Here is a 61,681-nt window from a genome sequence, read left to right on the forward strand (position 1 = left end):
GCGAGGTGAGTGCAGTAAACCTTCACAGACTCAGAGCCAAGCGACATCATTGACAGGTGGGGGAGCCAAGGCCCAGGAGGGGCAGGGATTTCCCCAAGGCCCCACACAGGACACATCCCAGGCTCCCTGCCTTTTGGCTCCTGGTGGCTCAATTCTACAGCCATGGATGCAGGTGGCACCTTTAAGTAGCACCGGGGTGAGGACAAGGTGACAACCCTGCCCTGATGGACTGCTGGGGGGCCAACCGGTCCAGCCAGACGGTGTCGCTGGGATGCCTTCCTGGTGGCTCCAGGGATTCCCCGATCCCTCTTCCTGGCCCCAGGAGGGCCAAGCAGGGGGTGTGGCAGACATCCAAGCCTAGGACCCCAGGACTGAGATAGGGATCCAGCCCGGACTATCTCCCCACACTCAGAGCCCTGAGGCCAGCACCCAGGGGACTGGCCTGCAGGCATCACCTCCCCGAGCCTTGCCTCCTCCTGTGGAAAATAGGCCAGGAGAGGGAAGGCTGGAAGGATGCAATGAGATAATCCACAACCTCACTGGGTACTCGGAATAACACCTCCACTCCCACCAGCTAGAAGCTTGGTCTTCCCTTCATAGACTGTCCCCACCCCACCTGCCAGGAGGACAAGATCCAGGGCCCTGTATGACCGGAGGGGACCCACGCCTGAGGAGAGAGCTGCGCCCCAGGTGCTTTTCGCAACAGCTTCACTGAAATATAATTCACATGCCACCCAGTTCACCCAGGAAATAGTGCAATTAATGCTTTCAGTACAGAGTTGTCAATGCTTACCTCTGTCTAGTTCCAGAACATTCCATCACCCCAAAGAGAAGCCCCGTCCCCATCAGCAGTTACCCTCATCCCCTCCCCAGCCCCTGACAACCACGAATCTACTCTCTGTCTCCGTGGATTTGCCTGTTCTGGACGTTTCCCATCAATGGACTCACACCCTTTGTGTCCTTCTGTGTCTGGCTTCTCTCACTGAGCATTGTGTTCAACTTCCATCCACATTGTATCAAGTGTCAATGCTTCACCCCTTCGCATGACTGAGTGATGCTCCCATGTGTGGAGGGACCATATTCTGTTTACCCATCATCCATTGCTGGACACGTGGTTGTTGCTGCCTTTTGGCTGTCGTGAATCATGCTACTGCGGACGTGTACGAGTTTAAGTGTGAACAGAAGTCGCCATTTCTCTCATGTATATACCCAAGAGTGGAACTGCTGGGTCACATAGTGATTCTATGATTGGCTTTTTTTTTTTTTTTTTTTTTTTTGCGGTAAGCAGGCCTCTCACTGTTGTGGTCTCTCCCGTTGCGGAGCACAGGCTCCGGATACGCAGGCTCAGTGGCCATGGCTCACGGGCCCAGCCGCTCCGCGGCATGTGGGATCCTCCCGGACCGGGGCACGAACCCGTGTCCCCTGCATCGGCAGGCAGACTCCCAACCACTGTGCCCCAGGGAAGCCCGGTTGGCTTTTTGAGGAGCTGCCAGAACGTCTTCCACAACAGCTGCCCCATCTCACATTCTCACCAGCTGTGCACGAGTGCTCCAGTGTTCCCACCTCTTCACCAGCAGCTGTGATTGGCCATCGTTTTGACTGCAGCCATCCTAGTTGGGTACAGAGGTATCTCCCTGTGGTTTTCTGGAAGACGTCAAGCCTACAGACAAGTTGTGAGAACAGCACAATTAACGCCCTGTTGCGGGAGTCCCCAGTTCTACATATTATTTTTGATTTCCGTCAGCTGGAGGATGGGTAAATACACTGCAGCAAACTCACGGGGGAGTACTATGCAGCCATGAAAAAGAGTAACCCACTGAATACAAAACAATGTGGATGACTGAGACAGAATGAGGAGAAGCAGTCAGACACAATAGATGTCCATCTATGGGACATTCTGGAAAACCAACCCATGGTGTGAACTGTCCGATGGGTGTCGCCCTCAGGGGCAATGATAGGAGACATGAGGGGGTTTCAGGGGCTGGGTGTTCTTTGGAAGACTCCTGTGTCCTGGAAAATTAATTGAACTGTATTCTTTCTTTCTTTTTTTTTTGGCCGCGCCCACGCGGCCTTGTGGGATCTTAGTTCCCTGACCAGGGATGGAACCGCGCCCCCTGCATTGGATATGCAGAGTCTTAACCACTGGACCGCCAGGGAAGTCCCGTGAACTGTATTCTTGATGTGTGCACTGTCCATGTTCTACCTGAAAAATACACACGTGTGGTCTTTTTATGTATGTGAGTATTTGAGAGGCAGCCTCAGAAATGGTCGGACTAGTATTTTTTTTTTTTCTTTGGCTGTGCCATGCGGCTGGGGATCACATTTCACCGACCAGGGATCGAACCCGGACCCTTGGCAGTGAAATCGAGGGGTCTTAACCACCGGACCGCCAGGGAATTCCCGGACGAGTCTTCTAATGTCAAGGTCCTCCGTCATAGCCAAGCGGCAACCTCATTCCTCATCCACGCTCAAATGCCCCCTCTTGTCACCGTTATGTCCTTGAATACATTTTTTTCTCATGCCAAACCTGGGTAGGGCACATGCAGTGCCTTCTGTTCTCCCTTTGTCTCTGTGATTGGCTGAATAAAGACCCACAAACATGTGTCCACGTTCTAATCCCCAGAACCTGTGAATCTGACCTTATTTGGATAAAGAGTCTTGGCAGCGGCCATTACATTAAGATTTTCAAATGAGATCATCCTAGGGGCCCTAAATGCAGTCACAAGTACCCTTATGAGAGACACAGACACGGAGGAGAGGCCACGTGAAGGCGAAGGCAGAGACGGGAGGGACATGGCCACAAGCCCAGGACGCCTGGAGCCCCAGAAGATGGAAGAGGCAGTAAGGACCCTCCCTGGGAGCCTCCAGATGGGGCACGGCTCTGTGCACACCCTGATTTCATCCTAGTGATACTAATTTTGGATGTCTTGTCTCCAGAAATATGAGAGGATTAATTTCTGTTGTTAGGCACCAAGTTTGTGGTCGTTTGTTACGGCAGCCCCCAGAATCTGATGCCGTGTCTTTCCATTTAGAGAGCATTCCTTGCCTTCCTCAACACGTCTCCTTTTTTTTTATTATTATTAATTTTTTCTTGGAGTATAATTGATTTACAATGCTGTGTTAGTTTCAGGTGTAGAGCAAACTGAATCAGCTATACATATATATATATCCACTCTTTTCTAGATTCTTTTCCCATATAGGTCATTACAGAGTACTGAGTAGAGTTCCCTGTGCTACATGGTAGGTCCTTACTAGTTTTCTGTTTTATGTATGGTAGTGTGTGTATGTCCATCCCAGTCTCCCAGTTTATCCCTCCCCTCCCCCCAACATTTTTGAAGTCTCACAGAATGTCTAAGTTCACCCGATCGTCTCTTGGTTCAATTTGGGTGAAAAGTTTTGGGGAAGAACCCAGCACACGCGAACAGCTTCTGAAACACAGTCTTGCCCAAACCCCAACGTCTCGATGCCATGACCCCCTCTTAAGGACATCTGTCTCCACTTGTCTCGTGTGTTATTCGTATTTTCATGCTTAAGTTTTACAAGGAAATTTGATATCCCCATCAGGAGTGGAAAACCAGTGCCATACGTTGACACATTGACAATAAGCTGCAAGAAGAAATACAAAGAGAAGAGACCATGTGACAAAAGTCTCCGATTGGCAGAACCCCAGCCCGGGAGCTGAAACGGGGTAACACGCAGGTGGCACCAATTGAGACCGCCTGTGTTTGAGCAGGGACTGAAAGGAGAATGGCTTCCTCACCGTCAAGATCCAGGATCCAGCTCTTGGGAGATACTGGTTTAGGGAATCTGATGTCCCAGAGAGTAAAAGAGGAAACTGAGGCAAAAGAATTCAGAAGTCTTGGCTTCCAGTCCAGGCTCCTGGCTCCGCCAGACTGCAGGGATACGAGGGGATGTCTCTAGGTCTTGGGGGAGCCAGGGCCAGCTGATTCAGTGACCCCTTCCCCCACCAGGAAGGAAACCCTAGATATGAGCCAGGTCTGAGGTCACGGCCCCCCGGGGCATCTTGGGGTGGATTGGGGCGGTTTCGGGAGGATGCTGCTGTCTGTTGAAAACATTCCCAGCTGGTGGCATCACAGTGCACAGGCCCGCGTGGGCAGCTGCATCTGGAATGTGCTGGCGAGAGGCGTCCAGACCTAGGAGTCTGGCCCTTCCAGAGTACAGGTCCGGCCTCCACTCTGGGTAGTGGGGAGACTGAAGTCTGACCAGCTGGGGACAGGTGGCAGCTTGAGCTGAGGCCCCTAAGGCCCGCCGTGGTCTGGCCCCTGAGCACCCTTCCACCTTTGTCTCTGCTTCCTCTCTCCCAAACACTGCTCCAATTCCAACTTTCCTGTCTCTCAGGCCTTTGTACTCACTTTGATTGCTGCCTGGAGCGCAGTTACATCATGTGTGCCTATTCTCACCCTTCACATACTAGCCGATCCCAGAGAAGACGCTCCCTCCCCTGACCTCAGTTTCCCCAACTGAACGATAAGGTGAGGCATGCCTTCCAGGTCTGATTCTAAAGTTCTGGCCCTGCTTACTCCTGAGTGGGATCTCCCTGGAGACCAGGGCTGAGATGCTCCAGGCATTATTTCATTCCATTTGTCATCAAGTCAACTTAGTTAGAGGTGAGTCTGCGCTCTCTGCCCCACTCCGTCCCTGGCCTTGGGAACTAGTGGGTAAACTGAGGCCAGAAAGAGTGAATGAGGGAAATGTCCAGGAAACACAATGATCCAGCTGACCGTTGGCTCTGCGGCTTTGAGTCAGACGGATGTGGGCCTTCATTCCAGTCTCTCTGACATTCGTGCTGTGTGTCTTTGGGGAACCTGATTGACCTCTCTGAACCTCAGCTTCCTCCACAATAAACCGGAGATAGTAATAGTTCCCTCCCCAGAGCTATCTTTGGATCAATGAAGATCGCGGATAGGAATCTCTAAATTGCAGAACGCTGTCCTAATTATTTGGCGACTATTCCTTAAACAACAACAACAACAAAACCCAGGTTCCGGGTCCTCCCAAAGATGGCTTAGATTCTCGCAGTGTTGCCCAAGCAACGGCTCTGTCCCGCCCCACCGCGACAGGGAACAGCCAATCAACGGGCACCACCGGCGCATGCCTCCCGCCTCCGGCGCCCCGATGCCCCCTGGGAATTGTGGTTCCTCCCGCGCTCTCCAGGCGCGTGGTCCCTTCGCGGCCGCCGTAGGCCATAGGACTACAACTCCCGGCGGGCGCGGGCGGCGCATGTGCGTTGCGGCGGCGCGGTGGTTCCGCGTGCTGGCGGCATGTCAGCTGTACGCTGGGGCCGCGGCGCGGCGGGGTTCGGGAGGGCCCTGTGGCCGGCGGGAACCCCCGGCCTCCTGGCCGAGGAAGGTAATGAAGGGGAGTCCCGGAACCGCTGCCCTGCCCCCCCCACCCGCGGCCGTGACCTCTGGCTTCTCGACCCTCGGGATCCAGCTTCCTCCGACACTTGCCCTTTGATCTTGGGAGTTCTGGGGAACCCAGTGACTCGACCCCGCTTTCACTCGCCCTTGGCCCACTCTCCGGACAGGGGTCGGCGGGGCACTTTGATCTTCGACCCTTGATTTCTTTTGGAGCCCCATGACCCACTATTTACGGTTTAGGGTTTTTAACCTTTGAATTGTCTGTGCCTTAGTTCGACGAACCTTTTATCCTCTACCCCACGCCCCACTTTTCTTTTTTCCTTTGCCCGTGGTGTCCCCTTCACTTTTGTCCTGTTAGTTTCTTTCCAGTGTGAGACCGGTGACCACTGACAGTTCCCACTGCCTTTAGGGTTCCTTTGCCCCTGTCAGGGCCCTCCCTCCCCCACCCCTGATGCCGGCCTCCTTCAGCCTCCCTGGTCTCTCCTGCAGGGGCTCTTGGTGGCGTCTGGGGCTGTAAGAGGAGCTCGACTGCCAGCCCTTGTGAGCAGGACCGCCGGAAGGACTGGGGCCATGCCGAGCTGCTGGAGGGTGAGCCTGACCCCCGAGGTTTGGGGCCTGAAGCCCCTTCCTCGCTGTCCCCCCGTCGGCAGCGCTGCTGGGAGCCGCCTCCCTGGTTCCCCACAGGGACCCCGGTGAGAAGGGATGTCAGTCTGTAAGGTGGGGTGACTCATGGGGTCCCGCTCTCTGGTGGTCCGAGGGCTCCCACGGTGAAGCGAGTGCTGTACACAGCGAGCTCTTGTAGTTCCCTCGTCCCAGCAGGGGCTCCCCCTTTCCAGATGAGACAGTCGAGGCCCAGATCTGTGGCTGGAGAGACTGGCTCAAGGCCACCCACCGCTGCACGTGCAGAGCTGGGCTTTGAGCTGTGACATGACCAAGCTCAGTGGTCCTGGCTCAGCTTCCTGGGCTTGGGCGCACGATGGGGTCTACTCGTGGTCCTTGTCACCTGGGATGGACAGCCAGGTCCTGGCGGCCTCTGTAGCAAGTGGGGGGGCATCTGTCCTTCTCGCCGCCTCACTATCCTCTCCCTCCCAGACGTCCAGTGCCTCCTGCTTCCCCTCCTGTCCCTTGTCCAGTGTGTGTCCAGCAGCCAGGAGTGGGGTGGGGGAGGCTTTGAAAAACAACACCTAATTTCAGAAAACCCCAAACACGCAGATCTGAAGCCACAGGTCCCATGGGCTTCAAGAGCAACCTTCTTTCGTTTCTCACCCATCTCATTATTTTAAAGCTAAGCCCAGGGTCTGGAAATCTGAATCACTTCACCTCACTCCCCAGCCTTGAACCATCCAACTGTTTCCTCTCTCACAGAATAATCTCCAGACCCCCACTGAGGGCCGTAGACCTCCAGGCCTTTGCCTACCTCCTCGGCTTCTGGCATCAGGAGCTTTGCACCTGCCTGTCCTGGGTCAGCCCCCAGGTGGCTTGGATGCGGCCGCCTCCAAGGGAAACCTGTGCCCACATCCTGCTTCTGCCTCGTGTCCTGCCCGACGCTTTGCCGCCGGCCACTGTCCCACACGTGCAGAAAGGGTCTGCTGAGTCTCCGGACACGGAGGCTAGGGCTGCGCCTGTGTTTCTGCTCTGGGCCAGCTCTCTCTGGGGCCGATGTTGTAGTGAGACAGGTGCAGGCAGGAGATGGATACCCTTGGTCCTCACGTTCGCAGATTCTGTGTTTGCAAAGTCTCCTACCAGCTGAACTTGTAACCCCAAAGCCGATGCACACCTTCCCAGCTGAGGTGGAGCTGGGCGAAGCCCTGTCAACAGGCATCCTTTTCAGGGTGTATCTGGTGCCACGTTTTTGCATTTTGTGCTGTTCGTTGGTGTTTCTGCAGTTTAAAATGGCCCCAGACCTGGTGCTGGGGTGCTGTCTAGTTTCCTCAGCTCAACGGGGCTGTGACGTGCCTTTTGTAGAAAATCTGCATGTTCGACAAGCTTTGTTGAGGGGTGAGATGTAGGAGTGTTGGCTGTGAGTTCAATGTTAGTGAATTAGCAATACATAGGAAATAAGATATCTCAGATGAGAACTCACAAAACAGTGTTATGTGTGGACCTGTTGGTGGAAATATGACCACGGGCTCTCAGGAGCCCCGTGTTTGCCTGGGAGTGGTGGTTCCCTGTTCACCAGCTCAGTGGCCTGAAACTCTGTAGAACAGAACTGCCCCAGGTCCTGAGAGCTGACTGTCCTTGAAGTGGCGCAGGGCAGCGGCGGGCTGTGAATTGTCTGTGTGTGGGGTGGTGGGGTGTGGGGGTAATGGCACGTGCAAAGGCCTGAGGCCATTACGGATGGAGTGGGGGTGGGAGGGGCAGGGAGGCGCCGGCACCCGGGTGGATTTTGAAGGCAGAGCCCTGAGGAGGCGCTCACGGGCTGCATGTAGAGGGGGAGAGTCACAGACGACCTGTGACTTTTGTTCAGGCTGGGAAGGACAGAGCTTGGCGGGGGTGGGGGAAGATGCAGAGAGGCAGGTTGTGGGCAACACCGGGAGCCTGTTCGGGACGTTGGGTTTGAGTGGCTCGGGTGGATGGGTGCTGGTTGGGTGGGCGGGGCGTGCGTGGCCAACGAGGTAAGTCTAGGGACGTTGTCGGTGGTCAGCAGACACACGGGGCTGAGGTCTGTCGCCTCCTGGGCAGCGGGGTCCCCTGACGTCTCGCCCTCTGCCCCACAGTGCTCAAGGCGCGGGTGCGGCAGCTGCAGGCCGAGGGCATGGCAGAGGTGACGGTGAAGAGGGTGGCCAAGAGGGTGGCCGTGGCTCGAGCCCCGGAGGCTGGCGGCGCCCAGCCACCCAGGCAGGCCCCGGCCGGGGCCAAGGGGGCCGGGGCCAAGGGCGCCGCCGCCACACTCAGCAGCCGCTGGGCGCAGAAACTGGACAGCGATCAGCAGCTGATGGAGAAGCGCAAGCAGCGGCTGGAGGGGAAGCTGCAGAAGCATGTGGAGAAGGGGGCCTGGCAAAAGCAGCTGCGCCTGGAGCCCCGACTGCTGAGCAGGAAGCTGGCGAGCCAGCTGCAGCACTGGGAGCAGGGGGCGCCCCGGAGCCCGTGGGAGGAGCAGCTGGCACAGCTGCTGCAGGAGGCCCCACACAGGCTGAGCAGCGAGGCGGCGGCGGCTCCGGCGGACAGAGGCCCCGAGTCGCGGCTGGAGGGCCAGCAGCAGAGGCTCCTGTCCTTCTTTGAGTGCTGCCTGCTCACGGGCCACCTGCCCCTGGCCCACCACGTGCTGGTCACCCACCACAGCAAGTCCCAGCAGCAGCGGCTGCTCACGCTCTCCATGTACAACATGGTCATGCTTGGCTGGGCTCGCCAGGTGAGTGACTGGGCCCAGGGAGCGAGTGCCCCAGGGTCGGAGGCAGAAGCCAACTTGAGGGCACTTAGATTCGAACCCTTGTCTTTTAGCTCCAGGGCTCAGGCCTTTGTCTTTTATTGTTTTAATAATTCTTTAGGCTTGTCGATTATGAGTCACACGTGGCCTTCAAAGCAAAGTGTGAAAATGACCAAAAGGGCAGGAAGAAGCTGTGCTCTGGTTCAGAGTATTTCCTTCTGGTTACTTGACCACGGCTCTAGTGCGAGGGGCGCTGCAGACCCTCCCTGGGGCTGCGACCTCAGTGCTTTCCATCTGGCTTGTTCTTGTCTCGAGTTTCCTAGGTGGGCTCCTTCTTTTTAATGCAGACATTCACAGCTGTGAATTTCCCTCTGGGAACAACTTTAGCTGCTTCCCTCTCCCACGTCTTCTGTTTTCACCTGCAACTTCTCCTCTGACCTGTGGCTGCTTAGGAGTGTTGCTTAAGCGCCCTTGCTGTGAAAACTTCCCCAACGCCCTCCCTCCCGTGGGTCTGCGACCTCATTTGAGGAGCAGCAGGGAAAGCGTTAGTGCCGGGCAATCAAGGGAAACAGTTGTGTGGAGACACAGGTGCAACTCACTAAGGCAGGTTGGCGGCAGGGACTTCGCTGTGCTGACTCACGCACAGAACGCGGCCCAGAGCTGCCTGATAGCGCTGGGAGGCTCCCAAGCCCTCCACAGCGACAGTCACGGGGGGCTTCTTGCCTGCATTGTCTTTGCAGGAGGGCACTCAGTTCCAGGAGTTAGTCTGCCTTCCCAGGTCTCTGGCCTCTGCCGTCCCCCCCACAAAGTGTCCTGTTACAGCAGCATATTTCTGATTAGATGAGCTTCCTGGGGCTGCCGAACAAATGAACAAACTGGGAGGCTTAAAGTAGCAGAAGTTTGTTTTCTTTTAGTCCCAGCGGCCAGACGTCCGAGGTCAGGGCGTGGCAGGGCCCCACTCCCTCTGGAGGCTCCAGGGGAGGGCGCTTCGTGCCTCTGCCAGCTCCTGGGTCTGCGATGTCCCTTGGGCTGTGACCGCGTCCCTCTGATCTCTGCCTCAGTGCTCACACGGCCTCCTCCAGTGTGACCTCATCCTAACTGCACCTGACCTCATCTAACTGACCTCATCCTAACTGCACCCTGCACCTGCAGGGACCCGGTTTCCAAATAAGGCCCTTTTCTGAGGTTCCAGGTGGATGTGAGTTTGGGGGGCCCTAGGCAGCCAGCCTATGTCGGGCAGGCCTGGCTGCCACCCAGACCTGAGTTTAGTCCCGTTCTGCCACGTGCTCCCTGTGGCCACACCCCCCCCTTCCCTCTGAGCCTTGGGTTTCCCATCTTGGGAGGAGTGAGGGCTGTAATCCAGGGCTCCAACCTCATGTATGTGTGTGCTTAACACTGTGAAGGTTCGAATGCATGTTTTCATGGTGGTGGTGACGTTACTGTGAGTTTTTTTTTCTTTTTTTTAATAAAAGTTGTTTCCACTTTTTATTTATTTATTTGGCTGCATCAGGTCTTAGTTGTGGCTCGCGGGATCTAGAGCGCAGGCTCAGTAGTTGTGGCGCACAGGCTTAGTTGCTCCGCGGCACGTGGGATCCTCCCGGACCAGGGCTCGAACCCATGTCCCCTGCGTTGGCAGGAGGATCCTTAACCACTGCGCCACCAGGGAAGTCCTCCTACTGTGAGCGTTTAGAGGTAGGATAGATGGGCTGAATCTGGACCAGCAGCGTCCGGTAGGCCTTTCTGTGACTTTGCCAGTGTTCCTCACCTGCTCCAGCGTCCTGTCGCTGCTGAAGCGAGTGTTTAATTTAAACTAAGCTAAGTGGCCGCTGTGGTTGGTGACTACCGGACTGAGCAGCCCCCACTTCCTGCCCCCCACCCCGGGCCGTGCAGGCAGGCACCTAGGACCCAGTTGCTGGCACGTGGTCTGGGGTGGCAGCACCTGTCAGACAGGGTGCAGGACACATGGCGGGGTGCTGGGAATGCCTCTCTCTGGAAGGGTCTGTGGCATCTCTCCTGAGCCACCAGTGGGCTGGAGGAGAAACCACAGGGGAAGTTAGCGGTGAGGCCTGTGTGGAGGGAGGCCCGGTCGCCGGGAAACTGGGTAGAGGAGTGGGCGGGCAGCAGGGAGCACTGTGGGCCGAGCTGGGGCCTCCCTTCTGTCCACACCCGGCCCCCCCGCAGGCCCTCACCCCGCTTGGTTCCCCCAGGGCTCCTTCAAAGAGCTGACGTACGTGTTCTTCATGCTGAAAGACGCCGGCCTCGCCCCGGACCTGCAGTCCTACGCGGCTGCCCTGCAGTGCATGGGGCGCCTGGACCAGGATGCTGGTACCATCCGAAGGTGGGTGGATCGGTGTAGGGTGGCCTGGCTGAGCTGGGGGCTGGGATCCCTGGGGCTCCCCGGGCACTGGCGCTGTGAGCCGGGTGTGTGTGCCCTGCAGGTGCCTGAAGCAGATGGCGCAGGACGGGCTACAGCTGCAGGGGCTCTTCACCGCTGTGCCGCTGAGCGCCGAGGAGCGGGCTGAGCTCCTGCGGGCCGTGCGCAAGGCCAAGCCCGCCTTCACCCCCCCGCGGCCGCCCGTGCCCCCGCCCCAGGTCAACACCTCGCCGCTGCTCCGGGAGATATACGCCAAGGTGAGCTGGGGCCTGTGGCCTGGCACCTGCCGGGGGCGGGGGGGGGGGTTGTCGTCTCCGGGTGCCTTGGCCCCTTCCCGTCTCTCCTGGCGGGGTCGGCTCCACCCACCCCCATGCTGGCGGGAGGGAGGCTGCTGTGGGGGGCCTATGCCGCACCGTCCTCGGTTTCCACGTGGCGATGCAGCTGTGGGCCGAGTGTCGGGGTGTCGCAGGGCCTGTGTGCCCTCTCTAAGACTGGACAGCTACCTCCGCAGGCGGCAGGCAGCGGGCAAGGCCACACCTACCTCCCAGGGTGGAGTAGAGCATGACATCTTGAGGCACTGGGTTTTTTATTTTTACTGGGACATAGTTCTCCTATTCTACAGTTCACCTTTTAAAGTGTAATTCAGTATTTTTTTTTTTTACTATATTGATCTCTATGTAATTCCAGAACATTCCATTATCCCAAAAGGAAGCCCGTCCCCATCAGCAGTCAGTGCCCATTCCCCCCGCCAACCCCTGACAACCACTAACCACTAACTCTCTGTGGATCGGCCTGTTCTGGACGTTTCCCATCAGTGGAATCACACCCTGTGTGTCCTTCTGTGTCTGGCTTCTCTCACTGAGCATCGTGTTCTCAGGGTCCGTCCACGCTGTAGCGAGTGTCAGGGCTTTCACCCCTTCTCAGGGTTGAGTGATGTTCCCGTGTGTGGAGGGACCACATTGTGTTTATCTATCATCTGTTGACGGACACTTTGGTCGTTTCTAGCTTTTAAGCATCGTGAACCGCGTTGCTGTGGCTGTGGACAGGTCTTTGTGCAGATGTATGTTTTGGATTCTCAGTGTGTGTGTTGGGTTTTGCTATTTTTAATTTGTCTATTTTGGGAAGGGTCACACGCTCACACAGTGGCGAGTTTACAGAGAAAACGGCAGCACCCGGGGACTCGCACTGGCTTCCTGGGCACCCTGCCCCCCTGGCAAGGCCAGCAGATGCTGTTACACCAGCATCGTTGTCTTACTGTCCTGGGCCCTGCTCCCCCCGCAGCGTTAAGGATAGATGGTTTTCAGGAGACTTGGGAAAATGACTGTGATTCTGCCGGGGGGGCGGGCGGGGTCCTGGCATGTGTACGGTGGACAGCTGCTCTTCTTGACCTCGGGTGTGGATGGAACCCTGGGGGACTCAGGTCGAGAGGTCAGGCACCGGCACCTCACCACCAGCCTGTTGTCACCAGCAGGATCCCGCTGTGTCCTACCCGAGGCTGCACTTGTCCCTGAAGGAGCTGCAGGGCCTCTTCCAACAGCAGCTTCGCGTGGAGATGGCCACCACCATCACCGTGGAGTCCGTGGAGAAGGTTCCACTGCTGACCAAGGAGGTCCTGCATGCGGTAAGGGGCTGGGGGGTGGTCCGCTCCGGCTGAGCTGGGCGTCCCCTGCCTGGGCAGGGTCGCGTGGCGGAGGCCGGCTGCACGGCAACCACCCCCCCGCCCCCCCACTGAGCCAGGCACTGCCAGGCATAGGGCTGGGGCCTCGCGGGCTGCAGGGTTGGGTGGCCACGGTGATGACTCCTTGTGTACCCCCTCCCCCCAGCGGAAGACCCTGGCAGGCCTGCGCACCCGATGGAGGACGGCGCTGTACCGGGAGCTGCAAGAGACCAAGGAGAGCGAGGCCCACGCTGCTCGAGAAGGCCGCCTCTCACTCTTCCCGTACCTGTGCCTGCTCAGTGAGAAGGAGGTTGTGAGGATGCTGCTGCAGGTGCGCGCGGGGCCGGGGGGAGGGCCTGCTGCGGGTGTGCCTGCGGGTTCCACACGGAGCGCGGGGCTCATGGCGCTCGCTGCCCTCCAGACCCTCCAGGCACTGCCCGCGCAGGGAGAGTCACTTCTCTTCTTGGCACACGAGCTGGGTCTGCGTGTCTTCAAGAGGAAGCAGCTCAGAAACGAGGTGCAGGAACTGGAGCAGCGCTACTCCAAGTACCTGCACCTGCTGGCCTCCGACACCCAGGTGAGGCCCAGGGAGCCCGGGTGGGGAAACCCAGGCGTTGAGCGGAGGTCCCCTCCCCTCTCTCCTCTCCCCTTTCCTGAGGCGGCTGGATTTGCCCCCAGACTCCACCTCATTTTCCTCACCTAACCCTGGGATAGCAGTCAGCTCACCCCTCCCTGGGGGTGGGTGGGGGTCTCCAGCTCTGCAACCAGACTCTCCTCCCCCTGAGCCACCCTCCCGCTCGCAGGTGGCGGAACCGTGCCTGCCACGGCAGCATTGGGAGGCACTGGGGGTGCCTGAGGCCCCCCACGAGCAGCCCTGGCCCATGTCAGTGGTGGTGCAGCTGGGCAAGCAGCTGGCGGAGGTGCTGGTGCGGGCCGCGCAGATGCCCAGCAGCCTGGCAGCGCCCCGGAGCCCCGGCACGCTCATCCCTGTGCTCTACCATGTGTACTCCTTCCGCAGCTTCCGCCAGGTGGGCCACTGTGGGGACGGGCGTGCGAGGAGGCCGTGGGCTCTGGGTGGTGCAGGGCCCCTGGGCCACGGTGGGATCCTGCCAGAATTGTGCTGTGGCCCCAGACCTGGTCTCAGGGTCAGGGCGTCTGAGGGGACCCCGGGGCCCTCCTCCACGGCCTTTGGGGCAGCCCCCTGACCTTCTCTGCCTGCCCCGCCCCCAGATCGGCATCCTGAAGCCTCACCCCGCCTTCACGCAGCTGCTGGAGACGGCGGCAGAGCGCACACTGACCTTTGAGTCGACGGACGTGCCCATGCTGTGCCCACCGCTGCCCTGGACGTCGCCCCACTCGGGCGCCTTTCTGCTGAGCCCCACCAAGATGATGCGCTCAGTGGAGGGCAGCCAGCAGCACCAGCTCCTGCTGGAGCGCTGCCCGCCTGCCGAGCTGCACGGTGCCCTGGATGCCCTCACCCAGCTGGGCAACTGTGCCTGGCGGGTCAACGGGCGCGTGCTGGACCTGGTGCTGCAGCTCTTCGCTGACAAGGGCTGCCCTCGCCTGGGTGTGCCCGCCCCGCCCTCCGAGGCCCCCCGGCCACCCGAGGGCCGTCGGGCTCCCAGCCGCTGCTTGCTGCCCGAGGTCTCGCCTGCTGAAAAGGCTGAGATGCGGCGGGAGCTGGCCCGGCGCCTCAAGGTGGCACGGGAGATGCAGAGCCTGCGCGCCGATGCGCTGTACCGCCTGTCGCTGGCCCGGCACCTGCGGCACCGTGTCTTCTGGCTGCCGCACAACATGGACTTCCGCGGCCGGACCTATCCCTGCTCACCGCATTTCAACCACCTGGGCAGCGACCTGGCCCGCGCACTGCTGGAGTTCGCCCAGGGCCGCCCGCTCGGCCCGCACGGCCTCAACTGGCTCAAGATCCATCTGGTCAACCTCACGGGGCTCAAGAAGCGCGAGTCGCTGCAGGCACGCCGGGACTATGCGGACGAGCTGATGGAGGACATCCTGGACTCGGCGGACCGGCCCATGACGGTGGGTGGCGTGGGGAGGACAGCAGCTGGGCCCTGACCCCTGACCGTCTGGCTCTCCTGGCCGCCGCGGCACCCACCTCAGACCCATGCAGGCACCCCCGCCCCCTACTTCTTCCCAGGCACCCCTCTGCTTGTCTTTCCCTCTGTCCTGGGCCATCAGCAGCCTCCCATGCCGCAATAGGCCTCCCTCCAGGCTGGCCCCTCCCTGGTCTGTCACTCCTGTTCTCTGTCCACACCTGTCCCCACGACACCTGGACCCGCCCGGGAGGTGCCCCCAGGCTGGCTCTGACCCCGCCGGGGCTGGCCTCACCCAGCCCGCTGCTTCCTGCAGGGCCGCAAGTGGTGGATGGAGGCGGATGAGCCCTGGCAAGCCCTGGCCTGCTGCATGGAGATCGCCCGGGCGGTGCGCGCCCCCGACCCCGCCGCCTACGTCTCCCACTTCCCAGTTCACCAGGTGAGCCAGGGGACTCTGGTGTGGAGCATGCCCTGCCCTTGCGGGCCCCTGCCAGAGGTGTCTCGCTCGGGCTGAGGCGCCGAGGGATGGCCCGGGTGTCTGGCACCTGGCCATCCCACTCTGCACAGGCTGGTGCTCCCACGGCGAGCAGCTTGTGCAGGCACGCCGCCCCCCCTTCTGTGCCTCGGTTCCGCTTTGTGGGAGGTCCAGGGAGCTCGCTGTGAGCGGAGCTGGGGAAGCCTGGAGCTCGCCTTGCCCCGCCCCTCGCTCCCTGCGCCTCACTCTTCCCCCCCTCGCCCAGGACGGCTCCTGTAACGGCCTGCAGCACTACGCCGCCCTGGGCCGGGACAGCGTGGGGGCCGCCTCCGTCAACCTGTTGCCCTCGGACCTGCCGCAGGACGTGTACAGTGAGGTGGCTGCACAGGTGCGCACCCACCCCGCCCCCGCTTGCTCTTATCCCCCAGCCCCACCCGGGTCTGTCTATCGAACATCTGGGTGCTGTGGACCCCACTGCCACGGCTGCCAACTGTCAGGTGACCCGGCAGTCAGGCAGGGTTCCTGGGGGACGTGTCAGAGGGGGCAAATGGTGAGGTCCACGGGAAGAGAAGGAGCCTCGGGGTGGGAGGCTTCTGGGTGGGCAGGGCCCCGCCCACTGATGCCCCGCCCACTGATGCCCCGCCCACTGACCCCTGCTCCAACAGGTGGAGGTGTTCCGCAGGCAGGACGCCGAACAGGGTGTGCAGGTGGCCCAGGTACTGGAGGGTTTCATCAGCCGCAAGGTGGTCAAGCAGACGGTGATGACTGTAGTGTACGGGGTCACCCGCTACGGGGGCCGCCTGCAGATCGAGAAGCGCCTCCGGGAGATCCACGACTTCCCCCAGGTGCGCGGGGCCGAGACTCCAGATCCTGCCGGCCACTGTCCTGTAGCAGGTGGCCGCTGGGCAGCAGGCGGTCCTGACACAGGGTCTTGTCTCTGCCCACCGTGGGGTCCTCCAGCGGGGCCCATGGGAGCGAGCCCACCCCTTCAAGAGTGCGCGAGGTCACTGGCCCAGGGCCATCAGGCGTTGTAGAGGGAACCTGGGCCCCGCCCACGCCCTCCCCTCACCCTCTCCCCAGGACTTCGTGTGGGAGGCTTCTCACTACCTCGTGCGCCAGGTGTTCAACAGCCTGCAGGAGATGTTCTCGGGCACCCGGTCCATCCAGGTGAGGCCTCATCCTCCCCTTGCCCCCCGTCGGCCGTGGCTCCCCAGACCCGGCCCCCCTGAGCCCGGTGTCCGTCCCTGCAGCGCTGGCTGACCGAGAGCGCCCGGCTCATCTCCCACACGGGCTCGGCCGTGGAGTGGGTCACGCCCCTGGGCATCCCCATCATCCAGCCCTACCACCGTGACTCCAAGGTCATGGTATGTGCAGCCCCCCCGCCCCCCCCCCGCCCCCCGCCGCTGCCGCGCCAGGCAGGACTCAACGCCCCTGCCCCTACCGCCCCTGCCCTGCAGATCAAAGGCGGGCTCCAGAGCCTCACCTTCAGCAGCAGCGTGGACACCAGCCAGTGAGTGCACAGGGTGGGGGGGCGGGGCCGGGGCGCCTGGGCCGGGAGGCCACTGGGGTTGGGCCGGGCCGGGCTGAGGCTCCAGAGTCCCCCACCTTGCACCCCGCCCCCAGGAAGCCCAACACGCTGAAGCAGAAGAACGGCTTCCCGCCCAACTTCATCCACTCACTGGACTCCTCGCACATGATGCTCACGGCCCTGCACTGCTACAGGTGCACCAGGGCTGGGGACGCCGCGGTGGGTGCCGCCCGCTGGGGATGGGGTCAGGCGAGGACCGAAGCTGTGGGGGTCTGGGGGACCTGGTGCCCCAGAGGCGACAGGCCTCGAGGCAGGGAGGGGTTGGGATGTGGCTGACTGGGCAGGGGAGGGACTCCAAGTGTGCAGCTGGCCGTCGGAGGGTCCGCGGGCCCAGCCTGCTGTGTGGCCTGCTCTTGACGTGTGTGCACCTGCCGGGGCAGGCAGAGGGTGTCTAGTTTCTCACGGTTCTGTTAGAAATGGCTGCTCCTGTGCGGGGGGGGGGTGTGGCCGCACTGAGCCAGACTGCTGTGGGAGTTCTGTGTTCTTCCTGTGCCCCCCTGGGGTGGCTCGGGGACCCCTGGGATGGAGCCCTGTGGTGGAAGGGGGCCCAGCCTCAGCCATCCCCTACGGGAAGCTGAGAATCAGTTGGGTGGCAGCTGGGGGTAGGGTGGCAAAGAGGCTTCTTCCTAAGAGGAGAACTTGTCACTTGCCTGCTGAGGGGCACGTGTGGCGCACAGACAGCTGCTGGAGTGTGCGGGGGTGAGGGGCGAGAGGAGAGTGGGCGTCACTGGACAGTGGGCCCCCCGGCTGAGCGGTGGGGAGGGGCTTGAGGTGAGAGCTGGGCCAGTGCTGGGCAGCGGTGGGGTGTGGATTGTGAGGGAGGGGACCTCAAGGCGTGGCCTCTCCACGGGGGCCCCTCACTGCTGCCGCAGGAAGGGCCTGACCTTCGTCTCGGTGCACGACTGCTTCTGGACCCACGCCGCTGACGTTGCGGTCATGAACCAGGTGCAGGCCCACCCCCACTAGGGCGGACACCCCCGGCTCTCGCGCCCCCGACCTCATCCCCTCCTGACCTGGGAAGCCCGGTCCCCCTGCCCCTTGGGCCTGGCTCCTGGCTGCTGACGCCCCCCCACCTCCCCCCCCCCATCGCAGGTCTGTCGCGAGCAGTTCGTCCGTCTGCACAGCCAGCCCATTCTCCACAACCTGTCCAGGTTCCTGATTGAGCGGTTCTGCTCCGACCCCAGGTGAGGCCCCCCCCAGCCCAGCACCGCAGAGGCCGCTCCCTCCCCAGGCCGCCCCAGCCTTACCCCCACCCGGCCTTTGCCCTCAGGACCTCCAAGAGCATCTGGGTCTCCAGGCTGATGGACACGCTGCTGTCTGTGCCCAAGACAGGTGAGGCCCAGGGCTGGACGGCCCCTCACCGGGCTGGGGCGGGGCCTTCCCCAGGGCCCGCCCCCAGCCTTCTGCTCTGCTCCGCAGGGACATTCAACCTGGAGCAGGTGAAGCACTCCACGTACTTCTTCAGCTGACGGCCCGGCCCGTGCTGCCTCCCTGTACCTTAGTGTGAATAAAGGTCTGTCACCACGTGGGGGCTGCTTGCCTCGGGGAGGGGCGGGCTGCGCGCTGGGTCCAGGCAGAGCGATCATACGCGGCAGGCTGGGCGCCAATGCTGTCGTTTATTGCGCGGAATGGGGGCGTGGGGCTTAGTGGGGCGTGGGGGGCGCAGTGGGCGCTGCTGCCTCGGCTCGTCAGTACATTCACCATGACGGCAGGGACCCCCCCCCGCAGCCTCGCCCCTACGCTGGGGTGCTGGAGGGAGTGGTATGTGCCCACTCCGGGGCGGTCACCGCGGACGCACGTGGACAGGGACTAGGCTGGTTATTGCGTGAGCGCGATGGGGGCAGCGGGAAGCCGGCGGGCTAAGTATTGCACTTAAAAACAGATCCTCGTTGGAGGGCGAGGGCGGGCGCGGGCGGGGCTCCACGGCCCTCTTCCCCTTGGCCCCGGCCGGCCTGTCCCCGCTTCACAGTTGGGGGAACTGAGGCACCGAGGTGAAGGGAGCCCCCTCGCCCGCGCGTGCGCGGGGCCGCCGGGGGCAGGGGCAATGTGGGTGGGCTCAGGGCGATGGGTGGCTTGGCGGGGGTGTCCCGCCGGCCCGGGTCGCCCGTCCGACTACGACTACCTACGTCTCCTCTATGGCTTCTGGGGCGGGCGGCCCGGGCTGCGCAATGGCATGGCTTTGGTCTGAGTGACAGCCCCGCCCCGGCCTGGCTGGGCCACAGGGCGGCGCGCAAGGGTCACAAGTTGGACGAGAGACGTGAGCGCGCGGAGTCCAGCGGGTCGGGTCCGCCGGTGGCGCCAGGTGAGGGTGAGGGCGAGGCCGAGTCCCTGCGGTCCGGGCTGGGCCCTGCGGCCCGGGCGGCGGGCGCAGGCCCCAGGCGCGGCGTGGAGCTGCTGGCCGGGCGCACCGAGGCTCCGGGGCCGGGGCCAGGGCCGGGTGCGCCGTGGGGCAGCGAGGGCTGCGAGGCGGACAGCGGGCGCGAGGCGCGGCTCAGGCGGCGCGCGGGCAGCGCGGGCCCGGCGCAGGGCGCAGCAGGTGAGCCAGGCACGCCGCCATAGGGCGAGGTCCGCGGTGCCCGGGGGCTGGAGGGCGCGCCCGGGGGGCTGGCAGCGGGCCCGGGCCCGGGCGAGGCGGCCGTGGGCGCGGGCCCGGGGGGCAAGCGGTGCACGAGGCGCGGCGAACCGAGCGCCAGGGGCCCGACGAGCGGGTGCGCCACCTGCGGGCAGAAGCTCATGGCCACGGCCTGCTGCAGCGTGGCAATGGCCGAGGCGCCCTGCGGCGGCGGCGGCGGCGGCGGTGGCGGGAAGAGGCCGACGCGCTGGCCCAGCTCGGCCTGCTGCACCATCTCGCGGTCGTACTTGACGATCTCCTGGATGATGGCGTTCTCCTGGTTGTTGAACACGCCCGAGTTGAGGTCGTGCTGCACCTTGTGCAGCAGGATCGAGTTCTTCTTGCCTGGTTTAGGGGAGGGGGGCGCGTCAGAGTTGCCTGCTGCTGTGCGCTGCACACACGTGTGCAGCGCCTTCTGCGTGCAGTAGGCCTGCATCTGAGTGCCTGCCCTGTACAGCCAGCACGAACGGAGCCCCTCCTGCACACAGCAAACATGCCAAGTGTCTGCTGTGTATAGGAAGCTGAACTAGTACACCTACCGTATACAGCAAGCATGAATCAAGCACCTTTGTGTGTAGCAAACAAACACGTCAAGCACCTGCTTCACACACAAAGCAAGTATGAGACACCCGAATCCTGCTGGCATGCAGGGAGCACTTCCTGTATACAGCAAGCATGTATCGTGCACCTGCTGTGTACACCACGCAGGTATCAGACACTTACTGTGCACAGCAGCCCACGCAGACTCCTGCCTGTACACGGCCGGCATGCTGAATGCCTGCCGTGTACGTAGCAAGCATGGGTTGAGTGCTTAGTGTATACAGCAAACACATCGAGCAAATACTGTACAGAGCAAAAATTTAAGCGCCTCTTATAACATAAACACGTTGAGTGCTTTCTGCGTACTGGGAAGTCTTAACAACTCTTCCCTACCGCACCCCATTTTGCTTCTCCAGCCATTCGCTGTCTTTATTCCCACACACAGCACCAAGGGCCTCTACCTCTCTGAATCCTGCTCTAGTCTTCAGCAAGTCCTTAGCCATTTCTAAGGTTCCCCCTGCCCGGCCACCTCTCCCTTTACCCAAAGCCACCCCCCCACACACACACAGGCCAGGCCACCAGATTCCTCCATATGCCCACCCTCGTAAAGTGCACAGGTCCTGATCAGGTCCTCCCCTGCCTGGGATCATCCATGGCTCCCCAATGCTTCTGACCTACAGCCCAAGCGCCTTCCTCTACAGCCCTGTGGCCTCATGTGCCTGGTGCCCGCCTCCCTCCCAGCTTCCCTGAGTCCCTGGACTCCAGGCCTCTTTCCCACCTCAGGGCCTTGGCACATGCTGTCTCCACTCCCAGAACATGCCTCTGTCTTGCCACCGGCAACGCCTACCCATCTGGGTCTCCACTTGGAGTCACAAGGACATCCCCTCCTCTGTGACAAGCCTGAGGGTAGCCACCCCGTCAGCCTCATGGGCCACATCTACACCTCCCGGCACACAGTAGGTGCTCAAACATTTGCCTAGGGAGCAGAAACACCCATTTCCCCATCCTTGGGAAACCGGGGCCGTGTCTGGCCAAGGGAGAAAGTGGGTCAAGGAATCTGGTCCGGGGGTCAGAAGGGGCCCTGAGGGTCAGCTGGGCCATACCTATACCCCACTCCTCAGGCGGCCCCCCGACAGCCACTGAGGCTGACCGCTGGGCCCACTCACCGATGCGGTCCAGGCGGTCGATGGCGACCGTCTCGAAGGCCCGCCGCATCATGGGGTACTCCTCCAGCACCTCGTTGAAGTTGTCCACGCTCAGCGAGTAGAGGCGGCAGTAGGTGTCAGCCCGCACGCTCGCCGTGCGCCGGCCCCGCGTCAGCAGGCAGATCTCTGCGTGCAGCCGGGGCAGCGTCCTCACTGCTGGGCCACACCCAGCGGCCCAAGCCAGCTGTCCCCAGGGCCCTCCCAGCCAGCAGAGCAGTCCAGCCCCGCCCCCCACCGCCCCAGGGCCTTCCTGCTGCTCGGGTTCCCCACCCTGACCTCCGTCCGCCGCCAGCACCCCTGCCCACAGACACTCACCCCCGAAGTAGGAGCCGTCGGACAGCTTCATCTCCTTGTTGCCCTTGGTGAGCACACTGACCACCCCATGCTGGATGAAGTACATCTTCTTGCCAACGGTGCCCTCACGGATGATGTAGTCACCCGGCTGGAAGACCTCGAACTTGAGCTTGGTCAGCATGGCCGTGACGAAGTTGGGGTCGGCGTTGGCAAACAGTGGCATCGAGGCCACCAGCTTCCGGCAGTTGAAGTTGACGATCTCCTGTAGGGGTGGGAGGCGGGGGTGACGGCAGGGCGCACACCCGATCCTCCATCGCACCCTACCTTTGGGACTGTTGCACCTCTCAGACCTTCGGTTTGTGAAAGGGATTTAACACGTTAGCCTGAAAGCCAGCATCTTAATAGGCAAACACTGGAGGTTTCGCCACCAAAGACAGGATCAAGAAAAGATTCCCAAGATCCTCTACTGTTGAACTCTGTGTTGGCAATACTGGCCGATGCAGTTAGACACGAAGAGCATTCAGAGACGTAAGAATTGGAAAGGAAAAAGTAAAACTATCTCTTTACTATCTGTATTAATGGGATTGCCTGAAAAACCCGAAAGAGTCAATGGAAAACTGTAACAAGGGAAATTTGTCAAAATAGCAAGTGGTTAAAAAAACCAACATGAAAACCAAGAGCCTTAAAACGAATCCACGGGGGTAGAAGTCAGGATGACGGTTATCCTTGGCAAAGAAGCCTCTGCGGGATGGAAATGCTCCGTATTTGATCTGGGTGGGGGTCATGGGGGGATTTCACCTGACGGAGCATCCATCGGGTGTGCCCTAATGACGGGGCACTTTGCTTACCTTACAAAGAAAATCGGGCTTCCCTGATGGCGCAGTGGTTAAGAGTCCGCTTGCCAATGCAGGGGACACGGGTTCGTGCCCCGGTCCGGGAGGATCCCACATGCCGCGGAGCAGCTAAGCCCGTGCGCCACAACTACTGAGCCTGTGCGCTAGAGCCCGCGAGCCACAACTACTGAGCCCGCATGCCACAACTACTGAAGCCTGCGCGCCCTAGAGCCCATGCTCCGCAACAAGAGAAGCCACTGCAATGAGAAGCCTGCGCACTGCACAGAGTAGACCCCGCTTGCCTCAACTAGAGAAAGTCCGCATGCAGCAACAAAGACCCAACACAGCCAAAAATAATTAATTAAAAAAAAAATCCACAGCTTTTGTACAGGCAAACGAAAGGCACTTCGAAGAAGACGTAATGGATGAGAAGACCCCATTTCCACCCACATAAAGAGCTAAGTGAGATGCCATGGCACGAGTTTACCAAGACATGGCCAAATCTATATGAGGAAACGTTGAAAACCCTCCCAGAGGCACAGAAGAGCCTTGAACACATTGTGCCCTTAGAGAGCGCTGCTCACCATCTTCGAGACGGAAGACACCCGTTCTCCCCGGGCAGGGATACAGGACACAGAGCCCTGTGGAAATGCCGCCCGGCTCGCTTCTCGATAACCGGGGCTAGTCAAGTGCATTTAGAACAAATGAGCAGAAGTAGCAGGAAGCCCGTGACAAAGACAAGCAGGGAGGGGGAACTCACCCTCTAAGACACCGAAGCACATCGCAAACCTCTGCGATGCAGAGTGGGTTTGGCGCACACAGAGCAGACAGGCCGATGGGACAGATGAAAAGTCCAGAAATAGACCCAAGCAGGAGGGAACTTCAGCCTAAGGTGCCCCTCCCCCACCAAGTCTCGGGGCAGAGCCAGATGGTTCAGCCCCACACAGCAGATAAGACTGGATCCCTTCCTCACGCCAGATTCCACGATAAATTCCAAAGGCATAGGGGGTCTACATGCCAATAATGAAACCCTACAAGTATGAGAAGAAAACGTGGGCAAATTCCTCTAAAGCCTGGGTGTGTACAGCAAGCAGGTATTGGGCACCTGCTGTATACAGCGAGCATGTATTGTGTGCCTGATGTCTGCAGAGAGTAGATACTGACCTACTGTGTACAGCAGTCAGGTGTGGAGCACCTGCTGCGTACAGAAGGCAAACACTGAACACTGTAACACTCGCTCTGTTACACAAGCACACATTGAACACGTACTGTGTACAGCAAGCATACATGCAGCACCTGACGCACAGGGCATAAAAATGCCACACGCGGGGGAATAAGACCACAGTAAGCAAGTTTTAAAGATAAAATGGCCAGGGACCTCCCTGGTGGTGCAGTGGTTAAGAATCCGCCTGCCAATGCAGGGGACACGGGTTCGAGCCCTGGTCCGGCAAGATCCCACAGGCCACGGAGCAGCTACACCCGAGAGCCACAACTACTGAAGCCCGCGTGCCTAGAGCCCATGCTCTGCAACAAGAGAAGCCACTGCAAGGAGAAGCCCGCGCACCGCAACGAAGAGTAGCCCCCGCTCGCCGCAACTAGAGAAAGTCCGCATGCAGCATCGAAGACCCAACGCAGCCATAAATAAATAAATGAATAAATAAATAAATAAATCGCTCCCAATTTTCAAAAAATAATAAAAACAACAAAAAGACCAAAAGTTCTGTAGGAAAACAAGCAAAAGTTATAAACAGTTTACAGAAAGAAATGCAAATAAGCCCCTGATGGCAGGAAAATAAGAGAATCGCACCTGAGGGGTGCACCTCTCACCTGGGCGTTTTGGGACCGTCTCCCTCGTGGCGCCCTCGGAGGGGAATCTGGACAGACCGGCAGGGCCCCGACCCCACCCTCGTCTCTGCCCTGTGCCGCGAGCTCCTCCCACAAAGCATAACAGGACCCAGAGAGGGAGCGCCAGGCACGGACACCCCGGAGGCCTGCCCGCCTTTGTTTTGTTAAAAAGGCAGAAAATGGACGGAGAGAGCAGGAGGAAACCGGGCAGAGGGACAGGACAGAAGACGGGCATTTTCTGAATATATCTGGTTTTGTAAATTTGACTTTATGTAAACACCTAAGTAATGATCAAACACAGGTCGCCAGGGGCTGGCGGGAGGGGAATGGGGAGTGAGGGCCGGGTGTCCTGAGCAGCCGGGAGGCCAGGCCGCGGGATTAGGCGGCAGTGGTGGCACCACTCTGAATACACTCGACACGGCATTTCATGCATGTTGTGGTCTGTGACGTGTTTGTCTGTAAATGAGTGAATGAATGAAAATAATTACCCAGCGAATATTTTCATTGCAGGTAGCCACAGTGCTTGCCTGCTGGGAGGCACCTCCACCCTCGGGAGAAATCCTAGCGCCCGTTCCTGTCCCTCCTCAGGGCCACGCAGGCTCACACTTGCCTCTGTGAGTCGCCCCAAGCCCCTCCCCACTCCGTCCCTCCCAGAGCTTCCCCTCTGGCACCACCTCCCTGGAAACAGGGCAGGGCACACGGCTGGCGCCCAGTAACTGCTTGCTGAGGGTCACGGGTTGAACTGTCCGCCCACCACCGTCATACGCTGAAGTCCTGAGCCCTGGTACGTGTGAACGGGGCCAGATGTGGAAACAGGGTCTTTGCAGGTGTGATTGGTTAAGATGAGGTCGTGCTGAACCCAGTGGCTGGTGTCCTTACGGAGGAGGGGACACAGAGACACAGGAACAGGCCACGTGAAGACGAAGGAAGAGGCCAGGGTGACGTGTCCACAAGCCAAGGACACCGAGAACCATGGGCCACAACAGGAGCTGGGAGGGGCAGGAAGGACCCTCCCTGGAGCCTCTGGAGTGAGCACCCCGCCCCTCACCTCCTGCAGGGGCCCGTGGGGCTCCCCCAGGACCCTCCTCCGCACGCGGACCCCCACCTCACCTCCCGCAGGGGCCCATTGAGCTCGCCCAGGATGCTGTCCTCGTCGAACATCTTGCCCTGGTAGCGGTGCTCGTAGTAGTCATGGATCTTCTGGCGGAAGTCAGCAGGCAGCTTGTGGAAGGACATGTACTGCTCCACCTGCTTGTACTGTAACAGGGCAGGGGGGGGCCCGGGTCAGCGGCCGCCGCTCCCGAGCCCCCGCCCCGAGTGGGCCTCGACTTAACAGTAACACAATACGAGATGCCCAGGGCGATCTGAACTTCAGATAAACGACCAAAATGCCCCAGATAAGGATATCCTGGGCAGGGGACTTCCCTGGTGGTGCAGTGGTCAAGAATCCGCCTGCCAGTGCAGGGGACACGGGTTCGAGCCCTGGTCCTGGAAGATCCCACGTGCCGTGGAGCAGCTAAGCCTGGGGCAGCTAAGCCTGTGCGCCACAACTACTGAGCCCGCGCTGCACAGCAAGAGAAGCCACTGCAATGAGAAGCCCACGCACCGCAACTAGAGAAAGCCCACGCGTAGCAGCGAAGACCCAACGCAGCCAGAAATGAATGAATGAATTAAAAAAAAAAAGTTACTGCTATGTCCTGAATTTCCTTTTTTTTGGCCATACCACACGGCATGCAGAACTTCCCCTACCAGGGGTGGAACCCGTGTCCCCTACAGTGGCAGTGTGGAGTCTTAACCCCTGGACCACTGGGAAGTCCCGTCCTGAATTTCATCTGGCAACCCTTTCCCGCCACCAGCACCCCACCCCCAGCCCTTAGAGGGGGCTGTACTGACCCCCGCCCCAGAGGTCCCAGACCCTTTGGTGGCCCTGGCTCCCCTCCCCAATGATCTTTCTAGAAATCAGCCCAGCCCCGCCTGGCCACAGCTGCCCTGAGCTCAGCGGAACCCGTGACGGCAGGCGGGTGGCGGCACCAGTTCATGTTTGGGTAGGAGGCTGGTGGCTTCCGGACAGCCGGGGTGCCTGGCACCAGGCCCAGCTGACCCAGCCGACCCGACTGCTGGGCACTGCTTGGGGGCTTGCAGCTGCCTGGCCAAGGCCAGCCACCGGATAGCAGTGCAGGGCCAATGGGGCGATGTCCCAGGGACCAGGCCCCCCTTGGCCTTAGGGAGGGGAGACTGAGGCTGACCTCCAGAAAGGGCTGGCCTGTGGGGTCGCACCCGCCCTCTCTCGGCCCTTCCCGGCCCACAGCCCTTGGATTGGTCCACGGAGGTTCCCCCACCAAGGCCAAGTGCCAGGACATCCTTGCTCCCCCAGAGGCCTTCCCCGTGTCCTTGAGCGACCCTAGGACCCCAGCCCCTCCCGAGACGGCCCAGAGACCTTCCCCCCGGCCTGGAGCCCCCCGATGCCCCTTGGACTGGCCCTGTCCTGTTCGGACCCCTCTGGCTCCCGTCCCCTCCCTTGGCCTGTGTCTCCCTCAACCCCTCCTGCCCTGTCCCCCTCCAGGCTCCAGACTTCCTTCGTCCACAGAGCTGGGGGGATGTGGGGTGCCGCCCCCTCTCACCTTCTCCTGGTACTGGCGCCGCGAGGAGTCCAGCGACTGAATGAGGGCCGTGGCGTGGCCGATGAACATGGCGTAACAGGTGGCGCCCACGATCATGCTCAGCATCGTCAGCCAGATGTCCGTCATGCTCTCCGGTGCCTGCCGCCCGTACCCGATGCACAGCATGTGGCTCATGGCCTTGAAGAGCGCGAAGGAGTAGAGCTCACTCCACGAGTGGTTCTGCAAGGCCACGGGTGGGGGGGGCGGGTGGGTGGGCGCTCGCGGCCCCCAGGGAGCCCCTTGACACACACACACCCCCAGGGCCCCGCCTGCCCGTCCTCCCCCAGGTGGTAAGCTCCGTGTCTTCCAGAGGTAACCAAGGGAGACTGAGACTCAGGCAGCTGACGTGGCTGTGCGCACACGTCACAGCCACTCAGCAGCAGGTGCGGGTCTGAAGCCGCCTCCCCACTTCAGTCCTGGGAAACTGAGGCTCAGAGGGGCCAGAGTCTAGCCTTGGGGGCTCAGGAGCCCCCACCACTTTTCAGCCTCTGATGAGAGTGTCTGTGAGGCCAAGAGAATGGGAAAGTTCCGGGGACCCCGGAGACAGTGAGTTGGGGACACTGGCATCTGATCAGAGGGGCGGAGAGGGGGGAGGCATCAGGCAGGACCAGGAGCCCTTCCCAGTCCTCAGCTGACCCGGCTAGGGGAGGGGGCAGCGGGCCCCGTTCAGGAAACAGGACCACATGCCTGGGTGTCCGGCCAGACAGTGAGCTGCCTCAGCCAGGCAGCTGTGCCAGGCGCCGGCTGGGCACCCACGGGTTTTCCCTCCGCTGCTCCCGCCCATCAATGCCCACCTGCCCTGTGCCCCATGTGCAGGAGGAAAGCTTTTAACACTCAGCGTCTCAGCCAGGAAGTAATAGGTGCTTGTGAGTCTCCAATTTTTCTCTCTCACGGCCCATGATACCACTTTTCCATTTGAGGACTATGATATAAAACTGTCTTTTAAATACATGTATGCAAATTAAAAAGTGGAATGCATCGCAAAGCACAGTAAGCAGATGATGCGATCCCTGGGGGGCAGAAACTGTCCTATAGCCCTCAAACGGTCAAAGATCTCCATGGTCCCGGGGTCTGCAAGGCAAGGCTCGAAGTCGGCTAGCAGCCCACAGGGGCGCTCACCCCCAGAGGAGTGTTTCAGGCGCCGTGCGCTCCGGGAGCGGATGTGGGGCGGGGGGGCTCGGGGCTCACCACCATGCCGTTGATGGAGACCCAGCAGTTGCGCGGGAAGTCCTGCAGCATCGGCACTAGGAACTGCAGGCAGCCGTCCCAGTGGCACAGGAGCAGCATCATGCTGATGAGGTTGCAGATGCGCATGACCGCGCTGGCCAGGTCATAGGTCATGTGGAAGATCTGGCGGGTGGGACGGCGTCCGTGAGAGTCCCGCAGACGGTGTGCGAGGGAGAGGCCTCCGCCCACGGCCTCTTGCGACCCGGGTGGTGGGAGGACGAAGCCCTCCGCAGGGCCCACTCCCCTTGGGAGCCGCCCCACCGCACCACGCCCCCCCACGCGGCCGGTGGGGCCCCCGCTCCTGTGAGACCCGTTGCCTTTCAAGGTAATGCAGCACCCTAGACTAGAGCACATGGCCCCCTGCTCGGCCTGCCGCCCCGGGCGCCCAAATCTCTCTGCCTGGTTGCCTGCCCACTGCCCTCTCCCAGGACCACGGCCTCTTTCCGCAGCCTTGTCCCCACCCACTCCCCGCCTCGGAGCCTAGCTGCTGTCCTGGACAGTGGCGGCGACTCTGAGCCCGCGTGGTGGCCGCGGGCTTCAGGAATCAGGTCACACTCAGTCCAGAGGCGGGTCTGAACTTGGGGGAGAGGGGCGTGATTTCGCTTCTCGGAGCCTCAGTTTCCCCGTTGCCACCGGGGCTGTGGAGTATGCCTCTTACAGGGTAGAAGGAAGGAGAGCGGTGCGGATGCGTTAAGTGTCCATGCTGCGCTCCCTGTGACCCCCCGCCCCTCCACCGGGTACAAGCTCCTGTGACCGCGCCCCGTGCCCCCCGCCCCCGCCCCGAGGCCCAGGTTCCACCCCTAAGGTTCCTAGGCCCCTCACTGCAGTCCCTGTAACTCCGCCCAGTGCCCCACCCAATGACCCCGCTCGTTTGCCTGTATCCCCACCTGTCCTCTCACTGTGACCATGTCCCTGGACCCCGGTAGCCCCGCCCAGAGTCTCCCATCATGGCCCCGCCTTTTTGTTCCTGGTGCCTCCTTGCCCCCCTCCTGCAGCCAATGGCCGGGTCCCATCACGGCATCCTCACCCATCACCACCCCCTCGCTCATCACAACCCCGCGCCCCTACATCCTAGCCCCGCTCCAGCCCATCACGACCCCACAGACCCCACGCCTGCATCCGCGTCACCACTCCTCCTCGCTCATCACGACCCTGCCCACGCCCACGACCCCGCCCCTGCGCCAACGTGCAGCCGTGCTCACCTCCTCCCATTGGTGGATGTAGCGGATGAGGCGCGACAGGCGGAGCAGGCGCAGCAGGCTGAGGATCTTGGTGAAGCGCACGATGCGCAGGGCGCGCGCCGTCTTGTAGACCTCGGAGTCGATGCCCTTCTCTACGATGAGGAAGATGTAGTCCACGGGGATGGAGGACACGAAGTCTACCACGAACCACGTGCGCAGGTACTTCTTCTTGATCTTCTCGGGGTCCAGGATGATCTCCGTGTTGTCCTCGATCACGATGCCCGTGCGGAAGTTCAGCACCAGGTCCATGAGGAAGAATGTGTCCGAGACCACGTTGAACACAATCCACGGGGCCGTGGTCTCGTCCTTGAAGAAGGTGATGCCCACGGGGATGATGATGAGGTTTCCCACCATGAAGAGCAGCATGGTGAAGTCCCAGTAGAACCTGGGGGCGAGGTGCAGCCGGTCACGCGGTCACACCTCCACCTTTGCGCGGGGCCCTCCGCGGAGCCTGCCTGCCCCACCACACGCGCATGCGCCTTTGAAGACCAGCCCAGCGCTCGCCTCCTCCGGCAAAGCTGAGACTTTGGCCCCGGCTACTGTGGACCTCGCCTCCAGGAAGCCCTCCCAAGCCCCAGACAGCACTGCTGGGCTCCCCCAGCCCAGGTCCCTCTCTCTGGCCCAGCCTGACCTTCTCTCCCTGAAGAAGCCGGAGACCTGGAAGAGTCCAAGAGGCCGCTCAAAAATTGACTAAATGTTTCCCAGGACCAAGAAGGCCCAACGTGCCTGGCACAAGGCTGCCGTCCAAAAAGCACTAGGGCCGAGCCAGGAGGGGAAGACAGACAAGCGGAGGAGCTGGAGGGGCGGGGGGGTGGGGGGTGGGAACTGCAGCCAGGAGGGTTGAGTGGCTGGGCGGCCGGGGGCTGCAGGTGCCGGGTGGGCACCGGACACCCACAGTTTGACATCCAGGTGCAGGACCCCCACCCTGGCCAGACTTCCCAGTGGGGCACCGGAAGGCTGAACAGGGGGCACTGGCTGTCCATCCATTTCAGGTAGCAGCCGGGGGGGCTGGGGACCGGACAGAGGCCAGGGTGCCAGGCCGTCTGGGAAAAAGGGAGAAGCCAAGGCCTGCCCGGCAGAGCGCAGGGCCAGGTGGCAGAAGAGCCTGAGGGACGGGACTTGGCCACGGCTCGGATGTTTCATGTGATAAGTACACCTGAAAAAGGGATGACTGGCCAAACATGCCCAGGACCGATACAAGTCCTGGAGGTCCATTCCAAAACTCCACCCGGGAATTCTGTGCTCCCAGAAAAAGGCCCGTCCATCTGAGGAATATTAACGGCCAGGCACAGTGTCCTGAGTCCAGCATTTACCCACGAGGACAGACAGATGCAGCAAAGGCCACATGGAGAGATGCCCAGCCCTGCGGCAATCGACAAAATAGGAAAGAAAACCACTCCAAGAGAAACCTGTTGGTTCCTGAGAAAGTTAGAGTCACCATGTGGCCCTGCAATTCCACTCCTGGGCCTTCACTCAAGGACTCAAAAGCAGGGACTCAAAGAGACACTTGTGCACCAGTGTCCACGGCAGCACGATTCACAATGGCCAGAGTGTGGGAGCAACCCGAGTGTCCACCAGCGGATGGACACACAAACACATGTGTCCCTCCACACACAGGGCGTCACGCAGCCACGGAAAGGAGAGAAGCCCCGACACCCGCTACCACGTTGGTGGACCCTGAGACCACGATGCTCAGTGAGAGAAGCCGCACACAGAAGGACCCACGGTGTGTGACTCCACTGATGGGAAACGTCCAGGACAGGCCGATCCACAGACACAGAGTGGGTTTGTGGCTGTAGGGGCCGGGGAGTTTCTGTTTGGGAAGATGAAGCAGCTCTGGCGAGTGATAAGGGGGATGGCTGCACCACGCTGTGAATGTACTTAATGTCACTTGACTGTACACTTTTAAATGGTTAAAGGCTAACTGTTATGTTATATTTCTGTTAACACGTATACATAAAGAGAAAACCTCCGAGGCCCGGGGTCTCAGTGATGAGTAGATGCCCCAGATGGGGGTCTAAGCCCACAGCCCCTGTCTAGATTCGGACGAAGGAGGGTCTCAAATTCTGAACAGAGTCATGCGTCTGATTTTGCCCATCACGGTGCAGGGAGAAACGCCCACCCCGCGGTGGGTTTCCAGGGCTCTCCCGTAGGCCCGGCGCCCTCCCCATCATGGCCGGAGTCCCCATGTCCTCTTGGAGAAGGCTCTAGCATGTGTAGGCAGGACAGGCCTGGGGGAGCCTCAAAGCCTTCCACTCTCTGGGCTCCTCCCGGATGGATAGAAGAAGAGACTGAGGTTCCCAAGGGCTGGAGGGACTCTCCCAAATTAGCAGAAAGCCGTAAACCCCAGCGCTGGCCTGGCCGCACTGGGCTCCCTGTTTTGGGACTCACTGCGAATTGGCTCTGTTCTGAGCAGCCCCCTGAGGGAAGAGCTACAGCACCGCGCCTGCCGGGTGACCCAGGCCTTCCACTTCGGGGAATTGATCCCAAGGAAATCATCCAAGAGGAAGAGAAAACAATTAAAAAGTGATTTGTAACAAGATGTTCACAGCAGCTTGGTCTTCCAGAGCCAAGGTTGGAAGGGACCCAACGTCTAAGACCGTGGTGACAGCAGCCAGACCTGGGCTCCCGCCCACTGGCAGGTGTGACCTTGGGCAAGTCCCTGCAGCCCCTGGGAACCTCAGTCTCCTGTCTGTCCGGGAGGAGCCCAGGGAGTGGCAGGCTTTGAGGTTCTCCCCCACCCCCGGCTCTGTCCGCCCACATGTACTGGAGCCTTCTCCCAGTGGCCATGGGGACTCCAACCATGATGGGGAGAGCCCGGGAAACCCATCTCGGTGTGGGGATGGAGACCTTGAGAGCTGAAAGGGTTGACATGATCTGGGGTGAGTGTTAAGGGCAAAACCCAAATGACTGCTCCAAATTCAAGACCTTCCTTTGCCTGAATCCAGACAAGGTGTTGGGCTCAGACCTTCCTTTGCCTGAATCCAGACAAGGTGGGGCATCTACTCATCCTCAAGACCCCCAGGGGCCCAGCCCCAACCTGACTGAGGGGCCGCACCCGCCTAGTCCCCATTTCCACCACCAGAGCTTCCACGGCAGTGGACGCTCACGCCCAGGGACAAAGCAAGCAGGAAGGCCAGGGGCACGAGCCTAGAAACCAAGGGGGGGCGGTTAGAAACCATCTAAATCGGGGGGCCTAGAAACTACCAGGGTCGGGTAGCCACAGCGTAAACGGCCAGGATGAAGACGGCCTCCTCCTTCACAGGCGACTCGTCCTAGACGTTCCCTCCTTTTGTTCTGGGGGCGGGGGGTGGGGGTGCAGGCACCACACTTCCCCACTGACAGACCAGCCAGGGAGGGGTGCAAAGACCTGAAAGCCAGCCTGCCGCCCCCAGGCCTGTGGCCCTTGGTCCTCCTGGAATTGGGTAGGAGGAGGGGAAACTGAGGGCTGGGGCAGAGGATCCAGGTCCCTCTCCCCAGCACCCCCTTTCCTCGCCCTGCCCGCCCCCTTGGGCTGTGCATCCCAGGGCTAATCACTGTCCTTCTCTGAGCCACAATGCTTCCTCTGCCCAACTTTGGCAGCCCCTCCCGCATCAGGCTGCCCCAGAGACCCCTGGGACCCAGAGACCCCTGGGACCCAGAGACCCCTGGGACGGGGTCGGGGCCTGCAGGGGCCTGAGTCAGCCCTCAGCCACCCAGGGCCTTCAGGGACAGTAATTAAACCTCGTATTGAAAAGTCCTTCCTAACAAACAACGGGCCCCGTCGGGAAACACTCAGATCCCGCTTCCTGCCTGTGCCAGGACAGGAGCTGGGCCCTGAGAGACCAGCAAGGCCGGGGCTCCTGGTGGGGTGTGGGGGCTCAGCGGCAACGACCCCCAGCGCCCTGTAGACAGGAGAGCCTGGAACCCTCTCCCAGGCGCCACACCCACATGGCTCTGATGTCAGCGGGGCCCCCACTGTGGGCCCAGCTCCCGCTCCAGCAGCTGCCCCGACCCTTCTCTCTGCGCAGACGGAGAAACCCAGGTGGGAAGTGGTGAAATGACGGAACCCAGGCGGCCAGACCTCCAGGCCACAGCTCAGGACCATGCTGTCACCCTCCCGTCTCCAGCACTTGGGGCCCCTCCAATTCCAGAAGCTGACACGCAGCCCTATGCTTCCAGGACCAGGCAGGGCAGGGCCGAGGGGCAGGGGCGTCCCGGGAGCTTGAAGTGGCTGCTCAGGGACGCTGTTAACAAGGGTAGCGGCTCCCTCCCTTCAGGGTCAGAGAACCAAGAACCAGGCTGGAAGCAGTCCAGGAATTACCTATCGGATCGGGCAAATCCTAGGGGATTAGGGGCCGGGAAGGGAGGGGGGGTCAGGGATTAAGGATGAGCTAGGGATGGATTATTAGGACCTGAGCCCTCGGATGTGAGTTACGGATCCCAGGCAGGTGTCAGGGATTGGGAAACTGAGACTCCTGCAGGGGAAGATTCCTGAGCGATCCCAAGACAGGGCAGGCTGTGGGGCTGACTGTGTGCAGGCCTGGGGGACATGTGGGGACCAGACAGACCCGGCCCTCCCTCAGGGCCCCCAGCCCAGGGGGGAGACAGGCGTTCCACACAGACAGATAAATGAGTGGGAGGCTTCAGAGGGGCCACTTTAGCCAGGGTGGGCTGGGACGGCTTCTCAGAGGAAGTGACGTGTGGGTGGATAATGGAGAAGGGCCGCTAGGCAGAGTGCGGGCACTGCACCCTGGGCGGATGAAACGGCAAGTGCAAAGGTCCCGTGGCTGCATGGAGTTTGCCTTTCGGGGCGGCCGGGAGGCCTGGGGCTGGAGCAGGGGTGTGAAGGGAGGTGAGAAGGGGTGAGAGGGGGTGGGAGCCGGGCTCTGCAGGGCCGTGGAGGCCACGGCCATGAAGGTTTTAAGTGAGAAGGACGAACGTGAATCTTGAGATGCCCCTGCCGGCAGCCGGAAGGCAAGGAATGGGCAGAGGGCGGCGCCCAGGGAGGAAGTGGGGTAGCCTGTGCTCTTTGCATGTGGGTTGGGCTTGCTGATGGGGGAAGGAGGCAGGGTCTGTCCTGAGCAAGTGGGTGGCTAAGGAAGGCCCCCCAGTGTCCCCCTGAACCCCCAGGTCATGGATGTTGAAACAGGGGGTGTGGGGGTGTGACTTTTTAAAGCAGTTAATTCAGGGGCCAGGAACTCCAAATTCTGGCAGGAAACCAATGGAGAGAGGAGAGGGGCCTCGGCCACCTCAGGCCCCTGACCCCTCACAGGGACCATGGAGCGTCCTTCCTCCCAGCCGGGTGGGCCCTGGGCCTCAATCCTCCCACCTGGGAAATGGGCATGTCCACCAACCCCCACTCTGAGTGCCTTCATGCTGGATTCAGAACCGGGGAAACCCTGGCCCCCGCCCCTCACCACCGCCCCAACTTGGGATCATTCAGGGTTTATTCTCATGAGCTGATGCATCCTGATCTCCCGCTAATCCGTAGGGCCATCTGGGGCAGGAGAAGTCCTCCAGCCCTGTTGGATCTTCAGGCCAGCCCCTCCACCACCCCAGGCCCTCAGGGACCCCACAGGATGTCACACAGATACAGGTCAGCATCCACCTGTCCTGGCTTTGTCTAAGCTCCGCTGAGGGCCAGGAAAAGGACCCACTTATCTTTTCCCCACAAACCAGGCCTCCCGGTGGTACACAATTCGGGAACATTGAACTGAGATTCGGCAGCAGCAGCAGGAGAGACTCAGGTCAGACCTCAGAAGCACTTACAGACTCGGGAACGGGAAGAAAGGCCGTGGGAAGCCACTTGCCCACACTCTCTCTAGGGAGATGAAGCCTCTACCCCCCCGACCTGCCCACGCTCCCACACGGCCACGGCTGCCTTGACCACCAAGTGACCACCAACTAAGGAGGTGTTGAAGTGGCAGAAAAAGCGGACTGTCCAGAACGGGCGGTGGGGAGTTGCAGCTGGGCCCTAGCTGCCTGGGGCACCACCACCCACACCCTCCCCTCTGAGCTCTCCTCCTTCCCGGGAAGCCCTCTCTCTGGCCTCTAGAGCCCGGGGTGGCCAGGTGAAGGAGTTAACTGTATTTCTTCGTCATACATTTTTGGGGGCAGGGGCAGAAGATCCTGCCAGGGCCCCAGGACCTCCGGGAGGCAGTGGCCCAGGCTGTGACCCTCCATGCTGGCCCCTTGGCCGCTCTCCCTGCTTTGCTCTGGGGTGGTCTTCATGCTTGTTCTGACTCAGAAATGGACCTCAGGGTGCAAAGAAGGAAAAGCAACCCTCCTGAACCTGAATCCTTCCTGCTGTCCCTCGAACACGCTTCTCCCCTCCCCCACCCCCACGGAAGCTCCTAGAACATCTGTATCCGGGCGCCAGCTGCAGTGCTACTCATGGCCCCATGAAGAAGTGAAGACATGCCTCAGAAAGGGCTGGGGCTGTTCCAAAGCTGCCAGGAAACGGGGCTCACGACCTGACTGGCCTTGCCTGGTACCCATGTGTGCCCCTCGGCAGGTTCCCAAAACCATCCTGGGCCCCGCCCCCGCAACGTGCCAGGCCCCAGGACGCCATGGAGGTGGGGGGGAGAGGCAGGTAAGCGTATCAAGGAAAAAAGGCCGCTTCTGAACGCACGGACCGTGCAGACATCGACCGGAACGAGAGAAATGGGGTGCACCACACATTTGGGGAAACCGAGGCAGGGAAGCCCGGAGAGGACTCCAGGCCATGCACAGCGGGCGCAGGCCTCGCTGCAGACTGCCGCAGCCCCTCTGCAGCCCACTCCTCCGGCCTCGGTCCAGTCACCTTCCTCAAGAGCCCCCCTCCCCGAGGACTGTGCAGACGCCTGCCCTCCCTGGAAGCCCATGTGGCCCGAGGAGCTAGGCGTGACCAAGGCTGTCCCAGTTGACCAAACATGAATTGCTCTGTGCTCCATGCCAGATGGGTGCCGTGCCAATCTGAGCAAAGCTGCAGCTCAAGAAAGTGGAGATGCCATGGCCCTGGGCAGGACCTGGGGCTGGGGGAGAAGCCTTGGTCTCACGGCCCAGTTTCCCTTTTAAGTCATGTCCAGGGCTTACCCGGGCACCAGCGGGGATGGTGTCTGCACCGTCAGGTCATGAGGACAAACGGAGCCAAGTGTGGACAAGCAGACCCAGAAAGGCCTCTCCCTACTGCTCCACAAATGGGTCTTAAAACTAACACCCACACGAACACAGAGATGACCCACGGCTCCCCCTGGGCAGCCCCCTTATCTTGAACAATCCCCAGGATGCCTTTCTCCTCCCACTTCTTCTTGGCCTGGACAGGACATGGCCAGGGGCCAGCTTGCCTGACAGTCCAAAAGTGGAGACTCAGGGGCCAGCCTGCCCAGGAATGAATCCCTGCTCTGCCGGGGACTAGCTGTGTGGCTTTGGGCGAGTGACTTTACCTCTCCGTGACCCCCTCTCCTCGCATGTAAATTTGGGGTAGCTGCGGCAGCCACCTCACATCTGACATGAGGATTGGATCTATATTCTTAAGGTGCTGTGGCCCAAGAGGGGCTCAGGAAGCACTTCTCCGATCATGTGCTTGGGGGGGTCTGTCTCCATATTGAATCCGAGGGGTCTAGAAGGGTTCCCAAAACGTGGGGGGTTGTAGAGGCCCCGCAGCACCCCAGCTTGGCAGGGTCTTAAGGTTTTTACTTTGACTGGCTCACCTAGTCCCAGCTACAGGCCCCACTCATCCCTCCCTCACCCCCATCCCGTTGCTCACCCCCAGTTTACAGTGTATCTGCCCAGGGACCCACGGGCAACTGTGCTGGATGCGCACAAGGCTGGGGACGCCCAGCTCCTTCTCCCAGCAGCCCCCACCCCTTCTGTAGCTGAGAGGAAGCCCAGGGCCACCCACAGCCCTGGATGCTACAGGCGGATGTGCTGGAGGGGACAGAGGAATGGCTACTTTCTGCAGCCACCTCCCCCTGCCCACATGGCCCCCACGTCCCTTTCCAGCCAGCTGACTTTAGCCCCCATTCACAGAGGGGCCAGGTGGGCCAGGGAGCCCTGGAAGTCAAGTTCATCCCCATTTCACAGACTGGAACCATCTGCAGGGGTGCTGAGCCCCCATGCCGGTCGGGCCCATCCAGAGGCACCCCATCTGGGCCCCCGGCCTCTCCCAAAGCCGCCGGTCAAGGCTGCATTCACCTCCCAGGACGGTCTGGGGGTGAGGAGCTGGACTCCTGGACATTCTTCCACCCTCCGTTCCTGAGTTGTGTGCCCCTGGGCCTCCGTTTCCCCAGTTGTCAGGCACAGGGGATATGGAGGGCCAGGGAAAGGCAGAGTCCCACAGCTCCGCTTTCCCAGCTCTGGGGATCCAGGAATCCGACCTCAGGCCTGAGGGAGGCGAGACCCGCGGCGTCATAGGATTCGGAGGCCGCTGGACTGCTGTCCGTGGTGCTGAAACCGTGCCTACCCTAAGATCGTGGCCCGGAGGCCTGGGGAGACCCTCTGCACCCCAACTCACACACCCCAGTCACGGACACATCACCTCACACACACACCATGCACACACCTCACACCCACTGCCCGCTGATGCGCACACACTCCCTCTCTCCCCAACACACACCAGTGATCCGCCATGCAGACACACCCCCCAGAGCACTCGGCCTCTGCCCGCCGCAGTCACATGTTCGTGATCACACACACGGCCTGCAATGATGTGCATCGTTCACACTCCCAGGCCACACAGCGCTCACCCGGGAACGGAACTGCAAACATACGCGGCGGCGTGACACTGCTCCAGCCTTGCTCCGAGGCTTTCCACGCACCAACTGGCTTAATTCACATCAGCATCTACACAACTACTGACACCTGGGCACACCACAAACACACGCGGCTGAGCCTGCTCCGGGCCTTGCTCTGAGCCTTTCCACGGATCAGCCAGCTGAATTCACATCAACATCACCACCACTGACACCTGGGCACACCACCCAGCCGCTGGAGCTGATGCGGCTCAGAGTAGACACAGCCGGGGGACACCAGCACGAACAGTGTCCCCTCCTTGCGCAATACCGAGGCCCAGGGACCCGGAACGCGCCTCCCTGCGGCGTGGGACGCAGGTGGAGACCCTGGGACCCGGCGTGTCCGCTTAACCCTTTCTCCGCCAGCCTCTACGGGGTGCGTCCTTCCCGGGCGCCCTTCCTTCCTCCTTCCTTCCGCTCCGCTGCCTCGCCGGCGCCCACGTTCCCCTCTATTCGTCCTCTCCGCCCCTCCGCGCTCAGACCTTGGTCCTGCGGCCCGTGACGTGCGCCCACCCGAAGGGCGGGGAATGTCAGGCTGCGTGGGAGGGGGCGCGCGCCTCCCAGTGTCCCTCCAAGGGCGGCGCCTCGAGCGCCCAGGTCATTCCGGGGCGGGTCCCGGACGCGCCCGAGGTCACCGAGGGGCCCCGAGGTCACCCGCGGGGCACACCGCCCCGCCCTCTCCACAGCGCTCCCAGGACGACCCTTGTGCGCGTCCGCTCGCCGTGCCCCTCCGCGCTGGCCGGCCGGCCCTCCGGGCGGCTGTACCTGAAGTCGCTATACGGGTGGATGATCCAGGCCCCCGCCGACTTGACGCGCTCCTGCTCCCGCTCCACGGCCTTCTGGCTGCCGAACATCCGCAGCGAGAACTTGTTGACACCCGGCTGCAGGAGCGCGCCGAACTGGCGCTGCATGAAGCTGGCCTGGCTGCCGCGCGACTCCCCCGCCGGGCCCGCCTCCTCGCTGCCCGCCTCGTCCGCCGGCCCCGACCCCGCGCCCGGCTCCGGCGCGGGCCCCGCGGCCGCCCCGCGACACGAGAACGACACCTTAGGCCCCCGCGCCGGGCCCTCGGGCCCCGCGGGGCTGCACTGCGGCTCTCCGCGCCCGCACTCGCCGTTCGGGCTGCCCTTGGCCGTGCTCGCCGCTCCCGGGGTGCCCGGGCGGCCGCACGAGCTGTCTCGGCTGCGGAGTCGGGCCCCCTGGCCGCCCTCGTCCGCCGCCTCCGGGGGCGCCGCCTCGGTCCGGGGCGCCTGCTGAGGGGGCGCCGGCCCGGGGCCCGGAGGGGGCGCGGGCGGCGGCGGCTGCTGCTGCGGGGGCGCGGGCGGCGGCGGCGGCGGCGGCGGCGGCGGCCCCGGCGCGGGGGTCGCGCCCGGGCTTTCCCCTGGCCGCCCGCCGCCCCCGCGCGCGTCCATGGCGAGGCGGCGCCGGGCAGTGCGGAGCGGAGCCGCCGCCGCCGCCGCCGGCCCGAGCCCGAGGGAGGGGGGAGGCGGGGGTAGGGCGGGGCGGAGCCGCGAGGGGCGGAGCCGGGGCCGCGGGGGAGGGGAGGGGGCGGGAGCCCCACCTCTGCCCGCGCACACTCCCGGCGCGCCCCGCACGGGTCCCGCGCCCGGGAAACTGAGGCCGCTGACTCTGGGACGGCCCAAGGTCACGCGGCTCGAGGCCTCGGAGATCCGATCAAGCCTAGTCCCAGAAGGGGAAACTGAGGCCCGCGAAAAAGAGGCACGCGCCCAAGGTCATCGCCGCCGCGCGCGACCTTGACGAGGGGCCTTCTCCTGGCGCTTCAGTTCGCCTCTGTCCAGAGGACACAGCGGGGCGGTAACCACTGACGCTGGGGCTCGGAGAAGTGGAGCCGCCCCCATACTAGCCTCCATCCTTTCTATAGGTTTGAGAATTTCCATAATAAAAGGCCACACGAGCCCTTGCTTTGTCACTTGAGCCCCCGGACAAAGACGTGTTGTGTGGGGAGCGGCAAAGTGGGGTCAGGCCAGGAGTCTCCAGGTCCCACTGTGGTCCCCTCTCCCCCACCTCCTGCATATGAGGAAACTGAGGCCGAATTGGGCCAATAGGAAGAGCCACCCAAGGGTTCTGAGGATCCCCACCTTCAAACAAGGCCCTAAAGTACAGTGGGGGGCGGGGGGGCTCTCCCAAAAGGCTGGTGGGCTTTAAAGTGGGGAAGTGCCCAGGGTCACAGGGGGACCCAGGGTCTGCCACCCCTTCCCACCGGATGCCCACATGTGAGCCCCATTGGGCTACCCCATTTCTCTGCCCCTTGGGCTCAGGCTCCAGCCAGCCCCCGCCCCATAGGCCCCCAGATCTGGAAAAACACTCGAGGCTCTGCTTCTGGGGCTAGAGCCAGGCTGGGGAGTGATTCCTGGCGTCAGGTGACATAGGCCACAGGCCCAGGATTCTTCCCAGCCTCCACTCCCCACCCCAGCTCAACCAGCGCATCCTGCACAAAGGAGAGATGGGGAGCAGAGATAAGGAAAGGCCTGGAGATACAGGGAGAGGGATGGAAGACCACCGCTGGCCTCCAGGGACCCTCTGGCCTTCTTAGCGCTTTCAGGCCTGACATCATATTGGGTGACTTCACCCACCTGGAGGTCAGGACCATGAGGGTGGAGATGTGACATGTCCCTGTGCACAGTAGGTGGGACTCAAGGGCGTTGAGGGATGGGCCCATCTGAACAATGGGTGGGCTGAGCTGGGCCATCTCCTGTCCCCCTGCAGGCTGTCCTGAGCCCTGGGGGTCCTTCCAGCGGCCACCTCTGCTGTGTCTTCAGTCAGACCCTGCCAGACCCACAGCCAGATGGGTGGACAGGCTGGGCCGCCGTCTGCCCTGAGTCTGCGAGAGAGAGAGAGAGGCTGGGCAAGCAGCAGAGTCGGCAGTGCCAGGCTGTGGCCCGCCCAGGCAGCTGTGTGTTCCAGCTGAAGGGGGATCTTTCATGCTCGCCCTGGGAAGATGTCAGTCCAGGCAGGCCGCCAGAGCCCCAGGGCTCTCAGCTGAGAGCAGGGAGGTGCACCCGCAGCCCAGCCCAAGGACCCACCAGGCCTGGAGAGGCAGAATGGCATCCCTCCCCCAGGGACCTGGCCTGGACCTTCAAGTCACAGAGGAGGAGAGGGTCTCAGCCCCTCTCCTGAAGACTCCTCCCCAACACACGGGATCCACCCTGGGCCAGGCGGCCACCAGCCTCTGTCCCTCCCACCCCGTCTCACCACTTGCCCTGGGCCAGAGCATTCTTAGCATTCATTCATTCATTCACTAAATACTTATGAGGCACCTGATGGGGGCTGGGATTCAGAAGTGAACCTCTCAGGCCGCCCCCACCCTGGTGGGGTGACAGTCAACACAGCACGTGTGATGTTTAGCAGACGTTGTAGTGTCCGTTAGAAGGGGGTGAGCTCAACCTGAGCCAGGACAGGGGATGAGGTGTTGGGGGGATGTCTGAGCCTCGCAGAGTGGGTGGTGTCAGAGCCAGGACCTGAGGGGACGATGGAGCCCAGAGCGGCCGGCAGGTGTCGTGGCCTGTGCAAAGGTCCTCAGGCAGGACGGTGCCTGGTTGGTGTGAGGAGAAGGGATACTGAGGACCTGGCGGGTGGGGGGTGTAGGAGATGAAGACCCAGAGGTGGTGGGGGTGGGGTGGGCTGGGGACAAGCCTGGGCAAACAGGAATAAAACCCCAAGTCAGTTCACAGTGAGTGGTCTGTTACCCAAAGCTGCTGGACTCCCACTTCCCGTGGAAGGAAGCCCCAGTCCCTCCCCGCCCAGTTTGCCCCACCTCTTCCTCCCCAGCGCTGGGCTCTGGGCACAGGGGCTTCCAGCAGGCCCAGCTGGCCTGGGCCCGAGGCCTTTGCCCTGCTGTCCCGCCCGCAGCTCCCCTCCCCAGCCTCTCAGCACCTCAACACATGGCCCGTGTTTCCTGCTCAGCTGGGGCGGGTCCAGGTCCAAAGCCCTGGAGCCCACAGTTTGGAGGCCCTCTGACGGCAAAATAGTTAAGAGACCAGGGAGACAAAGCCAGGCCAGGGTCTTGGCAGGCCCCAGGCCAGGGAGGGTTCTCAGAGCTTAAGCACCACCGCCAGACTCAAGCAATGCTGACTGTCCCCTCAGCCTTGTGTGGCGGCCCGAGTGCCCACATGCGCCGCTGACTTCGGAAGGGGGATGACATCTCCCAGTCTGGGCTGCCCGCATGAGCGCCGTTGTACCAGGCAGCGCCCCGGTGTCCAGCCCCGACTGGAGAGTGACCTTACGTAGGGAGCCCCTCACCCAGGCCTGAGTTCCCTGGCATCTGTGCGATGAGGGTGGGGTCCTCGGCGGACCTGGGACTTCCTTTCCCTGTGGACCTCACTCCCTCTGGGACCCCCACACCTCTGGCCCATTCCTCCTCACCTCTGCCCCCTGCTGCCAGGCGAGACCCCTAAATTCGTCTCTCGCTGCCAGCCACCATGGGACCTTGGGGTGCCCTCGGTGTACAACAGAGATGCTCTTCGTCAGGGCCCCAGAGTGGGGGAGGAACGAGGCTGGGGCTTGGGAGGCGCCCCCCCCCCCGATGCCTCCAGCGCAGGCCCCATCCCCATCCTCGAAGGGCTCCCAGTCTGGAGGGCGGTGGGCCCAGGGAAGGGGTGGGCAGCCTGTGCCCCAGAAGGAAGGCACGCCCAGCCCTGCCCCTCTGCCTCAGCGACTGGGACCCCGAGACAGACCCCGGGTCCTGAGCCTCCAGGCGTTTGCCAAAGATGATATCACTGGATCCGGTGACTTCCTGTCCCGCCCCTGGGGAAACTGAGGCAGCTCCAGCGGCTGCATCCAAGAACAGCCCCCAGGGGCACAGGGGGCCGAAGACTTGCCAGTGCTCATCAAATGCTCGGGGAGGGAGACATGCAGAGCCGTCTGCCCAGCGGCCCTGTTTGCTGGTCGGGCTTCTCCTAAAAGCACATGTGGGCAGCGTCCCTCGCTGGGGGCCTGGTCCCCTCTCCACACCACATGCCACCCCCTCCTGTCCCCCAAGGCGCTGCCTGCGGACAATCCCGCACTTTCTGTCTAGACAAAGAAACCAGCAGTCGTTCCCGAGCCCCAAGTGTGTGGGCGCCAGGGGTGCAGCAGGAAGGTGGGCGGAGCCCCAGCTGGGGTGCGGGTGGGGACACACACAGACCCCGAGCAGGGGACACCCTCACGTGCCCTCCAACATCAGGCCCCAGCCTCAGCAGCGTCCCCGGAGAGGAACCAGCCTCGTTGTCATCTTCTTCTGTGCTGGCAGAACCCCCGGACCCATGTACACTGTCAGTGACAACCACATGGCCCAGTGAACAAGCAGGGATGTACATCCTTTGGACCAGAGAAGTTTAGATGGGTGCCCAGGACCGAGGGCCCAGCGTGTCCAGCTAGGGGGCACGAAGGACAGGCAGGGTATCCCAAGACCTCTGTAGACAGGGGCTCCCCTGACTTCCTGGGCCCCAGTGCCCTCAGGGGTGTGCACGTGGTGCCCTCTGGTGGTGGCTGGAGGGAATGGCTGGCCAGCCGCAGCCCCTAGCCCCAGCCCCAGGGCTTCGGGGCCCAGCGGCCTCAGTTCCTGTGAACTGGGAGGCACCTCCTCCAGGTTATGCGGTGCAAGGTCCCCCTAAAGGAACCCCTACTCTCCCCGTGGGCGATCAGGGAAACCAGACCTGCGGGTGACTCCTGAGACACACCTGGTCAGCGGACAGGGGGCAGCCTGGTCCACCCCACCCCCGCCCCTCCCCAGCCCCCAGCTCCTGTCCCGGGGCTGTGGGACTTGCAGGGAAGAGGCCCTCTCCGTCCCCCCTCAGAACCCACTGGGCCTCGAGCCGGTGGCCAGTGGGCCAAGTCTGAAATCTGTCAATTCTTGAGGCTTTGGTACGTTGGGATTTGTTTTCGCCAACGTTGAAAAACGCAGACTTCACACGCGAGCCCAGATTTCTGGCTTCTCTGGAGAGTTAGGAAGAGCTGGCCCAACACTCTGAGACCCCTGCCTCCCCCGAACAGCAGGTGGCTTGAGACCCTCACCCAGACCTGCAGGTCTTGCAGGGCTCCAGGGGGGGACATGGGGTGACCACAGCCCCTGGGTGTGGGAAAAGGGTCACCCTGGACAAGCCCTTTCCCCTCTGGCACTGTTTCCCCAGGTGTGCCCAGTGGGAGGACTAGGTGGTACTTACCGAGTCCCAGGGCTCCGCCCCACCTCCTAGGACTTCCTGTTCCACCCCCACCCCCACCCCCACCCCGCTTCAACCCCACCTATGCTCCCCCATTCGGCCCAGCTACTGGGATGCAGGCTGGGTAAGCAGGCAACCCCCTTCTCCCCGCGGGGGCTGGTGCACAGCTGCTCCTGGGGTTCTCTGGGCTGCCTCCCACCCCCAGCTAGGGTCCCAAGAGGGGCAGCCGCGCCCCCACCCCAGATGTGCCTCGGGACAGACTCCCAGAGCGAGGCCCCAGCTGCTCACCTGCCCCTCAGGCCCCCAAAGGCCCCGGGAGCGTTCTGACCAGGACAGCCGGGTGCCTGGCGGCGGTGGCTGATGGCCGCCCATCCCGACCTGGGGGTCCGCGGAAAGGATGCCCTGGTTTTGTCCAGATACCCTTTGAAGGGCAGAAGCAGGCTTAGAAGAACTGGAGAGCCGGACCACTTCTGTTGCAGTGGTCCGTACACCACTCCCGGCTTTACCCGTCACCCAGCCCCCGTGCACCCTAACCTCGTTACGCCTCACCGGCTGAACCCCCCACGAGCTTTCTTGGTGAGACCCAGGCTCGGCGCAGACAGGAGCCGGGAAAGTATGAGGGGTCAGACTTTATTGGGGAGTAGGAAGGTGGGGTGGGGAGAGAGGCCCATCACAGCGGCTCCTGCTCTGAGAAGAGCAGCTGACACCCTCTTCCCAGGGCGGCCACGTGCTCAGACCTGCAGTGACCCCACAGCACTGGCTTCTCACGGCAGGATGCTTGGCACCGCGGCTCCACCTGGACCTTCTGCAAAGGGCAGGAACTTGGCTCCGGCCCCACACAGCCGAGCAGTCTCAGGAGGTGGACCTGGGGCGGGAGCCTCAGAACAAGGGCCGTCTGGCCTCCACACCCAGACCAGGAGACCAACAGCCCAGGGGACGCAAGGGGACGGATGGTGGGGGTGGCAGGGGCCTCACACAAACCTCACGACTCCCCTGGGGGGCTCACGAGATGGTTAAAAAAGAAAAGCAAAGCCCTAAGGGACAGAATTCTACACACAGAAAACCCTAGTTTCGTTTTTCTTTAAAAAGGTGAGAAAACGTGTGATTTGAATGCACAACACGGTTTGCTTTTGTCAGGTGGGTTTCCGTGGGGTTGTGCAAACGCTGGGATGGGCGCCTACAGACTCGTCCTGGGGGTGGGGGGGAGAGGGGCGGGGCGCTTGGACCAGCCTCAGGAGCAGGAGCCCCGCGCCCTCGGCCGGCCCGCCCTCCCCCCCTCACCTCTCAGCTGGAGTTCCTCTGGCGAACGTTCTTGTCTTTGTCGTTCACGTGGTGCCCGCTGCTCTTCCTGGTGACAGGAGGACCAGACAGCTGCCCCTCACGCCTCCCAGCTCTGCTCAGTGACCCGCCCACCCCCAGCAAGGCAGGGACTTACAGTGGAGCAGAGCCGGCGTCCTCATCTGTGCAGGTGCACAGCCACATGCAAGAGAGGAGGACGGGCTGTGAGCGGCGGTCTGCACACCAGGCCATGCACGGGGTGGCCCCATCCCACGGGGCGCCGCCCTCAGCCTCCCTGACTGCAATGTGGGGGCTAGCCCGCCCCAGGACACGCACCCTCACGTGAGCTGTCTAGGGTCTCAGTGTGAGAGGCACCTGGGGGCCCTGCCTGGCCCCCAGCCCCGCACCCCAGTGGCCCCATCACACAAGGCCAGGGGTTTACTTGGTGCCACAGCCCTGGGCCCAAAGCAGTCTCCACAGGCGGAGACCAAGCCCATGGAGGAGCACTGACCGCAGAGGACGCCTGCTGGCAGCCCAGTGAGGAAACAGGGGCAGGTGAGGCCGTAAGGGCTGACACACACCCCCAGCCAGGGAAAGGGGCGGGTGCCCCAGGGAGGCCCCGGGACACGGTGGCCAAGGGGGCTAACCCTCAGGCCTACACTCCCGGACAGCGGCCCCGGCCCCAGGGGTCCCCCCGCCGGGAGGGGAGCAGAGGGCGTGTGGGGCCGGCTCACCGTCTAGGACCTCGTCTGGCTTCCGCCGCTTCTCGTAGATGAAGATGATGGTGACCAGCACGAGCACCTCGGCCACGATGCCCAGGAAGGGCCAGAGGGCGGCGAAGCGGTTGCGCACGCGCAGCGTGATGACCACCTGGCCAGAGCCCTCTGAGCTGGTGCCGTTGCACACGTACTTGCCGGGGTCTGAGCTCAGGTCCAGGTCTGGGATATGCAGCTCCGTCCTGGTCTCCGAGGAGACCACGAAGAACTTGTGCTGGGAGCTGTTAGTGATGGCCTGGTCCCCAGAGTCGGTCATCTTGGACCACTGCCAGTTTGCGACGGGCGGGAAGGAGTCTGACTTGCAGGCCAGCACCACAGTCTCCCCCTCGGTGGCGTGCTCCGACTTCTTCACCGCCTTGACGCTGGGGGGCCCTGCCGGGAGGAGGGCGGGCTGGAGCCTGACCCTGGGGCAGCGGGGCCGGAGATGGAGCTGCCCTGCCCGCCTCCACCCCAGCCCCTCAGGCCCGGGGCCCCCAGGAGCCCACCCTTCACTTGCAGGTCGGTGCGGCCCGCATGTTCTGGAAGGAAGATGCAGGAGTACTGGCCCGAGCGGTCGTCCGAGTCCACGCTGCAGGCAGAGGCCGTGAGCGGGGTGTGAGCCGAGAAGCTTCTGTCCAAACCCTGCCGGGCGGGGGCGGGAACGGGGGGGGTGCCTCCCCGGGGAGGAGGGACCAGGAGGTGCAGGTGCGGCAGGCAGCTTACCCCACAGCCACATCCAGGAGCCCTGGGCTTCCAGAGCCGCTCCTCCCCCCAGACAAGGCTCCGCAGTGGCCCCGGCGGTGCTCAGAACCCAGCGAGCCAGGGACCGGGGTCCCCAACGCGCCGGAAGGAGGGACGGGTCTTGGAGGTGGTCACGTCTGGCAGCCACTGGACCCTCCCTGCATCCCGGGCCTCAGCTGTCTCCAAACCCCCGTCTGAGCCAGTTCCCAACTTCTGTCCAGAGCCAGCCCACCGACTACAACCTCCGTACTCGCTGACCAGAGGCCCTTGGAGACCAGGCAGGCCCCGCCTTTTGCTGCTGGGGCAGCCTCACTCACTCATACTCCGTCCTCAGGCCGGGCAGCGCGTCCTCCTTCAGCACCTTGCCCCCCTTCACCCAGCGGTGGCCCACGATCTCGGTGGCGCTGTGATTCAAGGCGCATGTGAGGCGGGTTCTGGAGCCATCATCATCGATGGAAGTCCAGATCGTGCTCCCTGGGTAGCCAGAGGAGAGAAGAGAACAGTGTCAGGGGAGAACCCAAGGAGCCTGACACTTCTCCCAACCCCAGCTCCCCAGAGGGAGAGAAGCCAGGGCTGGTACCCAGAGTGCAGAACCGCATGGGGCTCCTGGAAGGCCCTCCCCTCGGGGTCTGGGGCAGGATTCTGCCAGGAATTGTCCTAACTGGCTGGGCCTTGGGCGTGGGAACAGCAGCAGCGCCCACCCCGGCCCCAGAACAAGGACCAGGGCAGCGACTGCTGGGTCCAGCCCCGCAGCCCCGAAAGGCCTTTTCGGAAAGTTGAAGTCCATCACCACCCAGGTCACCACCCCCGCTCTGGGTAGTCTTGCATGTTCCCCCTCTCTCCCACAACCAAGGGAAGGCCACCGGGGTGGGTGGGACAGGTGTGCTCAGGCCATGGGGGCCAGGGGGCTGCAGCGGCCCCGTCCTGGAGGTGCCTGCTTCTCAGAAGGCCGCATGTGCCCCAAACCTCCATACAAATGACAGGCTGTCCTCCTGCCTGGGACGCTGGGGCGACTCCCAGCAGCCCTTCCTCTCAATTTCCAACCAGGCAAGGCTCCCCATTCATTACGACCTTCTCTTGAGGAACCGAAACGTGAAGCCGGTTAGAAGCAGACAGTGAGAAGCACGCTGACAGTTCTGGAGATGGGAGACTGGGCTCGAGCTGGGGAGGGCTCCTCTCCAGGGACCAGGGGCAGGAGACCCCAGACCTCTGGGCGTTCAGGGAGGGGGCCGGGACGGCAGACCAGAATGAGGACCCCTTTGCTGGGGGTCAGGCCGCACCTCCAGGTGCTGACCTTCAGTGAACGTCCACACCAGAGCCCTATCCCAGGGCTGGGAGCAGGTGTCCTGGGGATACTCCTGTCAAACCACCCGGGATCCCGGGGCAGCTGTCCTTGGGGACAGTGGGGACTTTATAAAGTCGCGTCCAAGACACAGTGGTGTCTACCAGGAAGCGCCTGTTTCTCCAGAACCGTCACCCACACCCACGCACCCACGCACCCGAGGCAACCCTTGGAGAAGGCCACGCCCACAGGACTTGGGCACAGAGGGTGCAGGCCCAGAGGCCTCTGGCATAAAATCAGGCGAAAGCAGAATCAGGACTGCGCTGGAACGGTTCAGCCAGTAGGGATGCAGCCAGGCCGCGGGGCCCCAGCGCCCACCGGGCAGGCCGCCACCCCGGACCCCCGCTCCCTCACTGGGGTCACACGGTGACTTCCGACGGCACAACTGCGTGAGCACAGACTAAGCACGTGAAGCCGAGCAGAACGACCGCAGGTCACGACCCCCGGCTGGACCTGGCGGCAGGAGCCCTCCGGCTGACGCCCAGTGATCCAAACCGGGCTCCCCCGTCCTCACGGACTCCTCAGCCGCTAAGAAAAGTAAAGCTCAAATCCCAGGACAGACTTCACAGCTGGGCCGCTTTCTGGAACGACTGCGGGCAGAGCGCACATCTCCTTGGGCGTCTGAGATCCCGCCTGGGCCTGTGTGTTAGGTCCTGGGTGGGCTGGCCACACGCAGGCCCCTGCGCCCCGGCGGCATTCGGGTCCAGAGGACGCCAGCCTCCTTCGGGTGGAAGAGGCAGGACCCAAGGCCAGCCCGTGCACAGAACACGTGCAGGGCCCGGCGGGGCCTCTTCCTGAGCCGCCAGTCCTCACCACCCCGCCTCTGGCCACCTGCTGGCTCTTCCTTTAAAAGAGGACAGGACGTCTCAGAAGTCCGGGCCAGCAGGGACTGAAGCAAAGGAGGCCCCTCTGCAGCTCCAGGTGCTCCCCGCTCCTGGGGGCACAGCCGCGGCAGTGCCCGCACGTGTGCACGGACACATAGGTGTAGAGGCATACGCGGCACATGTGTACGTACCGGCCGTGTAGGAGAGCACACAAGGCTGGCCACAAGGCCCCGGGGACAGACGGACCTTCACGTCCGCCCACTGGTCACTCAGGCCTCAGGCCAGGCGGTTACAGGCAGACAGGGGCGTGAGGATGGACCTCTGCGTCACTTTCACCAAAGGCCTCCAGAAACCCGCATTTCTCCGTCAAGATTTCCCAAGACTGCAGAACCAGCAGCTCCGTACAGAGCTGGGAGGTGAGTCAGGGCAGAAAGTAAGGCCAGAGGCGGCGCTTTGCCCAGACAGGGCCTGCCTCTGCACCCTAGAGCCTCGGACAGGGGTGCTCAGGCAGGTCTTACCCAGGCCCCACCCTGCCTCCTGGAGGAGAGACGAGTGCCCGCAGGACTCCTCCAGGTGGCACCAGGGCGGGGTGCCTCAGCTCTCAGAGAGGGGCAGAGGTGGGCCCCAACTCCACCCATCCCAGGTGTCTGCAGAGGCCAACGGGCTGGCCAGCCTCGCCCAGGAGAGCCCTCCCTGCCTGAGGCCCCGCAGGCCGACACCCCTGTCCTGGCCAGAGGGACACACGCAGCAAGGGAGCCAGCCCATCCGCCCCAGTGACCTGCCACATGCCGGTCACCCATCCTCAACAGGCCAGGTCACTCCAAGTGGGGTGCCGGGTTGTGGCCCCCAGGGCCACCACAGAGACTGCTGCCACAGGGGACGTAACATCTGTGACACTGACAGGTCACTGGGACAGGGCCATTAGAAAGAATGCCTCAAAATGCTCCTCAGGGGGCAGTGATGGAAAGAGGGTGAAAAGCCCACCCTCCAGAACCCCCAGCCACGCCCAGTGCCCAGGAGGCCCGGGGCAGCACCCCAAGAACTCACAGGGGCCCCGGCCGTGCACAGGCAGGCCCTCCCAGAGCCCTGGGAACCCGAGAGTGCCTGACCCTCCTTCCCGACCACGTGACTGCAACCCATGTTCTCAAGTAAAGTCACCTTCATCTAAAAACAGCCACCCCTCCTCTGTGCCCACTCGGCAGCCGGGCTGGGCAGGGCGCAGGGCCAGGCAGGCCTCGGGTACACATCCTGGGGGGAGCTCTCGGGACGAGGCGGTGGCCAGGAGAGACCGCCTCTGGGAGGTCAGCCCCGGGCTGCTCACCGCTCTAATCCTGCGGGCGGGGGGCTCCGGCCCCTCACCCGAGGCTCAGAGAGGGAACCAGCTAGCAAGCCCATGTCTGCCCGCCAGCCCCGCCAGGACCACAGGGCCCTGCATGGCCTGGAGAACAGGGCTCTCCCAGGAGGAGGGACATCCTGGGGCCTCAGGCAATGGGGCCCCCCCCACGAAGACACCTGCCCCAGCAGAGTTGCCCGAGGCAGGTTTCTGGAGAGCTGACCTGGCCAGGAAAGGCGAACTCACTCACCCCAGGCAGAAAAAGGACACGAGACCCAGACTTTCAGGTCTTTCCCAGAGTCCCTGGGAAAGGTGGAAAGTGAAAAAGGGAGGACAAGGCACAGATATAGCCCCAGGGGGATTCAGACTCAGCGTAAATAAACCAGGACCGCCCACGGCACACACCCACGTGGTGTGAGTGTTTAAGAGCAACCCCACAGACAAGGGTGATGGATCGGAGCTGTGCCCCCAGCAGAACACCGGGGGCCATCCTTCCCCGCTGGCTGGCGAGGGCTGCGTCTAAAGGGCTCACGCTGCCGGGCACTCACCTCGCCTGCCAGGGGCCCTGTCCAGAGGGCGGTCAATAAATGGCCGTTTTGATTATGAGGCAAAAGAAAGAGGCGAACTGAGATCTAAAAGTAGGTCAGCAGTAAGCCGGTGAAGCTTCTCTAAGGGGCAGCCCCTCCCACGCCCTAGGGCAGCTGCCACCCCTCTCAGAGCCCACCTGCTCCTGCCCCCAAGGTCTGCACTTTGTTCTCTACACGCTGGTCACTATAAATCGTTAACCCAGAACCAAACGGGAAGTCGTGCTCCATACAGGAAAAAAAAAATCTCTCTTTCAGGCAAAAGAGAGGCTGCCCTGCTTTCTCCCAGAAAAGCACGCCTTAACCCATTTTGCTGTGAGCATTCTCTAAACCACGTCTGCCCACCCAACAGGCTGCCCCTCCCGTGAGGAGCTCCGTTTGAGAGTCTGTAAAAACAGTCCCCCCACAGTTCCTGCTCTGAGCCGGGGGTGCTCACGGTGATCTTAGAACACCTCCCCTCCCGGCCGGGGCCTCTTTCCACCCCTGTAAAAACAGGAGGGCGGACCAGCCTCCACCTTCTTCTGGGCCCCGAAATCAGACAAAAACGAAGGAAGAAGAGTGTATGCCTCCCCACAAGGGTTTAAGTGTTCGGGCGACTCCAGGGACAAGTGCAGAGCCAGAGCGAGACACGGGACCTAAATCCCGGGAAGAAGGACAATCCCTCCGGCCGGAAAGCCGACCCGGCTCAGGGGCCGTCACGTGCCTGGGTGCCCGCGCCCCCGTGAGGACAAGAGCCCACCTCCCGGATGACAGCCAGGGCCTGGGCGCCCGGGGGCTCCCCTGCGGCCCCCGCCCAAGCATTCCGCGCAGGAAAGTCCCTCCTAAGCTGCCTCGCTTAGGTCGGCTTCAGCTCGGAGTCTCCCTCCCCACCACCCCCCGGGCTGGGCCTCCCTCCACCGGCCGGGCTCTCCTCCCTCTCGCCCGGGCTGAGGTCTCCCCTGGAGCAGAGGGCGGGCCGCCCCCAGCCAGGCCAGACCACCAGCAGGCTTCGCGCCCCCACCCCAAGGTCCTCACCTGCCCCGAAGCCGCCCTGAGCGCTCAGCAGCACAAGCCCCAGCATGAGCCGCACAGCCGCCATGTCCCACCGTCCCGCCGTCCCGCCGTCCCCACGCAACCGCCGCCCGCGGCGCTATAAGAACCGGACAGCCGCCGGGCGCGCGCACGCAGGCGGCGTCGCGGGGGGGGGGGCGCACGGTGAGTCGGCCACCACCTGCGCACGCGCGCGGACGCATGTACGCACGCGCGGACCCGGCTGACTCGCGCTACGGAAGCTGAATGGGCGGCGCCACGTGAGAACCCGGGTGGGCCGCGCGCTGCGGCCAGGGGCGAGGCTACGTTGCTAGGAAACGGGGCGGGGCCTGCGAGACCGGGCGGGGGCCAGCTGTCCTTCCTAGTTTGACTTAAGACCTTAACTTTACGCTCAAAGTGTAAATTTCTCAACTTATGTGGTTTGCCATAGTGCAAAAAATTTAAAAAGAATCGAGGGAGGAAAAAAAAAGAATCGAGGGAGGCGATGGGGATCCCCGTGAACAGGTGGGATGTGTCCCCTGGGGTGAGGCTGCCAGATTTAGCAAATAAAAATTGCTGGACAGCAGTTAAGTTTGAGTTTCAGGCAGAGAATGAATAATTTCTTAGTGTAAGTGTCCCGTGCAGTGTTTGAACACAGTTTTGCAAGGAAAGTATCACTATTTACCTGATTCAAATGTAACTGGCCGTCCTGTATTTGGCTGGAACACCTACGCTGAGGTCCCCGTGTTTTACAACAAATACTTCTAAAAATGACAAAATACTTTCAAACAAAACCAGGGTATGCAGTCTTTGTGACCTTGGATTAGGCAATGGTATCTTAACACATGTCACCAAAAGCACAGGCAACAGCAACAAAAAATCAGATACATTGGAATTCATCAAAAATTAAAAACTTCTGTGCTTCAGAGAAGAAAGTGATAAGACAACCCAAGGAATGGGAGAAAATACTGGTAAATCATGTATCTGATAAGGGACTTGTATCTAGAATGTATAAAGAACACTTACAACTCAACTTTTTTTATAACTCAAGTTAAAAAAATATATATTTATTTGGCTCCAGCATGGGGATCTTCGTTGCTGCGCGTGAGGTCTTCGGTGCGGCGTGCAGGATCTTTTTTTTTTTATTGCGGCTTGCTGGCTCTTCATTGTCGCATGTGTGCTCTTAGTTGTGGCATGAGGGATCTAGTTCCCTGACCAGGGATGGAACCCGGCCCCCCCTGCATTGGGAGCGTAGAGTCTTAACCACTGGCATACCAGGGAAGTCCCTTAACTCTTAAAAAGGACAAATAACCCAATTAAAAAATGGACAAAGGATCTGAAAACACATTTCTCCAGAGAAGACATGCAGATAACATTAGCACATGAGAAGTTGCTCAGGGGAAGGTAGGCAGAAACCACAGTGAGACACCACTTCGCACCCACCACGATGGCCCTCATCAGAAGGGCAGAAAATAACAGGATGAGGAAGTGGAACCCTGGGCAGGGCTGGTGAGGAGGTGAAACGGTGCAGCCGCTCCTCAAAAGGTTAAACGGAGTGACCACCTGACCCAGCAATGCCAGTCCTAGGTGTGTGCCGCAGAGAACTGAAAACTCACGTCCATACAGGAACTTCCACTGCAATGTTCACAGCAGCACAACAGCCAAAAAGTGGAACAGCCCAAATGCCCATCAATGGGTGAATGAATAAGGAACATGTGGTTCCTCCACACACGGGAACGTCACTCAGCCAGGAAAAGGGGTGAAGCCCTGACCTTGCTGCCACGTGGATGGACCCTGAGAACACGATGCTCAGTGAGAGAAGCCAGGCACAGAAGGACCCACGGTGTGTGATTCCATTGATGGGAAACGTCCAGAACTGGTAGATGCACAGGGACAGACAGTGGGCTCGTGGTTGTCGGGGCTGGGGAGGGGGAGGGGGGGACTGCTCATGGCGATGGGGTTGCTTTCTAGGGTGATGAAATGTTCTAAAACTGATTGTCATGCTGAGTGCTCAACTCTGTGAATGTACCAGAACTGTTTACGCTTTCATGGGTGAATTGTGTGTTATGTGAATCATCTCAATTAAAAAATGGGGTGATGTCGATCAGGAGGCACCGCTTTAGATGAGGGGCCAGGTGGCCTCTTGGAGGTGACGACATTGGAGGTGACACGTGTATGAGGAGGGGCAGCGGCCCCTGGAGGGCTGAGCTGTGAGTCCAGGAGCCGCTTGTCAGGGGCAGGGGGAGGCAGCTGGAGGAGGAGCCTGGGGAGAGCCGGCAGGGCCCTCTCTGCGAGGGCGGGGTCCTGGAGGAAAAGGCTAGAAGGGTGTGGCAGAGGGGCCAGGACAGAGGCCTCTCCTCCTGCAGACGCACTGGCAGGCTCAGCAAGGCTGCACGGAGCGGGGTCGAGAGGGACGCGCGGGAGGAGGGGGGCAAGCGGGCAGCTGGCCTCAAAGCACCTCCGGCTTGGGCGGATCTCCGTGCCCCCGTTGGCCCAGAGCCGGGCTGAGGGCGGGACTCGTGGGAAATCGTGGGGCTGCCAGAACACAGTGGTGCCTCCCTGCCCCCTCCCTCCTCAGCTGGGTCCTGGCCCCAGCCGGGTCAGGAGGGTCCCACGTCCCCTTCTGCTTCTAAGAAGAGGCCTTTCAGGATGAGCCCAGGCAAGGGTGGCCAGATTCAGCAAGTAAAAACACATGACGCCCGGTTACATTTGAATTTCAGATTTGCAAAAGGCACTAATTATTTAGTATAATATATCCCACACACTATCTGCTATATACTTACACTAAAAACGATCTGTTGTCTGTCTGAAATTCAGATGTCACTGGTTGTCCTGCAGCCCTGTGTTCCACGGGGCACCTCTGACCCCGCCTGTCGAAAGCAGCCGATCCGGTCACCCTTAACTCTCCTCTTCGCCCCCCCAACTCTCTGTCCTTGCGTGCACCCCGTGCTCCTTGCCGGCTGTGCGTGCGGGCAGGGACACGCACAGCCGGCAAGGCCTGGGCTTGCAGGCGCCCCTAATTGGCCGTGGGAGAGCCAGGATCTTCCCTGGGTCTCCCCCTCTGAGGCCTGCGGGCGCCCTGGGAGCGGTCCAGAGATCCACAAACAGAAGAGCAAGGAAAGCGCTTCCCAGCTCTGCTGTTGGCACAGACAGGCCACCGCTGGCTCTAGCCAGGCAGGAGGAAGGAAGAGCCGAACTCCCCGCTGGGGCCTCAGCGCCCTCACCTCCCCTGCGCTTGGCTCCAGGCTTGCTGGCACTGTCCCTGCCCCGAGCCTTTGCCTGGCTGTGCCTGTCACCGGGCACGCCTTCCCGGGTCTCCCACCGGCCCTTCCCACCTGGCCCTGGCTGCCCCCGAGCCGTCCTTTCTCCGGGCCTCATATTCAGGACACCAGCCACTGTCCCGTCTCTGGCTGTGTGCTTTGCTTTCTACTTCTTCCTATGAAACGTTTTGAACGCAAAGATAAGGGGAGAGAAAACATGAGGGTTTGATTCTCTGTCACACCCATCTGTGCATTGCTAAAATGTTCCAACTTAAGGTTTCTGTTCTTTAAAAAACTTTATTTATTTATTTATTTATTTGTGGCTGTGTTGGGTCTTTGTTGCTGCCTGCTGGCTTTCTCTAGTTGTGGCGAGCGAGGGCTACTCTTCCTTGTGGTGCGCGGGCTTCTCACTGTGGTGGCTTCTCTTTGTTGCAGAGCACGGGCTTCAGTAGTTGTGGCTCACTGGCTTACTTGCTCCGTGGCATGTGGGATCTTCCCGGACCAGGGCGCTGGCTCGAACCGGTGTGCCCTGCATTGGCAGGCGGATTCTTAACCACTGCGCCGCCAGAGAAGCCCCCAGCTTAAGGTTTTCAGTGCATTTTTCTGAAGGGGTGGAGTTTGAAATCCAGCCCTTCCCCAGGTGGTGACTGGTGGTGAGGGTGTGGATTTTATGCTGAGGAGCCCTGGGAGGGATCCGAGCGAGGGAGGGCCTTAGTCTTCTATCTTCCGTGTGTTGTAGACAGGTCCGGGGCTGTGGGGAGAGGGTCCTGGGCAGGGAAGGCGTGGGACTGGGGGGACAGGATGGTGCAGCGGTTGCTTCCAGACCTGAGAATGGGGCCTTCCTTATTTGGAAAAAACGTCTTTGCAGATATAACTAAATTAAGGGTCTTGACATGAGCTCATCCTGGATGAGGATGGCCTTGAATCCAATGACCTTATAAGAGACAGACACAGGGACTTCCCTGGTGGTACAGTGGTAGAGACTCCACCTTCCAATGCAGGGGGTGTGGGTTTGATCCCTGGTCAGGGCACTAAGATCCCACATGCCTCTGGGCCAAAAAACCAAAACGTAAAACAGAAGCCATATTGTAACAAATTCAATAAAGACTTTAAAAATGGTCCGTATCAAAAAAAATCTTTAAAAAATAAAAATAAAATAAAAAATCGGAGACAGAGGATGGGGTGATGGGACCACAGGCCCAGGACACCAAGGACCGTGGGCCACACCAGGAGCTGGGAGGGGTGGGAAGGCCCCCCCCCCCCACGGAGTGAGCACAGCCCTGCCGACACCCCGTCTCAGACTTGTGGCCTTCAGAACCGTGAGAACATAATTTCTGCTATGTAAGCAGCCTAGCTTGTGGCGCTCCGCTGCAGCGGCCCCAGGAGATGGTACAGAGGGTCGGGTGGTTGGTTCCTTTAGCGCTGGGGTGGACTGACGTGGCCGGTGGTGGTAGGGTGGTCAGGGCAGACGCCAAGCTGGGAGCCAGGGAGGCTCCCTGCAGGCGGGGGGCCCTGGGACTCACCCGCCAGTCCAGCTCCTGCTTCAAGGGCAGACGTGCCCGGAAGGGATTTACAGAAGCAGCTGCCCTCTGACCTCCTTTGGCTTCTCCTTCTTAACTACTGCTCTCCCTGGAAAAGTGACAGGCGGTTCCCCCAGATGAACGTGGCCGGGGGCTGGTGATCTTTCCTAGCGAACAAGTCCGATAGGTAAAAACAGGACAAAACAAAGCATCTGAAAGTGAGAGATGATCCAGCCTCTCCTCAGCCTCCCCCGCTGAGATGGCAGAGAATTCAAGAGATTCTTCCCCTGCACAGTTGTGATGCACAGTGTCCTGAACACCTGGGGCGCTGCTGTCAACGGAAACCCTCCCTGGGCCTCGTGGGGGCTGAGCTTTAAGGTGTCCTGGCGTTTCAAGGTTTCCTCACCCTGTTGCCGATGTCTTTGTTCTGGTGGAACAAGGGGAGGGTTCTTTGTTTCTCAACAGTTTATTTTGAGAAGTCCTCAAACCTACAGAGGCACCCTGGGGACAGCAGCCCCCTGCACCTGGATTCTCGGCCAGGGGCCTTGGCCACGTTTGTGACCCAACCCCTTCCTCTGTCTCTGTCTCTCCTCTCTCTCTGTCTCTCCATCTCTATCTCTGTGTTTCCCTCTCACATTTTCCAGAACCATTTGCGTGTGAGGGCACCACCGCCTTCAAGCTAAGACGCCACATGAAGGCTGGGATCCGAAGACGCGTCTGAGGTCTCCCTGTAAATTAATGTTGGATCATCCCTGCGGTCCAGTCTCCCTGAAGGCCCCAATCTCAGCCCTTATGGAAAGTTTTTCCCAGGCCCTGGGGACACTGAATTGAGCTGTCATGTTGCTCTCCTGGCCCTTATTCCAGGACACAACACAGTTGCTCTGAGTGGCCAGGTGTAGGGTTGGTTTTGGGAAACGCATTCCCTGCAGGGTCCCTCTCCCACCATCCCCCGACCCCCTGCTGGCCAGCTGAAACCGGCAGAGACCAGAGCCCCCGCCCAGCCCTGACACTCGGTCGTGCCCTTTGACCCCCTGTGGCGGTGCCCTGGTGCCCCGAGTCCCCCAGCATGTCCTGCTGTCAGTGCCTCACTCTGTCCCTTTAAGGCTCTCAGGGTCCTGCTCACCTGGGCTTGGGGTGGGGCTCAGCTGGGCGGAGGCGACAGCTGTGGACGCAGATAAGCTTCCCCCTCCAGGGCCTCAGGCCTCCAAACACCGCCAGGCCTCCACTGATCTCCAGTCCAGCTGGAGCCACCCCAGGTCCCCGCCGCCGGCCCTCCCCCTCCCAATCAGGGACTTACTGGAGGATGGCACAGATAAAACTGCAGCCTCCGGTAGCGCTGCTGGAGGTGTGATGCCGAAATCCTTCCGCAGCTGAACTGCGGGAAGGCGGCGGCCAGAGGGCAGCTGTGCACCCTCAGCAGCCGAGGGCGCCGGGACAGCCCATGTGTCCCTCGACGGATAAATGGACAAATGCCATGTGGTCTCTCCACACATGGGAACGTCACTCAGCCTGAAAAGGAGAGAAGCCCTGACACTCGCCACCACGTGGACGGACCTTGAGAACAGGATGCTCAGTGAGAGAAGCCAGACACAGAAGGACACACAGGGTGTGACTCCATGGATGGGAAACGTCCAGAACAGGCAGGGAATGTGCAAAGCGCCAACCTGCCAGCTCTGGAGGTGGGGCATACCGCCGCCCTCTGCAGGCTGGAAGATGCACAGCTTTTCTGCAGGCTGGGGTGCGCCCGGTGGGGTCAGGTGCTCAGCCCTCTCCCTCTGCTGGGAGTGCGGTGAGTGCGGCGCTGGCTTCGTGAGGCCCCAGGCCTTCAGAGACAAGCCTAGGTCCCTCCATCGGGGCTCCCCAACCCCGCCTGCTGCCATGGGGGGCTCACCGTCTGTGGGGCATCCTGGGCACCGTGGGGTGTGGAGCGGCCTCCCCGGCCCCATGTGCTCAACGCTGGAGCCCCCAAGTCCTAGGGACCACAGACATCCCCAGTTGTGGCCCCGTGTCCCTGGGACAGAATTGCCCCAGGTGAGACCCCCAGGTCTACAGGAGCGTGGAAATATGAGCGGGGTGCCCGATGGGACACCCCATGGGAATGGTGTGGGTGGCCAGGCGGGAGGACTGTCGCACTTGAGGGAAGGCCCCGGGCACAGAGCAGTATCCTCGGGGACGCACAGGCAGGCAGGACCCATCTCGGGGATGGGAACCCAGAGGCAGGAACCTTGCTGGGGAGGAGGCTTGTGGAGCTCCTGCTCTGTCTGTCGACCTAGGCGCTGGTTACACAGGGGTGTTTGCCTGGGGTGTTTGTCAAGCACCCAGCAGTCCTCCAATGCCCAGAGGATGCCATCCTGAAGATTTAACTCAGTTCTGACCCTCTCTGCCCAGAGTCGGTCAGACCCCCAGGTTACAGGCCAGCCCCACATGTCTGCCCCCACCCCACACATCCATCCCAAGTCCACCATGTCCCCTGAGCTTCTGACTGACCAGCTATCGGGGTTCCTGCCACCCATCTCCTCGGGTTTGATTAACTTGCTAGAGCAAACAAATGGGACCTGATTAAACTTAAGAGCTTTTGCACGGCAAAGGAAACCAGCAAAAAAACGAAAAGACAGCCCACAGAATGGGAGAAAATATTTGCAAACGAAGCGACCCACAAGGGATTAATCTCCAAAATATACAAGCAGCTCATGTGGCTCAAAATAAAACAAACGAACAACCCAATCGAAAAATGGGCAGAAGATCTAAATAGACATGTCTCCAAAGAAGACATACAGATGGCCAAGAAGCACATGAAAAGATGCTCAACATTGTTAATTATTAGGGAGATGCAAATCAAAACTACAATGAGGTATCACCTCACACCGGTCAGAATGGCCATCATCAAAAAGTCTATAAATAGTAAATGCTGGAGAGGGTGTGGAGAGAAAGGAACCCTCTTGCACTGCTGGTGGGAATGTGAATTGGTGCAGCCACTATGGAGAACAGTATGGAGGTTCCTTAAAAAACTAAAAATAGGGCTTCCCTGGTGGCGCAGTGGTTGAGTTCGCCTGCCGATGCAGGGGACGCGGGTTCGTGCCCCGGTCCGGGAGGATCCCACATGCCGCGGAGCGGCTGGGCCCGTGAGCCGTGGTCGCTGAGCCTGCGCGTCCGGAGCCTGTGCTCCGCAACGGGAGAGGCCACAACAGTGAGAGGCCCGCGTACTGCCAAAATAAAAAAAAAAACTGTTCTAAAAAAGTAAAGTCTATTAAAAAAAAAAAAGATAAAGAAGCTTTAGCAGTTTGGAAAAGAAAAAAGAGAGAGAGAGAGAAGGTGGGTGGTCTCCGTCCTCCGCCTCCTTTTCATCCTTCCTTCTCTCTGGCTCTGGAATAAAGATGGCAAGGGTTTCCTAAAGCATCTTAACACTTTGCAGGAGGCCTGGAACTCAGTCTGTGCTCAGCAGACAAGAAATTCTGCTGCCATCACCAAAGGGGAAAAGCCCTTGCCTTCTGATGGGCAAACTCCACTTCTGGGCCCATAGCCCAGACAAGCGGATACAGGCGGCAGGTGGGGGCCGGGAGCTGCTCCCTGGCCTGGGCTGAGGCAGTGCCGGGCTGGCTGCCTGAGCAGTGGCCTTTCCTGCTTAGAAAACCCTCAGATGAGGACGGAAGGCACCAGAGGCACTTACTTCCTGGGAAAAAGGTTATCGGTGGATGACGTGGGGCACTTTTTTCCCTTGGCGGGTTTTGTCCTTTTAACTTGTCGCCCATGTGCTGTAGTCACTATGCAAAAGCTCCATTCACGACAAGCCTGTGAGGGGCTGAGCGATCTTCTGGGGTCAGGGATGTGCATGTTGCAGGGCTTGTGTTGTTCACATCTGTCCTTGCTGTCGGAGCAGCAGATCCTTGAGTGACACCTGTGCGTTCCGCCGCGTAGGAGGGAGAGACAGGGCGCTAAATAAGTCCTGCAATCCCGGCCGTGTCCCCACAGGGCAGTGTCTGTCTGCTGTGAGATGCAACAAAGCCAGATGGACGGACAGACGGACAGTGGACCAAGAAGCAGGCACATCACCTGCTCCTGGCAGAACCTGCATGGTGGGCACCTAGGTGTTCAGTGTGCGGTTATTTCAACGTGGCTGTGTGTTTGAGGTTTTCAGAGGAAAAGTAAAAGACTCTGCTGGAAAACAGCAGTTCCACAAACTGTTCAACAGAAAGTCACCACGTGGCCCAGCAAGCCCTCCCTCGTCGGCGCAGGCCCGGGAGAACTGAAAACACACGTCCACACACGCGCCTGTGCGCCCATGGCCACAGCAGCCAGGGTGGAAACAGCCCAGGTGTCCACGGACAGGTGAGCAGATACACACACATGTCCCTCCACACCCAGGAACGTCACTCGGTAGCCCCGACACTCGCTACAACGTGGACAGACCTTGAGAACACGATGCTCCGTGAGAGAAGCCAGACGTGGACACACAGGGTGTGATTCCATTGACGGGAAGCATCCGGAACAGGCAAATCCACAGACACAGAGGGTGGATTCCTGGTCGTCAGGGGCTGGGGGAGGGGCTGGGGTTGCTTTTGGGGTGATGGAATGTTCTGGAACTGGACAGAGGGGCTGGTGGCACAACCCGGGTAATGTACCGAAAACCACTGCATTACACACTTTTCAAAAGGGTGAATTGTATGGCGTGTGAATTATATCTCAATAAAGGCGGCACCAAAATAAAAAAGAGAGGGGGAAGAAGATCCCTGGCTGCTTTCTCCGTGTCTCCCTCTGGCTCCCCAGTGCCCAGCCCCCCCC

At 61.3% G+C, this 61,681-nt stretch overlaps 3 protein-coding genes and 1 long non-coding RNA gene across 9 annotated transcripts; 1 reads left to right on the plus strand and 3 right to left on the minus strand.

Annotated features, from left to right (window-relative positions):
• Positions 1-5,244: 5,244 nt before the first annotated feature.
• POLRMT (RNA polymerase mitochondrial) lies at positions 5,245-25,898 on the plus strand. Of its 6 annotated transcripts, XR_004037018.3 has the most exons (23): positions 5,245-5,370; positions 5,871-5,969; positions 8,099-8,733; positions 10,956-11,086; positions 11,187-11,379; positions 12,591-12,743; positions 12,946-13,110; positions 13,201-13,356; positions 13,583-13,807; positions 14,010-14,816; positions 15,147-15,269; positions 15,571-15,693; positions 15,971-16,150; positions 16,386-16,472; positions 16,556-16,669; positions 16,763-16,815; positions 16,929-17,027; positions 17,766-17,838; positions 17,986-18,077; positions 18,164-18,225; positions 18,313-18,406; positions 24,732-24,835; positions 25,049-25,898. XR_004037018.3 is itself a non-coding variant. In XM_030845540.3 (22 exons), the coding sequence occupies exons 1-21, from the start codon at positions 5,283-5,285 to the stop codon at positions 18,360-18,362; spliced, it is 3,708 nt and encodes a 1,235-aa protein (XP_030701400.1). In that variant the 5' UTR covers positions 5,245-5,282; the 3' UTR covers positions 18,363-18,406; positions 24,732-25,898. The 6 variants fall into 6 exon arrangements, 4 of the variants coding, with proteins under 4 accessions (XP_030701400.1, XP_030701402.1, XP_030701405.1 ...); XM_030845540.3 differs by having other exon boundaries at positions 24,732-25,898; XM_030845542.3 differs by having other exon boundaries at positions 12,594-12,743; positions 24,732-25,898.
• On the minus strand, positions 10,254-15,702 carry LOC138842636 (uncharacterized). The gene is made up of 3 exons (XR_011377365.1): positions 10,980-15,702; positions 10,688-10,777; positions 10,254-10,535 (listed from the first exon to the last, which is right to left on the minus strand). It is a non-coding gene; the product is annotated as an uncharacterized lncRNA (long non-coding RNA).
• Positions 18,147-39,511, minus strand: HCN2 (hyperpolarization activated cyclic nucleotide gated potassium and sodium channel 2). The gene is made up of 8 exons (XM_030845686.2): positions 38,868-39,511; positions 29,311-29,734; positions 28,070-28,231; positions 26,843-27,061; positions 25,332-25,478; positions 21,565-21,805; positions 21,211-21,375; positions 18,147-19,849 (listed from the first exon to the last, which is right to left on the minus strand). The coding sequence occupies exons 1-8, from the start codon at positions 39,509-39,511 to the stop codon at positions 19,131-19,133; spliced, it is 2,721 nt and encodes a 906-aa protein (XP_030701546.2). The 3' UTR covers positions 18,147-19,130.
• A 5,360-nt stretch (positions 39,512-44,871) lies between these two features.
• Positions 44,872-52,287, minus strand: BSG (basigin (Ok blood group)). Its single transcript, XM_030845606.2, has 7 exons — positions 52,129-52,287; positions 47,349-47,505; positions 46,797-46,879; positions 46,270-46,683; positions 45,693-45,717; positions 45,539-45,605; positions 44,872-45,062 (listed from the first exon to the last, which is right to left on the minus strand). Exons 1-6 carry the CDS (start codon positions 52,190-52,192, stop codon positions 45,542-45,544), a joined length of 807 nt encoding a protein of 268 aa, XP_030701466.1. The 5' UTR covers positions 52,193-52,287; the 3' UTR covers positions 44,872-45,062; positions 45,539-45,541.
• Positions 52,288-61,681: the final 9,394 nt, after the last annotated feature.

The sequence above is a fragment of the Globicephala melas genome, chromosome 3 (assembly GCF_963455315.2).
Source record: "Globicephala melas chromosome 3, mGloMel1.2, whole genome shotgun sequence".
NCBI classification, from domain to species: Eukaryota; Metazoa; Chordata; class Mammalia; order Artiodactyla; family Delphinidae; genus Globicephala; species Globicephala melas.

Bases quoted from the DNA above. Each gene is read 5' to 3' on its own strand.
- HCN2 (XM_030845686.2), bottom strand. From the start codon at position 39,511: ATGGACGCGCGCGGGGGCGGCGGGCGGCCAGGGGAAAGCCCGGGCGCG. The intron at 27,062-28,069 runs GTGAGCCCCGAG...GTGGCCTTGCAG, and splicing joins TCTCCATCAACGGCATGGTG to AACCACTCGTGGAGTGAGCT. The intron at 21,806-25,331 runs GTGAGGTGGGGG...CCACCCCTACAG, and splicing joins TCAATGGGCCCCTGCGGGAG to GAGATCGTCAACTTCAACTG.
- BSG (XM_030845606.2), bottom strand. From the start codon at position 52,192: ATGGCGGCTGTGCGGCTCATGCTGGGGCTTGTGCTGCTGAGCGCTCAG. The intron at 45,718-46,269 runs GTGAGCCGGCCC...GCACCTGCACAG, and splicing joins GCCAGACGAGGTCCTAGACG to ATGAGGACGCCGGCTCTGCT. The intron at 45,606-45,692 runs GTAAGTCCCTGC...TCCTGTCACCAG, and splicing joins GACGCCGGCTCTGCTCCACT to GAAGAGCAGCGGGCACCACG.
- POLRMT (XM_030845540.3), top strand. From the start codon at position 5,283: ATGTCAGCTGTACGCTGGGGCCGCGGCGCGGCGGGGTTCGGGAGGGCC. The intron at 16,473-16,555 runs GTGAGGCCTCAT...CCGTCCCTGCAG, and splicing joins CGGGCACCCGGTCCATCCAG to CGCTGGCTGACCGAGAGCGC. The intron at 17,028-17,765 runs GTGCACCAGGGC...CTGCTGCCGCAG, and splicing joins ACGGCCCTGCACTGCTACAG to GAAGGGCCTGACCTTCGTCT.